Below are 70,654 nucleotides of genomic sequence, written 5' to 3'. Positions count from 1 at the left end.
TATGCCTTGAAGCAGGCAGGATTCCCTCTGGGTCTATTGCTTCTCGTGGTGGTGGCCTATGTCACAGGTGACACGCGTGGTCATGTACACACATACCGCCATATATAAGTTGTACTGCTGTCTGCTGTCCGCACCTACTTCTTTACCGTACCTCTGATTAGCACGGTTGGCTACATACCGTGCAAAATAATGTTTGGCTCCACAGGTTGCAACACCCTGTTTTGTGCATGGTGATCCCCCTATCGACCTAGGCTGAAACTTACTTAGCTTCTGAGATCTGTCAAGATTTGGTGCATTGTGGGTCACTTGGTCATAATACACACGTTATGTTTATAAACAGTAAACTGTATTGTACTGAGTGGTTAAAAGCAACACAACGTGCCATTGTGTTGAAATTCTAGGAATGCATCATGTGATGCACGTTGGAACGGTCAGTGTCTTAATGTGCAGCTCAAGCGCGTGCCCCCTCCTCCCCCCCCTCCCCCCCGTTCTGTACAGATTACTCCATCATCTTGCTCATCAAGTCCGGCTCTCTCTCTGGCACCACCACGTACCAATCACTGGTGCACAGCACGTTTGGTTACTTCGGCTACATAGTGCTGTCCCTACTGCAGTTCACCTACCCATTCATTGGTGAGGACTCCCCTCTGCATCGTGTATGGTTCCTTGCTTGTTTAACTTACACCGAACTCCTTTTTATCCATGGAGATCCGACGGAACAATATTGCGGATCCTGTTATCCACAGTTTTACTTTTAATTTTACTCCACCTATTCTGCGGATAAACATGGGTAATAGGATGAATCTGCCGCTAGACTTCTCTTATTCGCAAAGATACAAAGCCATCTTGCGAAGTTGGATGAAAAAGCTTCAGATAATGCGACTAGAGCATAGATTATAGGAGTTTTTACAGACCCTACAGCTGCCGCGGATTATAGGAATTCTGTATTTTGATGAAAAAAACTCACAAGCTAAGATACGTTGGCGAGTGTCCGTTTTAATACATTTTTGGTTAACGTCCCCATATTGATTTGAAGCTTTCGTGACTGCAGGAATCCATATTCTTTGGTTCTTTGGATAAAGTCACGTAGGTAGAAGAAATAATAGATCACGACGTTTCGATCGCCACACAAGCAATCGTCTTCAGGTGGGAGAGAGAAACAGGCTGCTGAAACGTGTGTGGGTGTGCCTCGGAGTGTGTCTCTCTCTCCTTCCCTCTATGTGGTGTTTTCCCTCGTTTTGTTTCCCTCGTTTTCTAACGAGCTGGATGTCTCACTAGCACAGCCACCGTTGTGTTGGCTCGTTTACATTGACATGCTAATCTCTCACAATACAATGGCCACCTCCTCAGCTTTCCCACTCGCTTTCTCTAGCCCCCACCCTCTGCCCGAAGTGGCAACCCCCCTCTCGACTATATATATAAGGACTTGTTTCAGCAGCCTGTTTCTTTCTCCCACCTGAAGACGATTGCTTGTGTGGCGATCGAAACGTCGTGATCTATTATTTTTTCTACCGACGTGACTTTACCGAAAGAACCAAAGAGAATGTCCCCATGTCTCCATTACAAAATACCTGTGCAGATACTTGCTCAACATTTCAACCTAGCTCACAGTCCAGTGGTGGCGACAGGGTTACTGGAGAATGTTATACTCTCGCGCTTCATGTACATTTAATGTACCTATACTCTTTGGTTCTTTCGGTAAAGTCACGTGGGAATAAAATAAATTAAATAACGACGTTTCGGGCGCAACACAAGCATCCGTCATCAGGTGGGACAACCACAGCAAGAAACAATTTAATGTACCTCTTTTAATTTTCACGTAATTTTCACGCACCACATGTATGCATTAAAAATAAATAAAAACTGTGAAGCAAAAAACATAATTGGCTAAATGTTATTGTTGTAATGGTGTTATTTAGCATTCTGTGCTCCCTTAGGGCTATATACTCCTTACCAATGTACATCATTATATTTGTTACTGATATTGCATGCAATTGAGGTCAAGGCGGAACTGGTATGGATGTTTTTCAGCGATGGTGAGCTACAATGTCATAACTGGTGATACACTAACAAAGGTGTTTGAACGGATTCCAGGAGGTAAGGCCACTGATTCACTAATTTATTTCAAAATACACAAGCACAGCTTTATATTATTGCCACTTAGACCATACATACTCATCTATTGCATGAAGCATCTTGATATGCATGTGTAGCAAGCTGGGCCATGCTACTACTAAGAACATTGTAAAACAATGGTGTGTGTGTGCTTGTTGGTATTCCTAAATAAGTGTCCTTATGTCAATCCATTACTGAATGACCTTAGTTCTAACAGCAATAGTCCATTCAGGATCAATTAATTTTCACAAGAGCAAACTATGGTTACCAAAGCTGCATGTGTGGTATTTTAAGTGCAGAGCACTTACATTATTGCGTGCAGAATGCTTACATTCCCTCAATTCTGCCCGCTTGATTGACAGCAGCTTGAATCAATATCTCTGCCATATATTACGGAGCACCGTGAAGCACATGTTTACTTGCCAAAATCAAACGGATCTATGCAAGCAAGGTTTTGACTGTAGCTTTCCATATGATAACATTAATTAACGTTATTTACAGACTTTCAGTCTGCAGAGTGTGCTGCAAAAATAATCCTTGCAGGCTCTTGCATGCAGCTGAATCAATGTACGATTTTCTTTCTTGTGGAATCAGTGGGTGCGGAGCATGTCCTGGCAAACAGATATTTCATAATCTTCCTCACCTCGGTGTTTTGCACCCTGCCACTATCCCTTTTTCGCGATGTGGCCAAGTTGGGAAAGGTATGAACGACACTCACCCCCACGCTGATGACACTCGCCAACACTTGCAACTCAGGATGGCACTTTAGTGGCCCAATTCTCAGCAGGCTAATGTCCTTTAAGAAGGAGAAAACTTTAACTTTAATTTATATCCAATGACAATTTTGTAAAACATGGCAATGTTATACATTTCTTGCCATCACAGCTTTCACGCGGGTATGTCCAAACTCATCTTTCCAGTATTCTCACAGCACTCTGCAACACTGCTTCACAACAACCTTACCCCCTTCCACACGCTCAGCACCAAGATCCTCGTTACCCTCACACAATGCTTGCCAGGCACTTTCATATCGCCTCCGAAGTCTCTCTTGTTAACGTTTACACTTATCCCATTTATGCATAAATATACTGGTGCAAAAATGCACCCTCCTGTCTGTCTTCTAAATATGAATTAATAATTCTGCTACACTACCCTGAATCCAAGCGTTTGTTGCGAGCAGGGACTAGCTTTGTTTTCTTCATGCTGTGGAACTGATCAATATTAATTAACGTTTTTTATACACTTAATCTCTTTGTTTTACGACATTTCTATAGTATTAGCATTTTCAGTGATCTAAATCATATACAAAAATCTCAAACGTAAAAATCAATTGATAGGCCCACATTTTGAATATGAAAAATTCGAAGAAAATAACAAAACGACAATAAAAACATAACTGGCTTGTCAGAACTGTTGCTCAGAATGTATAAAATGCACCATAATGCATCCATAACGGAGTACTGTACTTGTTTTATATCATGATGATAAATATTTCGGGGCATGAATGGTGTAATATTTCTACAGGTGTCTCTGATTTCAGTGTTCTTCACACTCTTCATCCTAATTGTGGTGGTTGTGCGAGCATTCACACTGGGACCACAAATGTAAGTCTGGCACCAGTGACTGACATTTTCATTTTACTGTTTCATACACATAATTGCCAAATGCACTCAAAAAGGCGTTGCTGTTTTTAAAGCTATATGACTCACCGAATACGACAACGTTTTAACTTCAATGACAGTCTTGATTACTGTATTTTCAAGTTGCAAATTGCAAATGTACTTACATTACATGCTGTCTTAAAGAACATACATTTTTATTTATATAGATTTTTGAGATCCTGTTGTAGTAAAATGCTCAATAAATAAAAATTGTTTGCCATGCTTTTATAAGTGAATTTTGTGGTCAACATGAGGTGTTCTCAAAAAGTACATTGACGTCATCCCGAGATTGTTGAGTGAAAGAATATAGCTTCGAAACAGAGCATACAAAGCCATTAGGCTTATTAAGTAAATTGGGAAGTACATTGTCAATTTCTGTCATCTCTCCGAGCTAAGGTAAATGGAAAACCATTGCTGGATTTTTTCCAAAACCATAATTATACAAAAACGCCTCTTTGTTGAGATTGTACACAATACCACATCCCCAATTGTAAGCCATGGCATTAAATAAAATAATATGCAATGATTCATGCTGACAGCATAAATGCTTTTCCTGTACTGCATATTTGTTCACAGCTGTGCACAGCGGCAGTGCCAGATTAATTTATGCGTGGGTTGGAAATGGATTTAACCTAAAGAGAAATGCAAGTGCCATGCCCTGATACTGTCTGTGATGTGCATTACGAGACTTGTTACCAATCTCAGTTGCAAGTTCTAGCTGTTTCTGTGCCTTTTTTTAAAGTCCTGCTTCCATGAATGCTTGGACTTTTGCGCAGCCAAATGTGGTGCAGGCAGTGGGCATCATGGCTTTTGGTGAGTACAAGTAAACTTTGATATGAGCTGAAAAACATATACAATGTATCATCGTCCTGGTCCATTTTGTGAGCATAATAAAATATCAATCACAATTGCACTACACACGACTCCATTGAGCATATGACCAAATCACCCACAAAACACCCAATCTCGTGATATCTTGGAAGCTAAGCAGAGTTTGAGCTTGTTTAGTATTTTTATGGGTAACCACTGCATAAAACAGGTGTTATAGATGTTTGCAATGCTATATCAGTGCCGTAGAATACAATGTTGTACTGCAACTATGTGCTTCCATGTCTATACTGCCTGCCTACATTGACCAGCGTGGTGAAGTATGGTATAATAACCCCACGACCCACACGGCATGGGGAGGCCCTCATCCAGCAGTGGAATGACAAAAGGGCTGTCTAATGCACATACGAATATAATTGTCCCAAGAATTCCATCTATGTATATGAGAGTATAATAATTGCCTGTACAGAGCATTACAGTATTTGGGTAGCACTTTATTGAATTGGTCCCTTTGAGATAGCTTTCTACGGTACATTATTCCATTCAACGCTTCACCTGCTGCAAATGCTATGTGCTTGGGAGAGGCGAAAGTAATGACCGTGTGGTATTCTCCATGGTATTCCCTACTTAGCTTTCATTTGCCACCACAACACTTTCATCATCTACGGCTCGCTGGAGCAGCCCTCACTCAGCAACTGGTCCCGCGTGACGCACGTGTCGGTGCTGAGCGCTCTCATCATCAGCCTTATCCTCGCGGCGTGTGGCTATGCCACGTTCACGGGATTCACACAAGGTACTGTGCAATTAAACTCGCTCATCAGCTCGGGTTGCCTCGAAACAGCCATACTACTGTGTATCACTCTTCTATTGCTACGACCTTGGTTGCTGCGTGAACTTCACTCATTTATACCTCCAAGTTCAGGATTCGGTCTAACAAATAATTTGGTGATGCTGCTGCGTTGGCAGCACATATAACAAAAAACTCAACACACATTGTCTATAATTGGACTACGTTTCAGATAAAAATGTAATGAAACTATTTTTATGTTATCAGTTAAGACCCACTGAGCTGTATAGCTCTTTTTCAAAAGTAACCTGACCACAAATGATAGCTCAACAAAGTGCCTGATCATGTGGAAATGTATAGCAGCCAAATACTCTAACCGCATGTTTCTAAATGTGGGGGGAAAAACTGGAGGACCTGGAGAAAAATCCACACGACCACAGAGATATATACAAACTCCAAATCAGGGTCGGGATTGAACCCACGGCCTCCTGTATACCAGGCGAGGTCATTAATATCTCGCCACTGGCACCTCACCACTTTGGCGCCCCCCGACCCTGATGCCTGTATATTGGAGTTACATGTTGTCCTCGTGGTCGTCTGGATTTTTCTCGGGGTTCTTTGTGTTTTCCCTCCACATTTAAAAACAAGCCTTTTAGAGTATTTGGGTGTTATAAATTAGCACATGATAAGCCACTGTTGCTATCATTTGTGGCCAGGTCGCTTCTGAAAAGAGCTACAGTTGATCATCGATTATCCGGCGCGTGATTATCCTGCTGTTTCCAATATTATCGGGCGGTCCCAAACCAATCCGGCGAAACCGGTAAAACCGCTCCAAAGGCTGTAACCAGTCCGGCGATCGGCACAATGTGCGTGACAAAAGTAGCTATGCTTGATTCAGTGTTAAATATATAGAGTACAATATACACTACATACAGCTTCATGAAAATACAGCACTATATACATTTTTCATGACTAATAACTACAGTAATAAAAACTGAAAATATAAAGTGAGATCCGGCGAAAAATGCGTGTAATTCTGCATTCGCCCAAGCACCAGTCTAAAAGCTGCATCGGACCGGCGATCTTCAAACACATCGAGTTGTTGAAATAAGAGCGTAGTACGTACATCACCCTATACATAGTCTTTGAGATTTGGAGTGGTAAGTACGGCACAGTAAATCCATTAACTTTTTACAGTATTTTGTCTATTTTTATGTTTATACCATAGCACACACCGGTGTGTTGGAGAGCAAAGCCACAACATTTACAATCTGAATACGACGTTTCGCCAGTAATTACAAATAGCTTCATCAGGCGACAGCCAGATTTAGTGACCAATATCCAACTATATCCAACTAACAATATCCAACTAACTAACAATATCCAACTAGCTTAATCAGGCCTGATGAAGATAGTTGTAATTACTTTTCTCTCCAACACACCGGTGTGCTGTACTAGTAACGATTTGGCGTGTTCTGTTTACGTGACAAACCTTACTAATTGAGTGTGTCGGGTGGTGGCGGGTTTAACGACACATTTATATATTTACGCGATCTAACCCAAAAAACCTGTATTATGGATATTGGTCGCAAAAATCTTACGTGTTAATATCATCCATATATATCGAACTATATTTACGTGGTCTCAAGCAAAAAAACATTCATATTACCGTTATTATTATAGTCAATAGAAATCGGAAATGTGAATTTTAAAGGTGACATGTAAATGTGCAGCACTGCAATTCCTTGCTCACGCAAACTGCTGATGGAAGGGCCTCCAGTGGAGGGAAGGGAGCTCTAGAGATTCTACAATATAGCGTATAAGGTCCGCAAAAACGTATTGTCGGCTTTACAAATTAGCGTGACATCGTGATATTATCGTTGAATTATTTCCGTTTTCATATTTGATTAACTTACAGGTGTATTTCTGAAATCCTGTAACAAATATAAAGCACAAGAATAAATACATAAATATGACCCATTGTTTTGCTAAATATGTTTGGGCGCAATTGGCGGCACGGTCGTTATATGACGTCATAGTTAAATTAATTATTTCGCAATTCTGCGTAAATAACAGCATGTGCGTTCTAGACATAATGCATATAAAGTAAAGTCTCTGATTACAGCTCGTATGGCAGGCAGGCTTATGTTGTGTGAACTGCAGTTGAAGGACTGGATGCACGGCAAAGCACAACAATCCGAAAATTGTGAAATACAATTATATAGTTGTGGAAAATATTCACGATAATGGTGATATTGTGAACATAACGGCCGCAAACGTGATATCACGGCAAATCATCACCAGCACACGGCAAACTAGAGAACACCTACCAGTCGTGTTAGTGCCACTCTCGGGCTCTGTACTTTACATTCAATTATTCTTTTGAAATACAAGATATGGGTGCGGGCAAGTAGGCCACACAGAGAATTATATTCCAAGCACTCAGTGGCAGAGCTTCACAAAAGAGACACTTTGCTTAAAAGCTTTCAACATTGATACATGTTCCTGCTGGGTATTTACAACAGCCGCTGGCTCAGAAACACAATTTTTTGTTCATTAAATTAGTCACGAAGGTGCAATTAAGAAGCAGACGGCTGCTGTGTTGAGGCAGGATAACAGACACATTGTTTTATTGATATTTAATTTCATCTTATAACTTAACATATACAAAATGCAACTAGGAAACATGGTAACGTATTGTACATGTTAAATTCGGCATGGAGTACCGCATACTATGATTACTATCAAATGGTATAATCCATTGAGAGTATTTATTTATAGTTGTTTAACTAATGAAACAAGATCAAGACGTCATCATGGACAGCAAACCTTACAAAGGCTTTTACCCTCTGCCAGAACTAATTCAGTTTAAATCATTTTCTACGTCAAGTGCCAGAAATGAGAATTCACAAGGCAGCATTTTAAATATATTTTTATTCCCAGAGGAAAACCGCTACTAAATTGTATGCTTTTGCCCTCCCATTTCATCCACAGGAGATATTTTCGAGAATTACTGCAAAAACGATGACCTGGTTACAGCAGGCCGCTTCTGCTACGCGCTGAGCATACTACTCACATTTCCCATTGAGTGTTTTGTTACCAGAGAGGTGAGCTTTTCACATCCATATATTTGCACACATAACACACTTGCTGTTGTACAGCATCTGAAACATAGACATTCATGATTTGGTGAGTTACTCTTGTGAATTCTAATTGTGTTCTCACATTAATGGAAAGATGGACTGTAGCACAAATAAACAGTTGTCAAGTCAATGTATTTAGCTAGAAAAATCCAAAAATCAAGATGATTTAAAGCAGAGCCCGAAAATTATGGCCTGGAGATTCATTGATTGCATTCACAGGGCACAGCCAGCCTCAAGTTCTATATTCTTTTAAGCTCATGCTAAATATATATGATCCACATAATCAATTAGCCCAGTAATTTGCCTTCTGTAGTGTCACACAAGCTGATAGTGAGCAAACCCACTTCTGCTTACTTAGCTATAAATAAAATCACTTACACATTTAAGCCTATGTCAAATCACTCATAATGTACATGATCTTGTCAGATCTCAGAAGCACGACCATGATCAAAAGACGTGTAAATAGATGTTGTCAGCAGGAGGACACAGTAGCAACGTCCATTGCGCTGCGCTCCCTCCACCATCACCAACCCACATTGACCAGCGTGGTGAATTATGGCCAAATAACCCTCACTGCCCAGAAGGCTTGGGGAGACCCTCGTCCAGCAGAGGATTAACAAAATGGGCTGTTTATGTAGATGTGATTCTCTGCAGAAACTCAATATAAAGACAGGTATAGATGATGACGTTATACATAACCCAGGCACTGCTGCGACAGAGTACTTTACTCACGATCAGGAGGTGGCGAATCCAAATATTGGTTGGAAGTCAACTTTGCCAACCATCTTTCTTGCATATTAGGTCAATAAAATAAGTACCACATTGTGGGAAGTCAACAGTGGTTGTGTCCTATGGATTGACCGACCCACACATACTCTTTGCGAAATTTCCACCATTGGCTTCGTGCCCGCATGGGAATTGAGCTGGGAGATTACTTGCACTTTTTGACTTCACATTGTATTCAAAACAGAACCATGTAACCACCAGTGGTGCCTCAGACACATGCACTACTTTGAAACTCGCAGTTCGTGCTGCAGTGCCAGGCAGGGATGGATAATGTGCGACTTTCCCCAGGTGTTTGAGAACGTGTTCTTTGCGTCGGCCCCGTGGAGCCGCGTGCGACACACGATCGTCACGGTGGTGATTGTGGCAGCGGCCATGGCTGCCTCCATCTCCACAGACTGCTTGGGCATTGTGCTGGAGCTCAATGTGAGGTTTAACAAATACAATACACAGAAAACAAACTCAGTGATGTTGGGGATGAACATTGTGGACCATATTATCTGGGCTGTTTTCTGCAAATTACTCCACTTATACATGAGCAAATCACAGATAAACCTGGATATTTTGAAGAATGATGGCACAGATAGTTTTTGCAGACCACACAGCTCTGCTTACAGATTTGGGTCCAGATTTGCATACTTGCCAACAATTAGACAGGTATGACGTAATACGTTAATTGCATCTGAGTGGATATTTTAGTAAACGAGAGAGCCAGACCATGATGGGACACGAGGACATGGGTTTGGGACGCCCTGCAGTTGCATATGGAGCTGTACGGCATATCGCCATGACCAAGCGCCTGACATTTGTCCACGTGGACAGGGCGTGCTGTGTGCCTCGCCACTGGTCTTCATTCTGCCCGCGGCGTGCTACCTGCGTCTTTCATCCGAGCCGTGGTACAACCCAAACCGCTTGCTGTCAGCCGTCCTGCTGCTGTGCGGGATGGCTATCATGGGAGTGGGGCTGGTCATGGCCCTGCTGCACCAACAGACCTGCACACATGGCCAGGAGATGTTCTACTGCACATCGCTAAACATCACCACCCTGCACGGCCACAATGTCACCTTCCCCAGCAGCACTGTGGCTGGGTTGTGGACATGAGGATTGCTTCGTCAATAAATTAGTGTACAGTGCTGTAGTCCTCAATAGAAAAGTGCTAGTTTTGTTTTCTTTCCTACCTAATGTTGTAGTTAGTGTTGTATTTTTGACCATTACAATGTATGCTATGCTTTGACGTACTGCCTATAATATTTAACGGTATATTTCCAGGACTGTGTTTGCGCCATGATTTAATATCGAGTTCCAGGCAAATCTTTGATTTTCAAAAACATTCAACTGAAAAGTATTGAAATACTTTACACCAACTTTACATGACTTATTCAATTTCAAATGAGTGTGATGTAATTTTTCGATTTGTTTTAAAAGGTTCCTAGCATCTGACAGTATCTAATTTGTAGAGATATGATTAAAACAGTAAACATAAAACAGTTAATATAATTAAAGTGGGTGTATGAGTATGTTGGATTCCACTCAAGTAATTTAATAATTTATTTATTTTGCACGTTATGTACAGTACTTTGTGTTGCTTAAGTGATGCAGTATTCCATTGCGATTCTATTCATGGTCAAAACCAAATATCTCAAATACAATAGTATATTTTAAATCACAATTACTGCGCATGTAGTCATTTCAATGTTGAGGAATATGGTAACTATAGTACACGTTCAAGAGGCCCTACTTGTAAGTGCATTAATAGATTATACTGTTACAATAAACACTGCATTCAGGAAAAAACATCTGCCTTTTTATTTAATGCTGTACCACTGCACCTGTACATAGTCTGAATTATGGTTGGTGAGGCTCCGGCTCCAGAGCTCAGGAAGATTTTGAGGCCCCAGAGCAGAGCATGGCAGTTGTCTATGTTGTGCTCCGAAGCCAAAATCAATCGAGCTGGCCTCAATGGAGCCGGAGCCGAGTTGGATTTGGGGTCACTGTAGCCCAGAGGTCGCAACCGGGTACCCGATACCCGTACCCTACCCGATACCCGGCAACCCGTACCCGGGCGGGTACGGGTAGCCGTTTGCGACCCTGGTGCGGCCGGGTACGGGTAGGCCGTGAGTCACTGGTGAGTAGCCGTTTGTCACTCATTTCGGGTAGGGTACGGGTAGGGAACGGCTACCCGGCCGGGTACGGGTACCCATTTGCGACCCTGGTGCGGCCGGGTACGGGTAAGGAATCAAAACCCGTTTGCGACCTCTGCTGTAGCCGGAGCTGAGCTGAGGCTGGGGGTCATTGGAAACCTCCAGAGCTGAGAGTTGAGCTGAAGCTGATGGATCTGGAGCATCTCCACTACAGGTATTTCCTTTTTGTACTGTTATGTAAAAACCATAGCTTCTTCAGTTTAAGTAGTTAAAACCCCAAATACATACTATGTATGTCTGCACAAATCGGTAAAATATCCAAATGTATGGTCTAAATTATGTTACTGCATTAACGTCAAACAAAACGTTATTGGGATGCATTAGCAGTGGTGTTCAAGTACAAATTAAAACTAGATTTATCATGAGCCACTGCTTGATACACAGTTTGAGAAACAACGTATACTGTAATAGCACATTGGCTTCGCAACCAATATTCATAATAGAATTTGGGTCAGATCTCGTCAGCAAAATGTGTGTCGTATACCCTCTTCCACCTGACAACCAATGAATAAAGTCAAGTGAACAAATTTGCCAATGTATTACTGCTTCAGCGCGCCGGGATGTTGGGAGCAATCCACAATTGGGTTCCGTACGACTTTTCGCTGGTAGTTGCAACCAGCATCCTCGCGCAGTTGTCCGAATTGTGAAGATGTCCTTCTGCCTTAAATAGATGGTGTAGATGTCAATGTGGTACACGAGCAAGAAGTGGCAGAAAGTAGTGTTTGCATAACTTGTTATAACACATTCCTGCGGAGGGAGCTGGTAGGAACGTTGGGTTGCTCGGTCAATGGCCAGGGTCAACGGCGGCGTGGTGTATTCCGCAAATATGCCCGACTGTGAGGGCGGGCACAAGCCGGCGTGAGTAGGTTAAACGTTGAGTTTTATAAGGGCACCACGGGGTGACCAGCCCCTCCCCACCCAGCCCCATCCCCACCCAGCCCCACACTCCCCACCCAGCCCCTCCCCACCCTCCCCTCCCCAACCAGCCCCTCCCTCCCCATCTAGCCCCTCCCTGCACGACGGACACAATAATCCCCTGTGGGCTGGTGTAACCTGGCGGTTCCTACCAGTATTATATAGAATTGTTAAATATGCAGTGGGTTCTACGGAGGCACACACTTGAACTTGGAGACAACACATAAATGACGTCACGCGATTTTGGACGATTTTTGCCCCCCCCCCCACTCGTCACACGGCGTCACAAAAAGTCAGACCCCCCCCCTCAAATGTGACGTCACAAAGCTCTGCCCCCCCCCCCAAATACAACATGCTTCAAATCACTTTAAACTATTGTCATTGGAGTGCGTATTTAATGTGGCGCTGTACTCTGATGTTGTAGGAGAACACATTTATTAAAAAGTATATTTAATTAAGTAGAAAATGTTGTTTTTATTTATTTAAAGTTAAATCTAGATTTAAAGTTGCGCATTTTGATGTGACGTCACATTTCTCAACCCCCCCCCCCCTCGTCACATATCGTCACAAATGTTTGACCCCCCCCCCCCAGGTGCGTGACGTCATTTATGGACGGCCCCTCACGGGACAGACCCAGGTGCCATGGGTTGACTGGGATAACTGGCAGATGCACCAGCCGTGCCCCCCACTGCGCCAACTTGCCGTATTTTAGCCGCCCGGAGCTCCACTAGTTGTGAACGTGCACCAAGCCTGTCACAAGCGCCCTTGTGACGTCACCGCCACTTACCGTTGTCGTTGGGTTTGAGTTAGGCCCCGCCCCTATCCAGCCACGCGGTCACAAACCGGGGGGGGGGGAGATCGCACCCCGCCCCTACCAAATCACGTGGTCACAGAACGGGGGGGAAGATCGCGCCCCGCCCCTACCAAATCACGTGGTCACAGAACGGGGGGGGGGGGAGATCGCGCCACGCCCCTACAAAATCACGTGGTCACACAACGGGAGGGGGAGGGGGAAATATCGCGCCCCTCCCCAATCACGTGGTGACGGAACAGGCGGGGACGGGGGGGGGGAATCACGCCCCGCCCCTCATCGACCCCTCTCCCCCCCCCACGTGACTTCCGTGCGCGGTGGCGTCAGGGCGCGTAAACACGGGAAGATGGCGACGCATCATCGGCAGAACCCGACCGCCCGGCGGAAAGTTCAGGTGAACTGCGGCGGCGGCGCGGGCTCCGAGAGTGGCCGAGTCGAGCGGCTGCGAGCGCGGGGCGAGCGAGCGAGCGCGGTGTGGTCTAAGCGCGGCTCGCGAAGCTCCTTGCCGGCCTGGGTATAGGGGGGGAGCGGGCGTCAAACGCGGCCCGGAGTCCCGCTTCTCCTGCGCCCCACCGCGGTCGGGCGCCCATTGGTCGTTTAGTGTCACGTGACGCTGCGCCGGCCAATCCGGTTGCGACCCGGTGGGGGGGGGGGAGGTCGCTTGGATCCGCAGCCCCAAGAGGGAAGCCCTCGGCAAGGTCCGGGGTGCGATGCGTTAACCCCGGAGGGAGAAGCGGGGTGGGTGACCCCTTCTTAGACATGGACATCCAGCACCGTGTCCGAAAACCGCAGACCGGCGACCGAGACAACACGGGGACATAGAATCTAGCCCCAGAGAATCGATCAGAATATTTATGCTGGAGGAATCCGATGAGCTATAAAGCGTTTTGTTGTCACGTGTCTAGTAGGGGCGGGTAAGAAAGTTACACCAACAAAATAATACATAAACACGATAGTAGTGCAAAGTAAAGGAAAGGCAAACTAATCATCCAGAGCATATAAGTAAAACTAAACAATCCCCTTTCCTTGACCCAGAGGATATGGTCCCATATAACCAAATCCCGATCCTAAACCCGAAGTCTTCGGAGCCGAAAATTATTGTCCGAGGGAAAGAGTTATTAAGCACGCACAAGTTGACCCCACAGTTCCTGACAGGCACACAGAGAACCCATGCCTAGTCCTAAACCAGTTAGGAGAACCTATACGTGGTCCCTTAGAAACTGGATTGGAAAAAATATATATCAGGTCCCACAGAACCTGATATAGGTGCCATAAACGCTGAAATCAGAAAACTAGACTCAGAATGAGGACCTGTACACATAGAATTAGGTGCATGGCTCATGAATCCACTTTCATAGAAACAGAACCAAGCGCCAAAGTTCCAGAGAACTTGGTAGAAGCAAAAGCTGGTCCCATAACCAGGAAGTAAACTCATATAATCGGTGTTATGGTTGGAAGCAGAACTCATGATAACCAAGGTAATGTCCCATATTAACAGGAACAGGTCCTTTAAACTACATCTATCCCTGATTCGTGAAGGGTAAAGTACTTCTCGGTTCTAGGCCTACTCAGATATCAAAATAAAGTTTTCCATATGCCAAGCATCGGGTCTACCCAAGACCAGGTCTATCCAGGCCCAGGTTCACTTCTGTTCATGACTACGTTTGTGTTCATGTAGCATTATGGGTTGTTTTTCCCAGTATAGAGATACATCTCCAGAACCCAGTCTCTTCATACAGCCATGTCTTATGTATACAATCCAGATGTCGAGATAACAGGACTTACATTAATTTAGTTTTATGAAAAATGTGTTGCTTGGTACGGTGTCCAAAGGCATGCGGAGATACAAACGTTGAAATACATTTTAAAATACATCCTTTACTTGAGTAAATATTTTTTTTTAAATCATATTTGGTTCCTGTTACACGGTAAATTTGATGTTACTCCCTTGATTTGCTGTGCTCACTCTGTTTTCTTTACATGTGTACAGGTATCGTATGTGATCAGGGATGAAGTTGAGCGGTATAATCGTAGTGGCGTCAATGCCTTGCAACTTGACCACTCACTTAACAGACTATTTACAGCTGGGCGGGACTCCATCGTCAGAATATGGAATGTCAGTCAGCACAAGGCAAGTGGCTCATTTTCACTCATTTAAGGCCAGTTTATCCATGTAAGTACATTTATAAAAGTGCAACTCTTATAACCGTGGTTATCATGGGTGTGCAGTATATGTACATTGTTAGCTCTATTAAACAGTTCTTTCTTTCATTTTCTACTGAACTGATTAAATGTCTGAAGAGTCTCAAACATCCAGCAGCAGAGCTCCAGGCCGACAGACCGCTGACCCCGAAGCGAAGCCGCGAGATCCAAAACTTGCTGTTCGAGTGCGCAGAATGATCAGGTCGCCATGAGCTGCTGAATGAAGATGGCGACGATTAACAATGGAATGTACTAACAGACACATGTCCATCAGCGTGCAGTGAATTGGTGGAGACGCTTGTATACCGAAGTGCATAGCTTGTATTTAATACTGTGTTTAATTGGCAGCCAGTGCAGGTCATGGTGGGATGGTCGGTGTGATATGGTCATATTTCCACTTCTACACTATCAAATGTGCGAATAAGTTCAGGACAGACTGGAGTGGACTAGATGGATGACGCTGGTGTGGCTGAAAGACACAATCGTCCACACGACTGGTGATGAATTCGCGGACTAGTGTCTTAGCCACATTAAGAGTCAATGAACGGAGTACTGTACGTAGCTGACGAGTTGGTAACAGCGGTGCGAAAGAAGTTCAACATTCATGCATACAATAGCACCTGCCTGCAAGACGCATGTGTGTGTAAAGAATGTCAGTGCAGGGCCAAGGTTACATCCCAGGGACTTGACATCAGAGGACAGCGGGATGTCTGTGCCCCCCCAGGTGACACTGAACCTTGGCGAGTTGCTGCCTGGTACCAAGCCAAATGAACTGAATCATATCAGCGTTTAACTTCACGTGGAATGTTTTACACTGGGGGTTGTGTGTAACTAGTTCACACTGTTCTTGTGCGAGGCTCATCAAGGGGTCTCAACTTGTTTGTATTTTTCTTCCACAGCAAGATCCCTTCATTGCCTCCATGGAGCACCACACAGACTGGGTCAATGATGTTGTGCTCTGCTGTAATGGAAGAACATGTAAGTGTCTGGCCTAAATAGATAAAAGCTATTATTGAATGTTTTTTTATTTTATATTTCTTTTTACAAACATTGTTTCTTCAGTTACATTAAATAACACATTTCCTTTTGTTCTATTACAGTAATATCTGCATCATCAGACACAACTGTAAAGGTGTGGAATGCACACAAAGGCTTCTGTATGTCCACTTTAAGGACTCACAAGGTACTGCATGTTCAATATATTTTTAAAGCAGCTTATCTTGATTTGAAGCTTTCGTGACTGCAGGAATCCATACTCTTTGTTTTTTTAGGTAAAGTCACGTAGGTATAAAATAAAATAGATCACGACATCACATTAACATCACTAGACCCAGCCACTTCTTTATGACCCTTGGGCTAGACCCATTTCAAACCTTTTAAAACAGTCTGCATTAGCAGCAGACCATGCTTTCCCACCTGATGACGGACGCTTGTGTTGCGCCCGAAACGTCGTGATCTATTTTATTTTATACCTACGTGACTTTACCTAAAGAACCAAACAGTATGAAGCAGCGTATATTTGCATACAGTGATTAATCTACTTAGTGTTTTATTCTTAGTCGTCATTGCATGTGTCAGAATAGAATAATCGGATCATGTATGCATTACGTAGATCACAAACTAATTTGCAAGAGTAATACATATCTACGTTTAATTCAGCAATTGTTTTTTTCAGGATTATGTCAAAGCACTGGCTTATGCTAAAGATAAAGAGCAAGTGGCATCTGCTGGTCTGGACAGGCAGATCTTCCTCTGGGATGTGAACACATTAACAGCTTTAACAGCTTCCAACAACACAGTTACTAGTAAGTCAGAGCTATATGCATTGTAATGCAAGTTAAGAGTGACATCTCTTTGAATAATGCTCATTTCTACCTGCTCCCATGCTGGATGTTGAATACCTGTATATGTGTGTTAATTGCGTGTATTATTTTTTTGTTCTAAATGGCTCTGGCATTTACTTTTTTACAGCATCTTCTTTAAGCGGAAACAAAGATTCTATCTATAGTTTGGCCATGAACCAGATGGGAACCATCATTGTATCAGGATCAACAGAAAAGGTTAATTTATGTGCACTATATAAACTGGATTCTTTTATTCTGTTGTAAAATATGAACGTTGCTATTCATGAGAAATCTTCATTCATTTACAGGTTTTGCGTGTCTGGGATCCACGAACATGTGCAAAGCTTATGAAACTGAAGGGCCACACTGACAATGTCAAGGCACTACTACTGAACAGAGATGGAACACAGGTAAAGTGATCTAATAGTTCCTTGTTTTGGAGGATTCAAGTACCCTCTTATGTTATGATAATTGATGTACATGTTTTAATATACACATTTATTGAAAACTGCATGATAGAGCAGTTTTGTTATTTATGGCATTTTTTATCAACTATATTCAATTTGAGTTGCATTTATGCAAGGAATAAAGTATTTTATTTTTTCGAGTGGTATAGTACAACCCAAAAATGTATTAGCGGGAAAACCAAATTTAAAAGATCTGATACCATCAAAAACACACTCGATATTCGGGACCAGGCTTTTTGGAGGACGCCCTGGAATTTATGTCAGTAATAACACAGTGCCATTACATGGATATATTTTGTCTTTATTCATTAAAACCTTGTACCGTCGTTTATCTCTCTACTACATTATGATGATATGCCTTGCAGTGCTTATCAGGCAGCTCCGATGGCACTATCCGGCTGTGGTCGCTGGGCCAGCAGCGCTGCATCGCGACGTATCGCGTGCACGATGAGGGCGTGTGGGCACTGCAGGTGAACGACACCTTCACTCAAGTGTATTCGGGTGGACGTGATCGCAAGGTTTACTGTACTGACCTGCGCAACCCCGACATACGAGTGCTCATCTGCGAGGAGAAGGCACCTGTGTTGAAGGTTAGGACCTGGGCTTTCACACCCATTATATGTGCACAATTATACCTTGAAAACAGCCACAATTAAGTAATTTAAATATGAATGTAGTTTTTATTTCAATAATGTTTTGTTATAATGTTTATGATATGCTCATTTATAAGACATTAATTGAATTTCGCATATTTGTGTCTGTTGTATTACACGAAATGGAGTTTAAAATAAGTAATCACGTGCATAATATTTTTTTATTGTTTATTTTTAACAGTTGGAGCTCGACAGATCGGCAGATCCTCCTCCAGCTATTTGGGTTGCAACAACACAGTCTTCCGTCAATAAATGGGTAAGAAGCTGCATGTTTTTGTAAATAATAATATTTTTGTGGGCTTGTTTGTGATGTAAGCCATTGCTTTTCTTGTGATTGCAGTCTCTAAAGGGTCACAATTTCCGGATGTCGGGAGATTACGATAATGACTGTGCTGGCTCCATCACACCATTATGTACACAGCCAGAGCAAGTAATCAAAGGTGAGGCGTTTTCATAAGTCTATTTTCAGTGGTCTTTCATACTGTTATCATCCAACGTTTGTTTATGATACATCATTGTCCTGGTATTATTGAATGTTTGTCCTGCCTAAAATATGCATGACACATGAGCTTAAAGATTCTTATTTGCAGGTGGTGCAAGCATCATTCAATACAACATTCTAAATGACAAGAGGCACATCTTGACAAAGGACACCAACAATCATGTAGCATATTGGGATGTTCTTAAGGTGGGTTGTTCAACAGAGTGATACATTACAGTCACAGTAAAGTGTCATTACTATGCTGACATGTGCTTTCGTCCAATAGGCATGTAAAGTGGAAGACTTGGGCACAATGGATTTTGATGAGGAAATAAAGAAGCGATTTAGGATGCTGTATGTGCCGAATTGGTTCTCAGTTGACCTAAAGATTGGGGTGAGATTGAACAGCATCATTTTTTTAATGCTCAATTCATTTAGCATACTTTGTTATTTGCAAAACTGCTCACATTTTACTTTAACCATGGCTGTTGGGTAGGCATATTTCGTATGAATTAAATTGCAATTTACTACATATACATCCATCATTGGCGTTTTACCAGATGCTGACTATTACCTTGGAGGAAAATGACTGTTTTGCCGCCTGGGTCTCTGCTAAGGATGCTGGCTTTGCCAGCCAGGATGGCGCTGACCCTAAGTGTAAGTGGGAGCTAGCAAGGTGGTGCAAAAGAAAGGCAACAAGATTGACCACATAGTCCATAATAAATATGTTTGCACTGCACTGTGAATTTTTATGAACACAATTATAATGTATCATGAACAATTAAAGCAATAAACAGCCACACTGGCATGTATACATTAGTTTTGTCTTTTTAATGTATTGTGTTTATATACACAATTTAAATGTACACAATATCAATTAAAATGTGAAAAGCATATTTCCTACAGAGTAAAATTTTTGGTTTATTTACATATGGACTTGACAAAACCTAATATTAAAGTCAACGCCGCAAGTATCTAGATATTTCCTGAAGCATCTGCAGATGACTGGCATTGGAGATGCTGACCCCTACTGGTGTGTCTCTGCTGCAGTAAACTTTGGAGGGCTGCTTCTTCAGGCACTGCTTGAGCACTGGCCTCGGACTCATGTGGGGCCAATGGAGGATGATGACATCGAGATGAGCCAAGGTGATTTCTGCTGTGAAAGCCAATAAATGCCCGGTGACTGAAGATTTTTAAACGGACGAAAAAAACCCATATAATACTTTTAAGGGGTTACATTTCTCGTTTTCTTTCCTTTGGCATTCAGCCAGTGGCTTTAGTGAAATTAATTTGGTAAACTGCCCTTTTATTCTTTAAACTTTGTGACATTCATACCATCTGTTCTGGTAGGGGCCTTTGGATGTTTTTAATATGTATAGTGTTATTTAAGGGCTGGACTTTTTAGCACCTTGAAGTTCAAACGTATCTTTGAATTTTGTTGATAATTGTTTTTCCCCATTTGGCAGTTAATGGTGAGCCAGAGAACAGAGTGGTGACAAAGGGTAACGGATACTTTCTAGTTCCTCCACACACGCCCGTTATATTCACTGAAGCAGGAGGACGCACACTGTTCAGGTAAAAACAACACGACGGTAAAAACCTCGATGCCAGATTAAGTGGGAGGAGAGCCTTTCCGTTTGTGGGGAATGTTTGGCACACTTCAACTAGATACATGCAATATTACATTTAAAATACACTTGCACGTAATTAACACCTTACATTTTTAATTCATGCTTAACTAAATTTGTGCGGTTTTGTTTACAAATTTTATGACGTAAAAAAATGTATGATATTCTAAACTGAGTCACTTATCACCGTGAAGCAGAGGTGAAAGGCTGAGCTTTACTGGATGTAGAAGGCTCAAGAGATGTAGAAAGATGGAGAGATTTTCTGACAGATTTTTTGTAAAATAAATGTGAACATAAGAGTACTCGAAGAGCACGTAGATGGCTGAGGTATTCAGAGAACAGTATTCTGGCGGAGATTGTTGGCTTGTACTCCCTTTTACTGAAGAGGAGCCTTCCTGGTTTACCCCAAATTCCTGATTATGCAAGTTTGACTTTTGACGTTTTCCTTTACTAATACACATTAGACCTCCATGATAATTTCCTGTGTGGAAGCATGAATGCAATATAGATTTACAGAGGTAGACGATTTTAATTGTGCTTATCTGCAATTAATGTTTTAATTCAACAAAAAAAGTCGACAATGATGTAAGTGGAACCCAACAGATCTGTCACAAGTACATTCTTAACAAGATTAAGATTTATATGGAAAATATTGTATTGTCAGGTATCTACCTGGTACAAAGTCTGCATGCCTAATATTGTCTTTATGAGTTGTCAATTGTTGTCTCAGGCTTCTGTGCAGAGATGCTGGTGGAGAAACAGAGTCTGTGCTGTTGAATGAGACTGTGCCTCAGTGGGTGGTTGATGTGGCTGTGGATGTAAGTAAGCTATTGGGTTCAATGCATATTCCTGCAATTAGTTTGATCATTTCCAAAACAGTGTATGAAAATGGTTGAACATTTTGTCAATTTATCTTTGTTTTTTATTCATGTTGCCTATACCTCTTTTACAGAAAAATATGCCAAAATTCAACAAAATACCCTTCTACCTTCAACCTCACTCGAACTCTGGAGCTAAAACATTAAAGAAGTAAGTATGATCCGACGGGAATTTGCTTTTACAATGTAAGGTTATTTTACAAGAATTTGCATTCGGGTTGTTGAATGAACTTATTTTGACCCTGAACCAAAGGGGCAACTGCGCAAGTTGTGATTATCTGCCTTTACTGTAGGGATCGCCTCTCAGCCAGCGACATGCTTCAGGTGCGCAAGGTCATGGAGCACGTCTACGAGAAAATAATCAATGCCGAGACAGAGTCGCAGACCCCAAACTCACCCAACAATGACAAGACTCGGGAGATGGACAAGGAGGAAGACATTGCTGCTTTGGCCGAAGAAAAAATCGAGCTCCTCTGCCAAGATCAGGTAAGCCTGCACAGAAGTAGAGCTGCAAAACTGCATTTCTAAAAGCAGTTGAGGGGCTGTTGTAAGGAAAATAAGCCATTTTGCATCACTATGCAACAATCTGATGGCTTTAAGTTTCTTAACCATATGTGTGATGTCCTTTTAATGTACCATAAGCGTGCAAGGCAAGTCCTAATATGCATTTGGATTTACACTACATTTTACATCTGAATGTTTTCCCATGTGGAAAATCTTATATTATATTTTATTTCAAATGAGCAATTTATTGAAAAAAACATGTGTTGTATCAGTACATGATGTGCCTTATTTCAAAGGTAACTAGCGACAAATGATTGTACTAATAATAGCATGCATATGCCTCTGATTGTTTTATGTGCAAGGTCCTTGATCCAAACATGGATCTCAGGACAGTAAAGCATTTCATCTGGAAGAGTGGAGGGGACCTCACACTCCACTACCGACAGAAGTTTCCTTGAGCAGCCTTGGAGGAGCCTTTTGAAACTTCTCAAAGCTGGCACAGACAGGACCTATTTGTTACAAGGCATTCCAAACAACCATATCTTAATACGTGTTGGTTAGTCATGGTTGGAAGATTAAACGTTGTAGACCCACTTAATCCGTGGGGGAGGTGGGTGGCCTTTTCCTCTGATGTTTGTGCAGAGATGTATTTTAAACTGTACATTAAAGGAAATATGCATTGAAAAATATGTATAACAGTGCCGTACTTATGAGTGCAGTTTTCAGAAAATATATATTGAGTTCAACCTCAAAATGTAAATTAGCCATTATAATTTGACTTAAACTATATTTTGCAATGTATATTATGCACTTGATATATAATGAGCACAAATAGAGCCAGTTCCTCATATTTGGTTGTGTTTCATGTGTCCTGATGGTAATTGCTCTGAGATGTCTGCACAGTAACATTAAGACCAACATAAAGAACTACCCAGTCCATTTGTGCATGCATACTTGCATTTTCAAAATACAGTGCCACAGCCCTTGTGTTTTAAAAGTGAAGCAATATGGGTTTTTGTATGATTTTTTTTCTTCAGATTTGTAATGTGTGCTACTGCCTTTTTTGGGAATGGCAATTATGAAACATTTTTTCCTCTGTTTACCTACAGAATCTCTCTTATCTGCAAAGTAGGCCAGTATTTATCAGGATTAGATTGAAAACCCTTGTAAAACCTTCCCCTTAAATGATCAAAATGAAAAATGTAGGTGTGTATCCGTGTACACTTTAATGTTTCATAGACATTTGTCAACCTTATACAATTGATACCTGAGACGCGTTGAAGAAATTTTTCGTCAAACCCTCAGTCCAATTTTGTTTCCGTATTTCAGCCATGGTCAGTTGGGTCCATGTTTGTGAATTTTATTCAACAGTTGTCACTGTACATAGGTAATTCACCTGCTGTCTTAGCATATGTCCTGCATTTAAGCATGGCTTATAAGACTGAACATTGCACAGGTTACCTCTTGTGAAGTACATTGTGTTTATTTTTTAATTATCTGTAATATACTGTACCTTGCTGATAATGTAGATAATGCTTGTAATGTGCAGCACATCACTGCCTGTATTAAAAACAGCTGCATAATATTTGTTATACATTTCCTTTTGCATGGTAATGTCTGCTGAATGTTGGAGTTGTGTGAGCATTGTCCATGCCCTGCCCCATTGCTAGCCCTCGTGGTCTTGCGATACCTCTCCATCTCCCTCCTACACATGAACTCATCTGATCACCCCATCTCCACAGTGGTCATCAGCTTGGCCTGTCTCTCCTTTGACTGCCATTCCATCACCTATCTTATTAATTGGCCATAATCCTTTCTCGAGATGTCCTGCCCAAACCCACTTTCCTCAAATGTGAATTTGCTGTTTCTGATTAGTGTTTATTCTCTGAACTATGTGTTCCCCTCTTGGCCTTGGTGTCATTGCAAGGAACAATACAGGACTACAATGTATCCTCAAACGGTAAACAGCAGTGATATGGGCTGCAGTAAAAAAAGGTTGCATACGAGGACTTAATTTTAATTTCGACCACTGATAGGTAATAAGCAGTCACGAAAACTTCATTTTACATGGTTGTTTATGCCTTTATTTCCCCAGTTCAATTTTCAGAAAACATGATTACCCTTGGTGAGCATCATCTTTCCTGATGTACCTATTTTTACTTTTGATGTGACATGTCAAGGGTATGTAATTGCACGTGCATCGACTTTTCAGTTCAATGGTTTTGTGCCTAATAAAGGCCGATGTAGCCGTCCACGTGACCAAATGAAACGGTTGATGGAGCACACCGATTTGAGTAACATTTCAAAGCATGCATGGCTACGAGATGGCCACGAGATGGCAGTACAAGTGCTTTAACATGTCTGCGAACTTGTGTTCTTTCTGTTCTTGCTTGCAAAACAATGGAATTGTACAAACATCCTATCGAAACTCTCTTGGACAAATCACATTACAATATTATTGTTGTTAGGGGTTCAACTGTGTTCAGCATCCCTCCAAGGTCTAGAAAATTCCCATCGCCGGGAAATCAAGTCTTACTCCTGCAGCCCAGCAATTGTGCATCAGATTATCACATCGTTTTATATTGCTGTGAAATTCAGTACTGTATTCCTGATATTTCGGTCACACGAAGGCGTTTTAAACAACCGGTAATAGTTTTTTCTTTATAATCGATTACTGGTTCCAAAGTCGTGGCGAACGTATAAACAACACTTCGGTCTAATTTGCCGCGTGGTACATTTGTACTCGTTTCCTAGTTAAAAGACAAGCGAAGCTCAACAATTGCTTGTTCACGCCTGAAGGAGAGGGTCTGCTCTTCTAAGTATATTGCTGTAGGCATGCGTAAAAATCGATAACCGGTGTTTGCAATGTGTTTGCCAAATCAAATCTGTAAATGACGGGTACAACACGAAATACTGTTTTCCAATAGCGCAGGCCAATTTTTTTTTTAAAACGCTACACAAAAAACGTGTGAAAAGCACCGTGCGTCGTGCAACAACAATCAGCAGTTCCGAAACAACTGCATCGTGGTCCCAAGCAGCAGTGATACGGGGATGGACCACCGCGGAAGGGTTTCGGTTTTTTTGGGGGACTCATCACCAAACCCAGCAGAGCGCCACGTGCGGCCGTGACGATCGGGATGGGGAGTCGATCCCAGAGGAATCGGTTCCTGATTCCGCGTACGTCAAATTTCGGAATAGTTTCTTGTTTTTCACAGGGAATGGCTTTTTAAGAAATATTCGGAAACGGAATATATTCTGGAATTGGAATCGATTATGGAATCAGCTATTCTTCGGTGGTGGAGACGTGTGCGTGTGGGAAGAAATCACGGACCATCAGTTTCCAACAAAATCAGAATCTGTATTTATGGAATTAACCAGCAGGGACAGGTCAGAACGTTATAACAACAATACAAAAAACCTTAGGAGTGCAAAGTATAGGAAAGGTAAATAACTTTTAAAAAATACAAATCAAACTACTTTCATCTTGCCAGGTAAATCCCACAGCTATTAGCTTCCTTTTCAGAAGCGACCTGGCCACAAATGATAGTTTGAAGCTTTCGTGACTGCAAGGATTCATACTCTTAGTTCTTTCGTAGGTGACTTTACCGAAAATAAAAACAAAAAACAATTTAATTGTTTTTATTTTTTATTAATTTTAATTTCATTTTTTACCTACGTGACTTTACCGAAAGAACTAAGAGCACAAATGATAGCTCAATAGGCCAATGGGCGTGGTCGAAACGTGGCTATCTGACCTTTTTCCCGCAGTATCAAAATTATGAAATTAGAATCGGCTTTACCCTTTTTGAAAATAACACAGGAGGCGTGAAGATGTTAAAACATCAAATAGACACCTCGTGCCACAGGGCACCAAGTCTACATTAACCACTTACATTAACCACACATATTAATCGTCCAAGTTAATTTATTAGGTATAGCCCTGTGAGCCATTCGGCTCTTGAATCGGGTGCAACCGCAACAAACAAAAAACTAAAACATGAACAAGAAAACATCTTAAAGTGACTATGTGCAAACAGAAAATCCTAGAAAAGACAGCAAAATATTACTCGTGGCACAACGTGCAAACAAACATGCTGTGATTATATATGCATCGCCTTTGAAACCGATCGCCCTGCGCCAAAGAAGGACGACAACCTTTGCACGGCCGGCAGTGGTTTTTGTTTTTAGACCCGCAGAGAAACGACGTCGAACCAGGACCTCTGTGACGTCATCGCGGAGCAGGGGATTCTCGTGACGTCGTTTGCGGGGCGGGGCTAATGCCCGACGTCGACGCGGAGGTGGGGGGGGGGCGTTGCCGTGGCGACAGTCGACGCTAGGGAAGTGACGTCACGTCGGTTAAAGGCGCGCGATGGCGGACGAGGATGAGAACGCCGTGGTGAGGAGAAAGAGAGAGCGGGCCCGAGGTTTTTTGATATTTGCGATGGCGAGGGTGGTGGTGGGTAGGGGTGGGGGAGCACACACGCGCGCCACGACTGATGAGCGGGTGCGCCTTCATATTGCGCGGAAGTTAGCAGGCGCCGCGGTTTGGCGTTTTGATTCGGCCACGCGCCCCTTGCTGCCGCTGCTGGGAGGCCGCTGTCTCCCTTGGTTACGGTCGCCAGGGCGACGGGATGACGCGTCATGCGGACCGCGTGGCTTTCTTTCAAAATTTCCACTTCCAATCTTCAAAACTGCCCGCAAATTTATATTTGTCACGCGTTCATTTAATGTCGAAACGTCATCGACCGACTTTGGCAAAATGTGTAATAAATATATAGCCGCAAATTTTATGAATTTGGACTATACGTGGTAACCTATCGTGTTTTTATTGTTTTGTAGTAACGTTCTGACCCGCCTCTACAGGATATCTGTGCAAAAGAGCTTTATAGCTCATCGGATTGCTCCTGTTTAAATACATATTCAGATTCCGAACCGTTGCCGCATAATGCGAAAACTTGGTAGGAGCCTCCCTATAAAGATAGTCATGTTTACTCAGGCTCTCTTTGATAAACAATCGTATTCAATCGTGCAAGCATCTTGGCCGCACTAATTAGGTACTAGAGGAGAATAATGTTGATGTAGCAACACTTTCTAGCTTTAGAATTGAGATGTAAGTGTAAATATGTGGCCCACATATTTGGGTGGTCCACATAATTACAATCCCATTTCAGCCCTCGCGAAGGAAAATGTTCCCCACCCCTCACTTAAAGGAAGATGCGACCCAAAGTTCTAAACGGTGGCACTTCCAGCTCTCACGGGTCCCATTGGGGCCACGTATCATTACAGGCGCTGCTGAGCCACTACTGCCGGGAGCGTTTGGCCCGACATGTGCAGACCGCAGCAGGCGAGGCCATCAAGAAGTACGGAGCGGACCCCGTGTTTACCTTTTTCCGCGCACTTGGAATGCTCATGGAAGGTGCTGTGTGGACTTAATTTCGAATATTCATGAGTGGTGGGACTTGCTAACTGGGTTACTACATATGCTGGTCGTTCACCAGCATTGATTCAAGCAAGCTTGACTCTGCTGATGTAGATACCATTCGTTGTAGATACCAGTCCGGAGTTTGCTTGAACTGGATCATTGCTCCTAAAATTATGCACTCCCAAAAGGCCAGTAGGCCAGTGGGCCAATGGGTTATTGATTTGTTTTAATGTAAGAGACAGATGTATGAAGTAAACATTGCATTCTTATGAGTATATATTTTGTTCTTATAAAACCAGAGGTTAAATTTGTCCTGAATTTGTATCGCCATAAAATGTTACAATGTTTATTTTCTGCATTGAGAATACACTGCATTCCAGAAATACCTGACTGATCAATGCCACAATAATTGTGGAGATATGCAGTATATAACAGATAGGTCTACATTATGTAGTATGTTATTATACTGAACTATATTAACCAAATACATTTTCCTACATTTATTTGCAAGAATATGGACGTGGTAATTGTTTTTTATAGACCATTGTTTTCTTGTCTATTATCACTGCAGAACGTATTCCAGAGGCAATTAGGGAACTTGAAGCAAGCAAAACCAAACAGGATGTGTCACTTTGCTCCATTATTGCCCTCATTTATGCCCACAAGAAAAGCTCCACAGTCGGTAAGAACTGCAAAATGTAGAGTAATTTGTACATTATGAACAAACACATTAATGAGATATCTTGTGACGTGCACTTAAACGATGAGCATTTTTATGACATGTCACATGGCTGTTAATGGCAGACCGTGAAGCAGTACAAGAACTGGAGGCAAAGTTAAAAGAGGACCGCAAGACTGCCGGAGAGAAATCTCTTTATTTCGGCGCGTTGTTTCTCTGGCTCATTGGTCGCCATGAAAAAGCCAGAGAATACATCGATCGAATGATCAAAATATCCAGCGATGCCAAGAAGGTGAGCCACGTGAAGTTTATAAATAAACAATACTTTGATTTGTTTGAACATTGAGATACTTTGTACATCATTATACAGTATTAAAAGCCATTATTTTGCTACAGGGCTTAATACTGAAGGGATGGATTGACCTGACTTGTGGAAAGGATGTTTTTATGAAGAAATCCATAAAATACATAGATGAAGGACTGCAGCAAGGCAAAGATGCATTTGCTCTGATGGGAAAGGTGGGTCTGTGCATTACACTCATGTTAAACAGTTAACGCGCCAGTATTTAACGTGTAACATTAATCATTGGCTCTGATTTTCTACAACGTTTTTTTTTTTAAGGCAAAATACTTTGAATTGAAGCACAACTACTCTGGTGCTTTGGAGGTCATAAACCAAGCCATAGTGGCTTTTCCTAGCTTCCTGCCAGCCCTGGTAGAGAAGATGAGGTTGCAACTGGCCCTGCAAGACTGGGAGCAGACACTGGAGACTGGCCAGAGGTATTGTAAATGTTAATGTTTTAAACATATCATTGTGCATTCTTCAGTGTAATTATTGCACAGTTCACACTTTCGTTTCACTATATTTAAAGGATTTTGCAGAAAGACAGTCATTCACTTGAAGCCCTCCAGATGCAGATTCTACACGCCCTCTGCAGGGAAGGAGATTCTACAGTGGTAAGTGTAATTTGAACCACAAAACCACATGGTAATTAACATATACCTAATAAAACGTGTTGTGAAATGCAACATTATTTAATGTAATGCATTGTAATGTAAATTCAAATACAGTATATAACATTTCCTTAATTTGTTTTCATTCTATCTGTAGGCTGCGGCAAGAATTGGTGACTTAATAAATGCTTTGGATCGATTTGAGCCCAGCAATCCTGGCCTATGTCACCGCTTGGCTCTGGTCTTCAGCAGAGTGGTGAGTCTACTCTTTTTGGTGGATATGTACAATTTCCTCTTGTTCTCTTTTAACAAATTATAATCATTGATATTGATTTTTTTTTCAGAGTGGACGGAACAAGCTTGTTTTACAGCAGACATATGCGCTGGTTGAAAGAGCATTTCATATAACCCCTCATGATGCAGAAATTGCCATAGAGCTTGGAAACCAACTTGTAATGCAGAGGAATTTTCAGGAGGCAATGAAGCATTACAGGCATGGGATGAGCCTGGATGAAACTAGTATCACAGCTCTGATGGGTATGTTATCTTGCTGTGCATTTCAATTTTGAAAAAATGTCTTTCTTGCATTCACGAGTACTCACTGCTTATTTTATTTGTAGGTATTATCAAGTGCCAGCTTTTTGAGGGCCGTCTTGATGATGCTGAACAACAACTGGAACTCCTTAAAGAAATACAAGAGAGCATTGGAAAATCGGGTGTAAGCATTTCTATCAAATCAAAATCAAAGCATTGCAATATTATGTCATGGAATACAACGTCTGCTTTTGAAAAGTGTTTTGATCTTGTCTTGAGTATTATAAATATATATTTGTAGGAGAGATCCTTTCTTGAATGTTGAGTCATTGCTCTTTTGACAGGAGCTCTCCTACCTGCGAGCAGTACTTGCTGTGAGGAGGCAAAAGGGCCTTGATGAAACACTTGCTCTCCTGGATGATGCTGTGGACACCCACTTTGTGGCCCTCACTGGAATTCCACTAGGAATGCTGTACTTTCAAAAGCTTAATCCTGACTTTATATTAGAAATTGTCAAGGAGTACCTGACGTTCTGCCCTACACAGGTAATACAAATATTCTTGCAGCTGCTACCTTCCATCGTTTTGTGGTTATGAAACCATAGATGTATGCAACATATAGTTCAATTAATAAAAATAATTGTATTAAAATTACAGCCCAAATGAAAATTTGCCTTGGTCAGTGAGGCTTTCTTAGGGCTAGTTATTTTGTGAGTACATATTACTTATATATGTATCAATTGGTAATGTGGTGGATTACTGTGTTGCAGCCTGGGGCACCTGGACAGGCCCTACCTCCTGTGCTGAAGCAATGTGTTACCTTATTGGAAACAATAGTAAAGGTTGCTCCAGGAGTGATGGAGGGACTCTACCTAATGGCTCGAACAAAGTACATCTCAGGTATTCATTCCTCTACGCTTAATGGGGCTCAGGTTCAGACATATTTTAATTGAGATAATTGTCCTTTGACCACGAGTATCAGGGCTTGAACAGTATACAATGCACTACCTTTAAATACTTGAAAGACATTGGTTTGGAACAGAGTATACCTCGTTAATAAAATTGGATTGTAATGTGTCGTTTGTGTTGTGTTTAGGAGACATTGATGCAGCACAAGGAAGTCTACAGCATTGCTTAGAAAAGAGCCCCTCTTACTCGGATGCTCACCTGCTTATGGCTCAGATTTACCTGTCACAGAAAAACTATAAGCAGAGCTCACAGTCCCTGGAGCTGGCCCTCAGCCATAGCTTTGAGGTCTGCTTGGAATTTCATTTTAACTATATATCCTTCAATGTTTTGCTAGAATGATTTTTCTCTCTACATGTTCTCCAAGAGTTATGAACTGGACTGGCAACTAATACAATTTTGGTCTTCTCAGATACGAGATCATCCTCTATACCACTTGATCAAAGCCAGAGTGTTGAAGGAGACAGGTGATGTACCTGAGGCTCTCCGAACGCTAAAGTTGGCCATGAGTTTGCCTGGCATGAAGCAGCGATCTGGGGCCATGAAATCTAAAGGGAAAGTCCCAGACATCAACACGACGGATCGAGTATCGGTGTTTCTCGAGCTCGCAGATGCTCTCCGCCTGAACGGGGAACAGGTACCGTGTGTGACAATCATAAATAGCTGTCATTCCTCATCAGGTATTTCAGTGGTTGCCCACTGCGTAACTCAAGTTTGTAATTAGCTGTTATAAAGGACTTTAATATGCTATGCAGTTAGTGTTGGCCTAATTCTAGATGATATGTTTATCCTGGGAAAAAAATAGAAAATAATGACCTATTCCTGCAGATTTTTTCGACTGTGTTAAGAGTGGCTATGATTGAATATTACTACACATCAAAGTGCGCTATGGTGTGCAATTGATGAACCTATCGCTCACTCTTTTTTTAACTACCGTGTTGTGCACTTTGCTCAGCACGAAGCTGCAAAGGTGATGCAGGATGCCATTAACGAGTTTTCTGGGACACCGGAGGAGGTGCGTGTGGTCATCTCCAATGCGGAGCTGGCACTCGGCCGTGGTGACGTCGAAAGCACGCTCAGCGTTCTACGCGGCATCTCACCAGAGCAGCCATACTACATACAAGCCAAGGAGAAGATGGCCCATGTTTACCTGCACCACCGCAAGGACAAGAATCTCTATGCTGCCTGCTATCGGTATGATGCCTGCTTGTTGTTTACAAACAATAAGGTTGATTTTTTTTGGTATCAAAATGCGATTTTGAAAATTACATTTAAAAACATAACGAGAATCCCAGCATGCTATGGATATCAAGTTGGCATAACAATGTTTGCGCATATTTTGCCCTCAAACTCTCAGCTACTAGCTTAAACTGCATGAGATCGATGCAGTTTTAATTGAGGCAGTAGAAGGACAAGTGCAATGTCACAATCATTGCCTTCTGCTTCCATTTTTGCTGGAGGGACTGATTCAGCACAGCCTTTGGGCAACAAACACCAAATCCAAGTCTTTGTCTAGCTAAAGAGGCATTGATGTAGTGCTTAATGTGAAACATGTCATACATTTTTATATGCCAAGACCTGTTTTAGCCATAACCAAGAGGGGAATTACATTATAGGACAACCCTGTGTTGCCATGTTTTAACCATTGAGAAGCTACACATGCTGATGAACATGATGTGTGGTCTCATTGCTAGGGAGCTGGTGGAAAAGCTACCAGGCCCTCATACTTTCATTCTTTTGGGTGATGCCTACATGAACATTCAAGAGGTAATTGTATGTGTGGAGAGCTCTGTGCATCTATACTATTAAATGTGTCAATGGTTCATATTTTTTTGTAACTATGCTTCATCTCATGTGTGGTATCACCAGCCAGAGAAGGCGATTGACGTGTATGAGCAGGCCATGAAGAAGAACCCTCGTGATGGAGTTCTGGCCAGTAAAATTGGTCAAGCCCTCGTTCGCACTCACAACTATGGCAAGGTGCGTCAGCATTTCACCGCTTACTGCAATCTTTGACAATGAGCTTACGTTGACTCACAAATGTTTAAAGTCACAAAGGCCACAGTCGTAAAACTGCATGACAAAAGTTCCAAATTAAAATACATGTACACGTGATGGAAGTTGATGCTTGAACTAAAAATATATTTTAACGTGGAATGTCCAGGCCATCAGCTACTACGAGGCAGCACTGAAGAGTGGGCAGCAGAACCTATTGCGCTATGACCTGGCCGAACTGCTGCTTATGTTGCGTCAGTATGACAAGGCGGAAAAGGTTCTGAGGCAGGCACTGGATCACCATCCTGGTAAATTCTAGATTTGAAGCTTTCGTGACTGCAAGGATTCATATTCTTAGGTTTTTTCGGTAAAGTCACGTAGGTAAAAAAATTCAATATAATAAAAGTAAAATAAAAAAAAAAAATAAAAAAAATCACGACGTTTCGGAGGCAACACAAGCTTCCGTCTTCAGGTGGAACCGTCACAGCACGTTAGCTGTGTTTACTTTTATTAATTTTAATTTTTTTATCCTGGTAAATGGTCTTCCTGTATCATATACAGACATAAATTAACACCAGTCCATATTATACATTAACATAGCCATGCTGGCTTTCATGCAGAATAATATGACATGATGGCAATGCCTTAAAGTTGGAATATTGTCAATGTATACATTAGTATTGTGTGACAGTAACAAATAATGTGGTGTGCATAAATCGTAATCGGTTCGTTTTTTAGTTAAATAACTGTTGTGTTTTTGGCTTCAGTTAATGACCTACAGACATTAATGGAAGACACCAAGTATCTGGTTCAGCTGGCCAAAGTCCACAGTAAGACGGGAAAGACTGATGATGCTGTGCTAGCATTAACCAAGGTAAGAACATAACATCTATTAAATCCATATTGCTTGTAGCCTAAAATACAGTTGCAGCTTAGTTTAAAAATTCGTTTGTTTCTTAATCCGCTTCCTGGTGAGGGTCGTGGCGTCAGCATGTTGAGTAGGGCGGTCCACACCTCCTTTCCCTGGTGACAGACTCCAGCTCTTCCTGGGGAATTCCTAGGCGTTCCCAGTCCAGCCGAGCGACATAGTCCCGCCAGCGTATCCTGGGCCGGCCCCGGGGTCTTCGCCCAGTGGGACATTCCCGGTAGAGTTCCAGGGAGAGTCTCCTAGGGAGCATCCTTACCAGGTGCCCAAACCACCTCAACTCGTTCCTCTCGATCTGGAGGAGCAGCGGCTCGACTCTGAGGCTCTCCCGGATTACCAAACTCCCCACCCAATCACGGAGAGTGAATCCGGCAACCCTGTGGAGAAACCTCATTTCGGACCCTTGTACCCGCGATTTCATGTTTTCAGTCATCACCAAAAGCTCTTGACCATAGGTCAGGGTGGGTATGAAGATCGACCTGTAAACCGAGAGCTTTGTTCGAGAACTCAGCTCCCGCTTCGCTACCACAGAATAGTACAGTCCCCGCAGGTTGAAAACAATACAGGCTCTGCTCAGAAAAATAGTATTTACTTGGGTTGCCGTGATATATATTTTCAAGATAAAATAGGATGTAAAATATTGCAATATAACGATTATCCACATATCATTTCTCCATGACTTTCCAATGAGGGAAACATTTTTATTCGATTATTTTTGTGCTTTGCTGTAATTCTAATATTAATAAAGATTCCTTTGAATGCAGTTTCCTAACACAAGTCTAAGTTGTTTATAATTACTACAATCTGGAATGCTTATTACCAGAGGTGTGGACTCGAGTCATGTGACTTGGACTCGAGTCAGACTCGAGTCATGAATTTGATGACTTGCGACTCGACTTGGACTTGCATAACAATGACTTTGTCCCACCTATGAGATGTGGACTCGAGTCATGTGACTTGGACTCGAGTCAGACTCGAGTCATGAATTTGATGACTTGCGACTCGACTTGGACTTGCATAACAATGACTTTGTACCACCTCTGCTTATTACACACATGCTGTTAGTTATATTAAAAAAACTATTATTAAATTACCAGTGAAAATTACGTCATATAATCGGCGTGTATTGAATTACACTGGAAAACATTTTACAAAGCATTAATTTAGTGGATAGTAGCTATTTATTAACAGCTTAAGTTAATGAGTTTGTTTTTTCCTCATATTTAGCTAGAAAGTAAAATATTTACCAACAAAATGTCGATCAACAATTATCATGATATAATTATATTTAGCAAAACAGACAAGATGATTATCACTAATATTTTGTATGCTATATCGTAATTTTGCCATATTGCGGCAATCCTAGTATTTACCAAATGCATGCAAGAGGTTGGCAGCTTCAGTAAAGAGTGGTTGCTCAATTGTGTGCATTGGCCTGTCTGTGTATGCAGGCCCGAGAGGTGCAGGCACGTATCCTCAAGCGTGTGCAGGTGGAGCAACCAGACCTCGTGCCAGCGCAGAAGCAGCTAGCGGCTCAAATATGTTCCCAACTTGCTGAACAAGCCATCGATCAGCGCGAGCATGACAAGGCTGCTAAATTCTACCGGGAGGCTCTGGTCTACTGTGAGAATGACAGTAAGGTACTGCCTGACTCTTAGGTGCCTGGGACAAATCACTTCATCATGTTTGCATTTTATATCAAGTTAGTCTTTACAGGATTCAATACTTTTCACTGTTTTGCCATTGTTGTAAATGTACCTGGGTGCTGTAAAATAGCCAAGCTGTGTATGACGTACTCCTTCAGAAGTTCCCTGGTTCTTGTGCTCTATCAGGGCAGTCACATGGCCCAGTGGTGACACGTTTGCTGTTTGTAGAATATTGTGGTTCTACTCCAGCAGGCCACCCTGGTTAATACCACGAGTGTATTAACTGTAAAAAATGTGCTGTCTGCATTTACAGTGGATGTTTAGGATTCCATAATTTAATTCTAAAAGAGTAGACCATTGTGTTCCAGCGGCATGGTCCAAATTTGCCAACCTTAAAAAAATGACCCACAAATTACTCATTTAGGGTTACACATAGCAATCATATCCACCTACTGGCAGACTGATGCCCACTTGCAGACCAATGCTGAGTTACCTGAAACATTTCAATAGGTTGTGCGTGCAATATAAATGTACTTCCAGTAGTCCCTCGGTTAACGTTTTTAATCCGTTGCACAAAACTACTGTTAACCGAAATAACTGTTAATCGAATTGAAAAATACATAAAAAATCACTGAGTCTGCAAGATAGTTGTTCACACTGCCAAAACAGAAATCGTAATGTAAACAAAGCCAGTCGAGGTGTAAACGCTCATAAATGGGCGTTGCTGATTGGCTAAGGCATGCTCAGCCCACTCACAATCGCTCGGATTTGCTGAAATTGGCGCCTGCGTGCAAAATGTAAACATACCATTAATCAAAATAGTAACGTTAGTTGAAACCATGGGGTCCTATGGGAGGCGAAACGTTAACCGAAAAATCGTTAACAGATGTCACTGTTAACAGAGGAACTACTGTCTTACTATTTTACGATGTTTTTGTTGCAGGTTATACTGGAACTGGCTCGGATATACATGGCTCAGGACAATCTGGATGTTTGCCAGCAGCAATGTGCCACCATCTTGAGGAATGATGTAGATAATGATGATGCCACAATGGTAAGTTTTTTTTTATTCCTCAAACAAACCCGTTGATTTTCCTGGGAGGCACTCTTAACTATGATCTCTGCACCGTATTGTTATAGATTGCAATGTCCTGGATAGGGCACCAAGAAGGTATATTGGAGCACAGTTACACTCGGAATTTTATGACCCACATGTTTGGTAAACACTGCCTCACCATACATTAAGTTATATTGCAATTATAAATACTTTAACCGATTATTTATTCTATTACACGAATGTAATGTTGCAGATGATGGCCGATCTTCTATTCAGGAAACATGACTATGAGCAGGCCATCTTCCATTTCCAGCAGCTTATTGAGCGAAAACCAGGTTTGTTTGATTTCTGTTGGCTGCAGTGCACTCATGAAATGTCACTTTTAATTTCATAGTCTGCCTTATTTTGCACTTTTGGTTAAGAGTCTCATGTTTTTTATGTTCATATGGAAAACAACAGAGAATTTTGGTGCTCTGGCACGAATGATTGAACTGCTGAGAAGAGCTGGGACACCGGGGGAGGCACCCAGGTTTCTGATGCTAGCAGAGAAGAATGGCAGCCAGAGACCCCTGGACCCTGGTTACAATTACTGCAAAGGATTGTATCTCTGGTAGGCCTGTTTCCACGTAATACTTAATTGTAGTTTTAATGCTGAAATGTGTTCCTTCAAATGCAGGATTCATGAAAATAGTAAGGATAACACATTGTTCAAAATGTGTATGTGCAGGTACACTGGAGAACCCAATGACGCTCTGAAACATTTCAACAAAGCTCGCAAGGACAGTGACTGGGGGCAGAAAGCCATCTACAACATGATTGAGATCTGCCTGAACCCAGACAATGATATTGTTGGAGGGGAGGTGTTTGAAAACCTTGATGGAAATGTGAGGTGAGTGATAAAATCATTTGTGAAATACAAAGAAAACACTCTTAAAGGACTACATTGGACATGGCGTCCAAGCTCCAACTAGAAAAACATTGTGACCAACATGATTAACATTGCCTTATATCGTATAGAGTAGTTTAAGTAGTTACATCAGCTTCACAGTGGTGTTCTGCACTGTACTATTTTAGGAAATGAAATGGATCTAAGATGACAGATCATGTTAAATGTCGCTCCTATATTTTATTATTGCAATGGTTTGCTACAGTTCATCACAACGGGAACGGCAGGAGTCGGAGCAGATGGCGGTGCGCACGGCGGAGAAGCTGCTACAGGAGCTGCGTCCCCGGAGTACCCAGGATGCACTGCGAGTGCGCATCTTAGAGAACCACTGCCTCATGGCCACGCGGCAGAAGGCCAGTGTGGAGAAGGCCCTCAACGCCTTCACTGACATAGCAAGCACAGAGGTACATTGTGACCTGGATAGAGGGAACACACAAATACTGGGTAAACGGTTCATCTGTTTACCGTTTGTATGTCCAGGTCCCAATTGTGGAAATATACATTTTCATGTCTTACCTGTTCAATTTCGGTGGTTAATGATGAGTCACTGGCCCATCAGTTTGGTTAATTGTTACCATGAGGTTGCAATTTTATTCAAAAATATTTTCTGTTTAGTATTGGTTTATATTGTTTCCTCTAATTTCGTTCAAGTTTGTATAATTGACTTCATTAACCTACGTGTAACTTTAGCTAAATTTGCATATAATTCAATTTTTTTATCAATTTTCGCACACGTGATTTAATATACGTATCATAAGCGTAACAATATATTTCAATCACCGAGTTACATGCCTATTGTTTGGCTCTGGTGCCCTATCATGTATACGTCCAATACTATTACATAACCCAAGCCCTAGCTCTCTCTCTGTACTCTTCTCATTAACGGTTGTTTGATAAAGTTGCTGAAAAGGTTGCAACGGTGCTTTGTATTTTGCCCACAGAAGGAGCACGTACCTGCACTGCTGGGCATGGCCACGGCATTCATGATCCTCAAGCAGACGCCGCGCGCTCGCAATCACCTCAAGCGTGTGGGGAAGATGACCTGGAATCCTGAGGAAGCGGAGGAGTTTGAGCGCAGCTGGCTCCTCCTTGCAGACATCTACATCCAGGCCAGCAAATACGACATAGCTGGAGAGCTTCTGCGTCGCTGTCTGCAACACAACAAGGTGTGTAAGAGGTACCATTATACGAGGCCAGCAGAAGTTGTGATACCCTTATACGCTCAATAGGCATGTCAAGGTACACCGGTGAAAGGTGTCATCTCAATGTCAGTGATGGTAATCTTCTTTTGATAGTGTTGTGTTGAAGTTTGAAATGCAAAAAAGTGAATGGGCATACATTACAAAATATGGAAATCTCTCCAAAATATTCATGAATAAAATTACTTATCTAAACTTGCTCTGTCACATTTACTTTACATGTTGATTTTAATTCAGCCATTTACTTTTTTTAATTCCTTCAGTCCTGTAGCAAAGCGTATGAGTACATGGGCTTCATCATGGAAAAGGAACAATCCTACAAAGATGCAGCTTTAAACTATGAGCTGGCATGGAAATATACCAGTCAATCCAACCCCACCATTGGTGAGTTGATTTATAGAAGATGTCATTACATTTCATTTCTTTTATACATGCCATATGCTTTCAAAAATCATGATGGAGATGAATTTCATTTTCTATTAACAGGTTACAAGCTTGCTTTTAACTACCTCAAAGGAAAGCGGTATGTGGATGCAATTGATATTTGCCACAAGGTGAGTGACAATGTCATTATTGAGAATCCCTTTTTAACCTGCTTGACTTTGCTCTATGACTGAAAGTTGTGAAAACATGATTATGCCACCGTGCACTTCATTTTCATGTTCTTAAAATGGTTTTATTTTGTGTGAATGTCATTTGTAAAACCCTATTTCTAGTAAACCACTCTATTTGTATCTTTAGGTACTGGGAGCTCATCCAGACTATCCGAAGATGCGAAAGGACATACTGGATAAAGCGAGAGCTTCCCTAAGAACATAACTTTCATTCGTACGTTGTAATGCACAGAATCATGTGTGTAAGGCTAATGAATTGTATACAACCTTCACTAGTTTATTACAACTGTAATGTATCTGTCATAGTTTGTTTTGCATATTGTGTGGCGTTCTTCATATACATATCAATTTAGAGCACCTATAAGTGCTTAATTCGGTTTTAAAAACTGGTCAGATTTATCTAGAATAAACAATTGGAGCCAAGCTTATGGGATTTTACCTGAGGGTAACTGATCTCTGCTACATTCACAATGATTAGGAAAAATCTGGTGCTCCTAATTCACTTAAAGATTGTTATTTCTCCATCTGTTTTGGATTTAAATAAATTCTGCAGCCCTTGTGTTTATTTTGTGGTTGTATAATGATCACATTCATAATGTGTAGTGTAAGCGACTACTCCCTCTACAAGTTTGTACTTGCAGTATATTGAGAAATTCAGAGTATCTTGTGCTGTACTTACATCGTGTGACTGATATGTTTTGTTATTTTGTCTAGCCTATTTCAATAAAAGAGTGACACACCATTCACTGTCATAGTTAGGAATATTAAACGTCGTAATTTTCTTGCACTACCAGAAAAACATGTTAAGTACCAGTTACCAGTTTTCTGCACATATAGATATGTCTAGCAACTAACGACACGTTTGTCTGTTTAACTGGGTGGTACAAAGGCACACCAGACTTGCAATCCAGAGAACGCTGCTTCAACTCCAGGTGTGCGGCAATTGAAACTGGCCAACATTCTTAAATCCTCCCGCTCTAGTCGGTATGGAACAGTGCGCCAAATACCCTCTAGAGCTCTGTCTAGTGGAAGCCCCTTTTCTGCCAGGACTTGTGTGAGTGAGCAAGCAATTGCAGGGTTTGCACCTTGACATCTTTAACGGAGAAGGGTGAATAAGCCACGCAATGCCCGAGGCCGCCCGTTCCGATTGTATGTTCGCAGTGCCAATCAGTTCGCACCTCTGAGTAGCGCGGTTGGCTACGTATGGTGCGAAAGAAGTTCAACATATATAACAAAAAATTCCACTGTAAATGACTACCGGTTCTCGACTTTCAAAACCCGTAATTGATTCTGAAAACAGTTACCGAAAACGTAACATTCATTTGGTAAAATACATGTACTTCCTATATATGGCATTACACACTCATTCCATTTGTACATATTTTCATAATTTTATACACCCCTGATCCGCATGGTGAAATATAGATACCAATCTTCCATGACAACAAAGGCTTATGGAGGGCATCGACGAGCTGATTAACATAGAATTGTAAAATGAATGCAATATTACGTTAAACATAGCTTTACTAGTTCACCACGTGATATTTAACACATCAATCACGATAAAACAAGGTACGGCTTGTTAAGTAGTCAAAACCTATTGCGCTGTCTAGCATGTTGATTAACCAAAAAGGTGCAATAACCCAAACACTGCACCTAAATGTGGGAAAGCGTAACTGAGAGAAGGTTGCTACAGTTTGCGTGGAAAACCACAGGCTCCGTTTCTGTGAGTTTCAAACTGCTGCCCACGACCACACAACTTGTGGAAACTCAAAATTTCCATATCCGATGGGCTACCTACACACGCATATTTTCTTGCAAATGTAAGAAGGGCAGTCAACACTTCAAACCACATTGATGCTCTTAAAAGCCACAATTCACGAATTGTGTGAAGTACTGTTTAAGTCGGTGAATACTGTATATATACATAACGTGTGTATGTTTGGTGTCTCACTTTAAAAATAAAAGCCCGACCTCTTAAAATGCTGCGAGTAAAGATATTCTTATAATAAAAGGGTTTTTCCCATTTTTTCTGGCAACAAAACTGAAACCTTTTTACAAGGATGCATGTCTGTATTAACCACAATACTTGCAGTCAAATGCAAACAAAAAAAATCACTGATAATATATGCATTGTCCTTGAAATTGATTGGTCCACACCAAGGGACGGCTTTCTTTTGAGCCTCGACCCAATTGGTGCTCGACCAGAGGACGCCAAAAGGCGTACAGCTCAAAGACAATGTACTATCACAGTAATGAATTTTCAGTTTTGTTGCCAGAAAAAAGGGGGGAAAACCCTATAATTATATTTTGGTACTGGCAAAGGAGGTCTAATGATGATATCATTCTTGTCAATCACGTCCTTGCCGTTGCTAGACTACCACGTTGTTGCAAAGTCGACACTACAACGCCCTTCGTAAAGCCACAGTAGCTGGCTGTATGCGTGCTTGTCACAGTCAACATGTCTTTCAAGGACCGCTATGACAGTCGCATCACCAGAACACTGGGTTTGGTCTTCCCTTTGGCCGGTCACCCCTGGCTGCCAATCCAGCGCTTGGGTGGGTCGCCTGCTCTCCTCCATCCTGCACACTTATCCAACCCATTACACCTGCCAACATGCTTTCCCTCTATAGTGCACGAGATTCCTGGTATTCTCTGCATCCACTAGTTTGTCGTTCGTGGCTGTATGCGAATATAATTATGGTAGTGGCCGAGTGGCTTACTAATGTACATTCTTTTTATGTTCGAGAAGGGTCGTAAATGTGACGTTTGGCACGGTTTAGTCTACGCTTATAATGAGAAAAATCTAAAAACCAAAAAAGGGTCTAAAAATATAACCCGGAGGATAATTGGTCAAACCCAATATTGCAATGTTCTCAATTGCTTCACGCCTCGAGTGCTTGACAGCTAAAACAAATTACGACCTCCACGTCATCCTTGAACCAAATACTTCGCCAAACCGAGAGAAAGCGAGCGATGGGTTGCTGTCCATTGTATAACACAAACATATAAAACAAATAGGGCAGGTAACACATTCCTGCAGAGGGAGCTGGTAGGAACGTTGGGTTCCTCGGTCAATGGCCAGGATCAACGGCGGCGTGGTGTATTCCGCAAATATGCCCGACTGTGAGGGCGGGCACAAGCACCACGGGGTGACCAGCCCCTCCCCACCCAGCCCCTCCCCACCCAGCCCCTCCCCTCCCACCCCCCACCCTCCACACCCAGCCTCTCCCTCCCCACCCTCCCCACCCAGCCCCTCCCTCCCCACCCCCCACCCAGCCTCTCCCCACCCTCTCCACCCAGCCCCTCCCTACCCTCCCCTCTCCACCCAGCCCCACCCCTCCCATCTTTGGATGCACGACGGACGGACGGACACAATAATCCCCAGTGGGCTGGTGTAACCAGGAGGTTCTACCAGTATAACCGGCTGTGATACGTTTAAAGGCGCAGTGTTCACGCAGCGCTGGCGGCATGAGACAAAAGCCCCATTGACAACACAACACGTGGCTCCACCGCGCCCAGGTGAGACCCCCGCCCCTCAGCCCCGCCCCCCTCCCTCCCCCGAGCCCCGCCCCTTGCCCGCCACGTTAGCACCTGGCCCAGGTGAGGCGCCCACGATTTGCCCTCTGCAAGTCAAGGGTTACCCTCCTCCTGCTCCCTCCCTCCCTGGACCGGTGGCACCCGCGGTCAACCTGCACACGGCTGCTTGAGAGGCGCAGGTGAGGAGCTGTGTGGAGCGAGTGAGTGAGTGAGCGTGGGTGAGTCAATGAGTGAGTAAAATGAGTGAGTGAGCGTGGGTGAGTCAATGAGTGAGTTTGTATCGAGCAGGAAGAGAATACTTCCGCACAGCCGGTGGCGTTGAGTTACCGTGTTTTCAGTGCCACGCTCATGTGTGTAGAAGGCTGTACTTGTGCAACTATATGCCGGAGAGTGGTGGTTTGTCTTAAGAGTCTGAGACAAGGTGAAGTGTTGGGGGGGGGGGAGAGTCGGGGTCGAGGGTACGTAGCACCGAGATGCTGATGATGGGCAAGTCGAGCGGAGATCAGGTGGCGCGCACGGATCGGCCCGGCTTGCACGCACGCCACGATTTGAGTTGGGCTTTGCGACCCGGAGAGGATTGCACAAACACCCGCATACCCACACCCCCAACGCACATTCATTTCACGCCAAACATACATTCCTACACAGTGATACAAGAACGCGCACCAATTAAACTAAACAGACTCGCTGACTAACACACACTGATACACACGCACACACATTAATAATTACACAATAGCGCACACCAACTCTCGCACACACACACGAATAGACACGCCGGGTAACGAACACCTGGGCTTGGTGACACACTGGAAACACGCCACCGCCAAAGACGCACAATCAGCACTGTACAGGTGAGCGGCGTGGCAGGTGAGCTCGGCATGAGGACGGAGGCGTAAATGATCGTTGCTTGGAAATTTGGGACGAATCGAGTTTCCACTCGTCGTGAAGAGAATCGGGACGAGAGGAGAGGGCCGTCGTCTTGGGCGCAGAGGTGACACCGAGGCAAACGATGAGCGAAAAGAGCAAGATCGATGTAGTGACCACTTTGAATCGTGTGTTCGTGTGGTTGGAGTAAATTTCAGCCGGGATGGTTGGTGATGAATCGCATGCATTCTGCATTGTGCTAAAGTTGTAGTTTGCCTTTTGTCATTTAACGTCAGGATTTCGTGAATTAAATGATGTATTTATTTGCATAAAGATGTCCGAGACAAAATATGTATGTACACCAAGGCCGTAGCCATGGAGTCAACATTGGGGGGACCAAATCTTCCAGGGGGTCTGGGGGTCCCCCCCCCCCCCCCCAGAAAAAAAATTTGAAAACTAATTTCCTGCCTAAAATATAAAAAAAATTCACTAACACATTGGATGGACTTTTTTTTACAATAATATCTAATAGTGTATTGTATTACATTGCTCTGTGTTTTTTTACCTTTTCTTGTTTCAATGTATGTAATGGCAGAGATTAAGGATTAATAAAGTACAACCATAACCACGATCATATAAACAGAAATGTATTTTATAGCAACATATTGGGGGGGACATTTTGAGCATATTTGAATATTGGGGGGATGTGTCCCCCCCCCAATATATATTATAATTACGGCATTGATGTACACATAAATATTAGCATGGATTTATGTGTGTGTTTGCATCAAAGGAGCTTTAAAGAATGAAAGTAAATGCATTGCCCTGTTAGTTATTTATAAACTACAGTACCTGTACACCGATAATCAGTATATATTTCTGTCAGATACACATGTTGAATATATTTACACACACAAACTTCATAGTATATCAGAGGGTAATTAAGTTATCGCTCTAGTCTAGTGTGGTTATTATATTTGAAGTGGGCTCCATAATATGCCTTTAAGGCGCACATTTAAAAGCTATGAAATGTACAAGAAACTTGTCTGGGTGCTCTGGAACTGCCCACAGCCCAGGTCTTTGGCTCCGTACAGCATTTACCATGGTGATTTCCTGTTTTGGTCTGATAACGTGGACACCGCAAACAGTAATTACAGTGCTGTATATTAACACATAAGTCGTGCCGTATTGTATTGTACGCGATCAACTTGGCAGAGTTTGTTTATACATAGGCCTAATTAAAATGCACTGACGGTGCTGCAACTTGCAATAGCCGCATTATAAAAATGCAAATGCTTGCATGAACCTTCTTGCGTGCGTAAATACGACATTGATGATGCTCGTGGGCAAGGAGTGGATTCTCAGCTCCGCTGGACCCGCGCAGCATTCGCACACTGTGTGTGTCACGCGAAGGTAAATTGTGCTGTACGGCAGCAAACAATCTTTACAGTAGCTTGGCAACGTGCGACACCACAGCCAGAACAAACATACATGGCAAAAACACTTTTAAAAGGGTCTGTATCCCATTCTGGAGTGTTTGCTCGAGCAAGACTTCACGGCCAGGACATATGCTCAGGGTGTACTTGAGGAGAGTCACAGCTTGAGAAAGTCGCGTTTCTGTGGGATGTTTCAAAAACTACATTCGGTCAAAATTCTACAGAGAGAGAGAGCAAGAGACACTGCCCAGACGTCGAACTTTGTAAGTCGCTGCGAAGCACAAGTTGGCGAAAAAAGAATTGGCGAGACATCCAAGAGCTTTGCACCTGAGTTTAAGATTCAGTAAAATACTAAGTAGTATGATAACTTAGTGATTAAAATAATGCAGTATGGAGCATGCAGATAAAAGATTTCTTTTGGGTGACATTAGTTCCAGTGCTGTTCCAGGATTGTGCTGGATTTCGCTTTTGGGCTTAATCCACAGCATTCGTGAGCTTCTGTGCTAGCTTCAGCTGGCTGCCATGTCACCCAGCAACCACTGGAAAAAAGTAAACGTGTCCTAACGCTTGACTGATTAAACACTTTTAGAGAAGACTCTTCATGAAGGATTATTCCACACGCACCACACAGGGTGCAACAATTCGGTCAGTTTTTTTCCCTCCGCATCAACGGTTTCTTCCACAATCTTATAATATTGTATTGGTTACTACAAACTCTGATTTGTGGATAAACGTGTGTGTGCCCGCGTGTACATCTGTGTGCGTGCGTGTGCACTCGCTGCAGCTGAAACCGACGCTCGGGCAGTGAGAATGAGGCTGTTTGGGCGAAGGCGCTCGAAGGTGGTGATCATCACAGGAGCGGTGACCCTGCTGCTCGTCATGATGCTGCTGCTCCTGCAGCACGAGGCTGTCAGCCGCCTCCCCCGCAGTGACAAGCCCTGGGTCATCGAGGACCTGGTGGGAGACAAGGTGTTGGGCATTGTCAAGGGCGCCGTCAACAACATCCGAGACGCCATCCCGCATCTGCAGATCAAGGCCCCCGTCCGCGCGGAGCCAGACTCCGCCGAGCAGGCGTGCCTCAGTGGCTTCTACTCTGCCGCAGAGCTGAGGCCCTTCCAGGAGCGGCCGTCTTTGGATGCCAACGCCCCCGGTGCCTCGGGCAGGGCCTACAAGACCGACGATCTGAGCCCCGAAGAGAAGGCGATCAAGGAGCAGGGCATGGAGAAGCACTGCTTCAACGTGTATGCCAGCGACAAGGTGTCTCTGCATCGTGACCTGGGCCCCGACACGCGACCTCCCGAGTGAGCACAGTCGGCGTGGCTTCGTGGTCAATGTGCGTGGAGCTCTGCTCGACGACGCCTTGTTAACACCGTTGAGTAAAGGCCGATCGCATGCAGCGAGCCCCTTGCTGCGAGAGAGTCTGTCGGTCCTTGTCAATATTATATAAATTCATGTTCGTACAGAGGGCATAGTGTGAATTGAGTTGGGCAATTAACTAACAATATCTAATTAGTATATATTATAATTTGGTTGAAAAAAGTGGATAAACGCTACAAACTTAATTCACCAATAATAATAAATCGCATATGCGCCATTGGTCAAAAAATCAACTTCCAATGTACATAATCTTCACCGTCGTTTATATATGCTGTGTTTACCTGCTAAATGATGCGGTTTGACTCCTTGGTCATCCTCGCAGCGGCTTTTGGCAAGCTTTCGCAGAAAGACAGTCACTGCATCGCGTGCTTTCAGATGCGCTTCTGCAGCCGCCTGGATCGCTTTTCCTTCCGATATTAGGAAGCCACTGCGGCTATGCACTTTTAGATCTGGATTGAAAACTCATTTCTTGAGAACTGCTTTTTTGTGTTTAGTTTGTTGTCCTTCCCCCGCAACTCTAATTACCACGGTTGGCTACGCACGATGCGAAAGAAGCTCAACATACATACATACATAGGTGAACACTAAAGACTAATCTCACTAGTCAATATGATCATTACACTCCTCGTGAAAGGCCATGCCTCGGTGGCAGAGGCGGAGGATGGCCACGCGCGCGCTTTGACGGAGTGCTGTCCTCTCCAGGTGCATCGAGCAGAAGTTCAAGCGCTGCCCCTCGATGCCGAGCACAAGCGTCATCATCGTGTTCCACAATGAGGCGTGGTCGACGTTGCTGCGCACTGTGCACAGCGTCATGTACACGTCGCCCTCCGTGTTGCTCAAGGAGATCATCCTGGTGGACGACGCCAGCGTTGACGGTGCGACAGGGCCACGGCCGCCCACTCGGCTCCTGCGGGGCCACAAAGAGTCACGCGCTTGTTGGGAGCGGCGAGGCAGGGTTCCGATTCGTTGTGCCAGTAGCGGCAATGTCCCTACGAAGGCAATGCATCGTTTGAATAATATCATAGCAAGAACTATAATAACAATTCCTGTTTTTTTTAACATGCGAAGAATTAACAAATAGATTCAATAATAAATTGCTGTACGGCTATCTCTGGGCCACTTGGAAAAGTAACACGTACATGTACAGTAGAAATAATCTAAATACAACATGTAAGAGGGATGTTATTAGAGGAGATATATTTTTTTTAATGCAGGGAATGTTTACAGGAAGGTGTGGGTGGGAGAAACAGAACTCTTATCATAAGCGATACCACTGTAAGTAGCTGCCAAATTAGTCGTAGGAATCTATTAAAATAGTATTCATAAGTGGAAGAGTAGAGGGAAGTCAAGTCGGTTTTATGTTTGCTTAAATACGTGGCACCTTTTTGGCACAAACCTGCCACTTAAAGTGTTAAGCCTGGATTTGAACAAGTCTAAACAAAAAAAAGTGCAATTATTTCATTTTACCAGGTTAGGCCCACTGAGCTTTATAGCTCTTTTTCAGAAGCGACCTGGTCACAAATGATAGCTCAATGAAGTGGCTTATCATGTGGAAATTTATAGCAGCCAAATACTCTAAACGCATGTTTCTATCCACTCCACATATAAAGGTGTCAGGGTTGGGATCGAACCCACAACTTGCGACATACCAGGCGAGGGAGGTAACATCTCGCTACCTCGGGAGCCCCAAGTCGAAGTCGAGGGAACGCAGAGGAGATAGAGTTGACCTCGGTTTAACGCGTAGGCTTTCGCGACCATTATTATTCATAATAAAGGTGTTTTGGGTTAGATCGCGTTATTTATAAATGTGTCGCAACCCTCCACCACCCGACACGGCCAATCAGTAAGATGCGTCTTTCTGTGTGCCTCTCCATGTGTGTATGTCTCTTGTGGGGAGCGGTAGTGTAGCGGTTAGCGCGCTGCGCTATGAACCTGGCGACCCGGGTTCGATTCCCGCTCACGGCTAACACCAGTGACGATTATCTGAACCGGTCCTGGGCCTCCCCTAGGTCGACTCAGCCTTAAATGAGTACCTGATGCGGTGTGTAAACATCGCCACTGGGGAGACAAAGGCGGTCGGGCGTGGTGCTGGCCACCCACCCCCTCGTGTACCGTTCCGGCCTTCATAGGTGCTCGCTAACAGCACTTGCCCCTACAGTCTGTTAAGGCTATACGGGGGATCTTTATCTTATGTCTCTTGGTGTGGTGTTACTCTGGTTGTCCTTCTGTGCTACCCAAAACATCTGTCCCTGTATGTTCTTCTCTGTGTATGTATCTCTGCTACCTTGTACCACGTATCTGTCCACTCTGTCTACGTTGGTATGTTCAGCCCAGAAGATGAACACGAAATTTAGCAGTCTTTTGAAATACGTGGTCAACCAGGTTAGTGTCTAACTGTGTTGTTGGCCGACTGGTTTTGCATCACATTATGTTTCAAAGGTTTGTTGAGTTCTCGTCTCTCATCATCTTGTTGTATTTGCCTCCTCACAGTTTACCGTTCTCTATGTGCTATGTGCGTTAATGTCCCCCTATGTGTTCCCTCAACTATGTGTTTTACCCCATTTCCACCTGATGATCATCGCTTGTGTTGCGTTCGAAACGTCGTGATTTATTTTAATTTAATTTAAATGTTATTTTATTTCTACACGCGTGACTTTACCGACAACCAATGAGTACAAGTCTATGCCTCATTACAAGGCAAGTACCTATGTGTACAAAACTCAGTGTAGGAACGGTGAAGTAAAACATGCTCTGACCAGAGCTGGCTCCCTCTGTAGAACACAACGGTGAGCTAAAAACGTGGCCCCATTTCTATTTGCGCGCCACATGCAAGAGCGTTTACACAGGATTCACTGGTATTATATTTCCCCACTTGTGTCGAATTGAAATTTCGCCTCGGGTTCCGGTCGCAGTTGTGTTTATGCGTGGTATGAAATGACAAGGGTTTTGAGACTAAGGTTTCTGATTGTAATGAGATTGGATTGCCCGTGTCAACATGGAAAGTGTGGTCACCACCATCTCGTTGAGCCACTTGAATTGACCGACGATGGACTTTTGGCTCCCCCGGTGGGAGGCGAGCCAGTGTGGTGCTGCGTGAATGAGGTCCTCATCAAAGCGGCGTATTGTGATGCGGAACCGATATTACAGACTGCAATGGCGGTGAATAGGATGAGAGAATGGCACTGGTCAGAGCATGTGTCTGTACGACACACACAGGAACAACAGATCCTCTGACTTTTCATTGGTTTTACTGCCATTTTGAGTTGCTTTGATTGTGATTTATTTGGCGCTCTTTTGTGGTCGGCACAGATCAGTTACGCCCACGTTTGTACCATTAACTCACCTGGCTCGAGATGCAGCAGAGTACTGACAATCTGTTTGCTCTCACTTGTTCATTGGGAAGGTCTTTGTGTATGTGTACACAGACGTGTGTATTTGCATACAGGCCTGCATTTCATATTGATCGTGTGCTAGGCATAACCTGCTTAGATTTTGTTTCGTATTGCATGCGCAATATATAATTAATCAATTCCCGTGACAAAATATTATTAAATAATACGAGCAAACTCTCATCTATTTTTTAGAAATTGTGGCAGTAATTTACGTCGCTTGTCCAGTGTTGATTCCTTTGCTGCTTTTCTTTTGAACAGACTACCTCAAGGGTCCTCTGGATGAGTACGTGAAGCAGTTTGGAATCGTGAAGGTGGTGCGGCAGCAGGAGAGGAAGGGGTTAATCACGGCGCGCTTGCTTGGTGCCAGCGTGGCGCAGGGGGAAGTCCTCACCTTCCTCGACGCGCACTGTGAGCACTGCCAGAGCGGACACGCGGCCACCCGCTCGCCTCGGACTTGCGCCACGCCAGCGCACGCCACGCCGTTCACACGCTGGGACGATGCACCCCGATTGACGCAGCATTCCGGGACAACCACAACTGTCAGGCTAGTGAGATACTCCCCGAAGAGAGACCCTTTCCCCCATGGGCACACCTGACTTGTGGTGCTGTAGGCACGACGTCCCTGTACTGCGGTTTGTACATGTAACACCCGTCGATGTCACGCCCTTCAGCTTGCCGTTTCACCTAATAGAGATTAAGCACATCTGTGATTTATTACCGAGAATGACCAGCTGAATATGCGATACAACCAAGTTGTGCTCTCTGTTGTCCTATACATTAACGTTTTTGTAGCATTTCTGGATCCAGCTGGACAGAGCGCTCACATGGCAATTTTAATGTCGCTCATCATTACACGGTCTATAAAACAAGTACCACGGTCTGAGAAGTTGACCGTGTTTGTGGTATGAACTGATTGACCCCACCAGAGGGCAGAGGAATTGCCACCACCGCATCAGGGCACCCACAGCAATGGGCACCACCCTGTGTTCGCTTGAGCAAGACGACACAGATGTATATCTACACAAACATCGAGCAACTAGTAGTAATTCGGTTCTATCAACTATATTTAACAGTATATCAAAGCATCTTTGGGGGTTCGTATTACACGTTCAAAAGGGGGACAATAAAACGAGCATGACGAAATAATGCTGGCGCACGACCCACGGTGCCGGTGGCGGGGCGACGGGGCGACTTTGTTGATGCCGGCGCTCTGGTGTCACCTCCCCTCGCACCCGTCAGGCGAGTGCTTCAACGGGTGGCTTGAGCCGCTGCTGGCGCGGATTCGTCAGAACGAGACGAGCGTCGTGAGCCCGGACATCTCCACCATCGACATGAACACGTTCGAGGTGAACAAGCCCTCGGCGTACTCGCCCGCCCACAACCGCGGGAACTTTGACTGGGGCCTCAGCTTTGGCTGGGAGCCGATACCCAGCCGCGAGCGCGCCCTCCGGAAGGACCAGACATACCCGATACGGTACGAGCCCCCGCTGAGAGACTGTGTGCTGACATATGGCCCCACACAAATACTCCCCGCGGCAGCGCATCGCTCCCCACAATCGCACCAATGTGGCCCTTGCACGCGCAAGGAGAATCGACCCTCAACATCTGCCACTTTGTGATCCTGAGTGTGAAAGAAAAACGAGATGATGTTATTTTAGAACTCACGCTGGCTGCAAATTAATAGGTGTCATCTTTGCTTTTTTTTGTCTGTAATTGCTAATGGCAGTGCAAATGCAAGATCTGTTTGCAATTAATATCCATTGCTAATTTAAGAATGGATTAATTATTTTTAATATGTAACTTCTGCTTTTCTTCTTTCATGAAACATTGCCTTTCAGCAGCTGTTCCCTCTGTTTCCAGGTCTCCAACCTTTGCCGGGGGCTTGTTCTCCATCTCCAAGAAATACTTTGAATATCTGGGCACGTACGATGACCAAATGGAGATTTGGGGTGGAGAAAACATAGAAATGTCTTTCCGGGTACGTTGAAGCAGGCATCTCTCATTTGATCAGAAACGGAACACAATAATCAAAACATGCAATGAAATCACACTAACAGATTAAGCAAAAACTATGAGCAGCATCAGTGTCGCTAGCTCACTGTGCTCTATGACCTTGGTGGACCAAGTCTGAATGCCTATCCATGCACAACACAATGGGTGACTGTTTTCGGCACGTGACCCAAATCTCTCCAAGGTAGTGTGGTCAACGTCACCACATGGTCAGACAAAGGCTGCCAGGCATCGTGTTAGCCCCACCACCCCTTTGTGCGCTGTGTGAACCTATAATAAGTGCTCACTCACGGTACCTGTGGCGTGGCGTGGCGTGGTCTTGAAATGGTGAGCGCGTTCCGCTATGACCTCGGCAATCGGAGTTGAATTCCATTATTTGAACAGATCCTCCCCTTCACCAATATGCATTGACTGGCATGGTGAAGTATGGTCAAACAATCATATATAATCAACACTGCGTGGAGAGGCCTTCATCCAGCAGAGGAAGAACAATGGCCTGTAAATTTGTATTAACCACATAAACCACGGCCATGCGTTTTGACTGTCGGGAGATGTGTGCGCGCATGCGTGCACATGTGTGCGTATCGGTGCAGGTGTGGCAGTGTGGTGGGCAGCTGGAGATCATCCCGTGCTCCGTCGTGGGGCACGTGTTCCGCACCAAAAGCCCTCACACCTTCCCGCAGGGCGTCTCGGTCATCACGCGCAACCTCGTGCGCCTCGCCGAGGTGTGGATGGACGACTACAAGGAAATCTTCTATCGCCGCAACAGCCAGGCCGCTGAAATCGTCAAAAATGTGAGGTTCGACTGCCGATCAGCAGAATGTGGAGGTGGTAGTAGTCTCGTGAGGCTATGTACGTCTAATAGTATTTACACTCAATAGGCCTGTGCCAGCCCCGTCCTACAGACAGAGTGAATCTTTTTTCAAGTCTACAAAAAACATTTTTTACAAAAAAAAAAATCTTTTGCACTGAAGGACCTGAAGCCTCGTTAGGCTTCGGCCTCCACTTTCCAGTCACTTTTGAATTGATCAAGTTTACCTAATGAACAAAGGCTATGTTGCATATTGAGGTACAGTGTTACCTGGATTTTGGTAACTGGATTTCTTTGGGTAATGGTGCACTGATTCGGGGTGGCTAGGAGTCATCGGTGAGATGGCATCAGACTCGGTGGGGCTGGTTGAGATGCCTGAAGCTGGAAAATATGATGGTTATGGAACCTTTTTGCATTGTCACCTGGGTAACGTCTCATAAATGCGTCAGTTCACCTTTTGCTCCTAACTGTTCATGACCTTTACCCCTGGAAACTGAAAATCAGAACATTTGCAATATCTCTTCCTTGCCTTCAAAATGTCAGGATATTTTCATGAAGGCCTCGTTTTGTAAGTGCTTGGATGACTGCATTCGTTTTCACCAAATTAAATGGTTCACAATGTCTTAAAATTGGTTTTGTCCCCCTTTTGAATACTCTACAAGAATAAGGCATTATTTCATAATTGAGGTATTTTCATGTCTGTTTAGTCACGGGTCACTGTGGATATGTTTGACCAGCTGTTCCTGCTTCTTTTGTAATGGCCACAGTTCTATCTAGTCCAGGAGCATTCCCTTTCGTACATTATAGCTCCATCTTGCTCTCTTCGGGGCCATCAATTACCATTCATCAATGTCCTTTCTGCTTTCATCCTTCCTTTTGCTTTTGTGTCCCCTGAATTCATTTCGCATTCTGTCCGAATTGGTTTTACAGTGTTAAGTGCTTTGTGTATTTTGTTTGGCATTTTCATCCCTTTCCACACCTCTCCTTACATCCTTAAAGCTTTTTACGGTTTCAGAAAACTTTGCGTTGTTAATTTACCTTGCCTCATTTTAGTACACCATCCAATACAAATCCAGTTATTTATAGTAATTACATCAATGCACTCTTTTTGCTTCTCTCGGTATTGGAATATGTTGCTTAAAATCAGTGTAAATCCACCTACCTCCACAACTAGATTTTAATATTAGCTGTCTTGTCTTTTTTTTTACTATAATCAGCTTTGTCCTTGCTTTGGAAATGTTGATGAGATGGCTTGCATGGCACGGCCTGCAATCATTCCTGCGTTGAGTTCGCTGTGGACAATGACACCTTTGACAATCTGGCATTCGTCTGTGAGAATAAATTATATTTAATTGTTCATCTCCCCATTTGTGCTCCTCTGTTTTCTTGACTTCTTTATGAAAAACGAATCCAGTTGGAATTATAATGAGAGGCAGAAAAGAGAGTTGGGGAACAAACACAAAATTTGAGACCTCATATTGACTAATAAGGAAAATAGGTTATAGCTTGGGCACACACGTTATTAGAGATGGTTGATAAACAGCCAAAAGAGAAAACACATGGGAGAGGACAAATACCATGGAAATAGGCGCGATCGGATAATCTCCTGCGCAGGAGTGAAATGGTGTGTGGCATCGCGGGATTGAATGGCATGCTGATGGCAAATGCAGACCGTCATCCAGAATGAGGAGGCTTTGATCCAGCATCGGTGATGATGAATTCCCTGTGAATGTAATAATTGTGTAAAAGCAACTGCAGTATATTATTTGCAAAACAGTATCGGAGAACATGCTGCCTTTAACGCTACACAGATTGTATTACTTTGTCTCTTGTTTATTGGACCTAAGCATTGGGCTAGTTGGCATGGAGGTACGGAGACGGAGGGTGAGGATGAGATTACGAGTAGAGGCAGTGCCATCGCAAGGCTGGTTGTGGGTGAGGCAGCCACTGCAGGTCCCCACCCCTCCAGAGACCGGCACTGCTTGCATGGGCAGCTGAATTTGTGAGAAAAAAAATCGAGCAGTGGCTCAGGTGTTTGATGGAACCCTCCCCCACCAACAACTGGCATGGGAGGCGATGGGGGGGGGGTGCAAGGGTGTCACCTTGCCCCGGGGACCAAAATATCTAGCTGCGGCGCTCGGTACAGGAATATAAATTTGCATTAAGGAACATTCCATGATGTTTATGCTGAAAGCAGAAATTTTTGTAAGTGTGTGGTGTAGTTGCATATGTGATTTTGTGTGTGCCTGTCTTTTGTCTGTGTCTTAGAGCTTGCACAAGTTTGTGCATGTGAGCGTGAGGCTCTGGGTCAACTCGGCCTCAAATGAGTAGCTAGTGCAGTGTTTAAACATCACCACTCGGGAGACAAAGGCGGCCAGGCGTGGTGTTGGCCACCCACCCCCTCGTGTGCCGTGCCGGCCCTTCATAGGTGCTCGCTAACAGCAATTGCTCCAACAGTCCGTTCAGGCTATATGGGGGATATTTGTCTGTGTGACTCTGGGTTCACGGTGTGAATTGATCCCTGAAGTCCGTCCTCCCGGATTCATGTCGCCAAATGGTGACGTGGCGGCGCCGTGTAGCTGACGAGTTGATGGTCCCCGTGGCTGCCGTGAATGTTGTTGATCCCTTGTTGTTTGAACAGGTTCCGTAATCACTCTTTGCCCCCCACCCCCATCGATTTCCAGCTGCCTTCTTTTAACGCCATCCACTCCTTTTTTATCCTCTGGTTATGTCAACAATCCTGCCCACTTTACCGACGACCATGTACTCGTAATCGCATGAACAGAGTGTTGGACAAGTCCAAGATGAAGTCCAGGCACACATTTTGCTTGTTGATGCCAATCCTAAACCTTAATCCACCTAAATGAATGTGTGAGCAAATTCTTTGCAGTGCAAAAAGAAACCTTGGTAGCTAAATGGTGCCACGAGACGGACAGAGCATCTGCTTTGCATTTCAGTACCGAAGTATCTCGTGTATTAACCAATGCAATCCTTTCACATCATTGTCCACTATAAATGGCATGAAATAGACAAGCATTGTCATACCGTAGCGATTAATGTATACATTAACATTGTAATGTAATTGGACTGCAGCGACAGATCATTGTCATTCATTATTTCACCAGATTTATCTCTCCTATTCCACATGAAACCTGAGTTAGGGGAAAGAAAATTCCATAACGTTTTGGAGGAAGGTAAAAAAAAAATCAACAAAAGTAAAAAAACGGCGATTGGGAATGATTAGGTGTTGCCATATTCCTTTTGGAGACTCCTATATAATTTGTTTGTTTGTGGTAGAAAGCCTACGGCGATCTGACGTGGAGAAAGAGGCTTCGAGACAAGCTGCAGTGCAAGAACTTCACCTGGTACCTCACCAACGTCTATCCGGAGATGTTCGTGCCCGACCTCCATCCAAATATCTTTGGGGCGGTGAGTTCCCACTGACGACGCAGCTTCAAAAAGATCTCCTGCCACATTCTCACACGACAAATACACAGATCGTTGACGCTCGATGCTCGGCGTGTTATGCGTCGTTTATTTTGGGCATTTGCGTAAACTGTATCATGGCAAGCAGGTTTGTGCACTGGAATATTTGATCAAAATTATACTAGGGAGTTCATTAAAAACATTACGTACATTCCACACAAACAATCAAGGGCTGCAATCCTCATCCATTATTAACAACCGAAGGGCAACAGGTTTTTTTTTAATTTGCAGTATAATCACATTCAGCAGTGATCAGGTTTTCTGTTAAAGTAATTGCCTAGTGACAATGTAAATGTTGCATCCACAGTTGAACTTGACACCAATATTGAATTGGTCAAATTATCCTCCTTTTTGTGGAAAAAAACTAAGTTAAATACTTGAAACTGAAATTGCCTTGCAACCATTGTAATCAATAGTCTTTACAATGCTGCCTTTTACTGCCGTGGGCTAACATTTCTGGAAATGGCCTTTCTTCAGGGTTAGCGATGGTGAAGTGTTTTTAGTCTCTGCTTGTGCACCACTCCCAATATATTTCAACAAGTTTCTCTTGTATCTGTTTGTGATAAGTTGCTTGAATTATGCACAAGCTTGTGACCGAGTGAGCTCTGAGTTTTGTTTGTGTGGTTTAAACCCCTCAACCCCATCTGTTCCCACACTGAGGTTGTATTTGTCTCGAAGCACATGCAGAGCTAAGCATGCGGATGAGTGTTCTGCTGTTCTGGCTGTCGTTGGTCGATGACCGCAGTAGCCAATACACCAAACCCAGTATCCCTTTGGGTGGATCTCAACGGGCTCTGCGAATTTCTTGCTATAAATCTATGCCTAACAATTGCCTTTGTAAAATATAGACAGAAAGTACAAAAAGCCATCCATTGGTATTTTTTTAAATGTATGAATTCTGAGAGAAATTTTATTTGCCGTGAGCCATAACGAAAATTGTCATGTGCTTATTATGTTCACGTTTGTTCTGGTTTGTCCAGATATCCATACAGTCGTTTGCGATCCACTCGTGGATCACGATCCACCTATTGGCCACCGCTGGGCTGTGTTGACGCTGAGGCTCTGTCCTTGCAAGTCAAGGCACGGCATAGGCGCACATTATAGTGTCTCGAGAGTGGACACGACGGCTATGGCTCCTGACCTCTCAAGAGAAAGGGGTCGCCACCTACTGTCAAGGCAGCCACATACCCCAGTGACTAATGCGTTTCCTGCTGTTTGCAGATTAAGAATAAAGCAAAGGGCAACTGTCTGGACACGGGTAGTTTCCAGAACGAGGTTGGAAAGCCTCTGATTTTGTACCCCTGTCATGGCATGGGTGGAAATCAGGTGAGTGCCTACATAATTACACTGGACATTTCTGCATGCGAAAGGCTTATTTTATTACAGTTCTGCCATATTTTGCGTACGTGTCCATGTACCACTAAATATGCAAAAAACACATTTCAAATATAGAGACAAACGTTTTATGAATGAAAATTGAAGCTTGACTGGCACATTCATGCAAGATGACATACTTCAACGCACTCAAAGTACATCCTGACCTAAGTTATTTATTTATAACTGACAATTTAGAAAGGGGTAACAGTCAAGGTGGTAGTCGATGACTTGTTGGTTTTTCCTATTTATTTTATTTCTTGTGCTTCATAAAAATTGCAAGACATAAAATAATTATTAGACTTACTTGCTCATGAATCTATAACTTACGAACCCTTGCATGAATGAGAGGGATATCTTCCACAATCTGGATTGTGCGTTTCTGAAGGACATATTGGATTAAAGATGCAAATTTGACAAAATAATAACTTGGAGTAATACTGCCGAGTGTGTGTTCGCTGTTGTGCTATGTAGCTCTCCTGTGTTTTGGGATTGTACCGCGTGTTGTTCGGCGTGTTGTTCGACATGGTGTCTGACGTTTCGCTCAGTGCCCGGGGAGCTTATCCAAAAACTGTTCCTGCACAACACGCAGTGCAACCTAATGATGCATCGGAGGGCTATATGGTCATAACAGATTCATCTTCAATACAATAACTGCCGTGTGGGCTGTCGCGATTTCTGCTTGCAGTACTTTGAGTACTCATCAAAGAAGGAGCTGAGACATAACGTGGCCAAGGAGATGTGCCTGCACGCGGCCACGGGAGCCATGCATCTGGAGGATTGCAAGTACAAGGGAGGCAGCTCATTGCCTCCCACCTACGAGCTCTGGGAGCTACGCCCGGTACGCTCGCCTTCTTCATGTAGAGAGGGTTAAAGGAGCAGGGCGTGGGTCTGGGATTTCTGAATACAGTTGGGGGCCTTGAAATAACGCGAGTGGATATATACCGTCTGCTGATCTTAATAGGCAGTTTGGGGTACCCCTGAAATTGTGATGAAAATTTGAATTAGATTTTTTTGCTTCAACGAAACTTCAACATTTAAATGCTTGCAAAGCTATGCCAACATGTTTGCGGCTTCTCCATGCTACGCAGAAGAATTGCATGCCAGACAGTCCCAGTTTATTCCTGCCTAAAATGAGTATCTAATTCAGTGATCAACCTCAACACTGTGGATACAACGGTGGCCCAGTTTGCTGCTAACCACACCCCCATGTGCTAATGGCCATGATCGGTGCTTGCTAACATTTGCCCCAAAAAGTTTGTAAAGCCTTCGCTCGCGTCTTGTCAACAGGAGAAGCTGTTTTTCAACGTGGGGACGCAGCAGTGTCTCACGTCCAAAGGGGAAAACCCGACGATGGCACCTTGCGACCACATGGACGAGCACCAGCAGTGGGAGTTCATTTAAGGAGCATTGGCCAAGCCAGTGGCAAACGCAGAATGAGGCGCAAGGGGAACGAACTCCTGCGGTTTCACCTGCCTGTAATGTGCACTGCCCGGGGAGGGGACTCCTGCCTTTGCGGGCACGTGTGTGTGTGTGGGACACCGATGGGCGTTTGTTGTCCCCAACGGGAATTGTGAAGACGTTGGGAACCGAATGCAGACCTCTCGTCTTAGCTTTCCCCTCCTGTTAACTCTACCACCAAGCAATAATAATTCTTTCACGTAGCTCTGCATCACTTGATACAAATGTCTGTCTTACTTGGGACACCGTCACACTCTCTGGGTCAATTACCAACTAAAAATAATGTGTAGTAGTGTTTACTTATGCTATTTCTAATGAAACATCTCAAAAGTGGAAAAAACTGCATTTGATGAACAACTTTTTTTAAATGATAGCAATGAACTATGTAAATCATGCAATAATATTGAGGTATGAGAGCAATTGTGAATGACACTTGTTTAATCTGTAGAGTTGCAACTTGTACATTAGTTTTGTTGATTAGATGAGAGCAGTGCAAACCAATCTAACTTGAGTCCAAGCTGGAGGACAAGAAGACTTTTTTTGTCCGTTTCGGTTTTTTCGAGATGGTGATAACATTATTTTCTGGGTGTTGTTTTAATGTTATTTTATCGTGTTTACAGTAAGGTGGTGGGTGATTGTGATGAATAATATTTGATTTAGGCTGTTTGCAGAGTTGGGTATGGTTTGGGTTGTTAACAAACGAATGACAAATGTACAAAAGATACTGACTTTTTAAATTAGTATTTTTAAAAATATACAGTATATATTAAATGTGTTCTGTACAGAAAATTGTAAATAATGTACTGTACCATGGCCAATGCTGAGAGCCACGTGCCTGCTTTATTTTAATGGAACACAAATGGTTTCCCTAGGCTGGTTATTTCACGTGTAAGAAAGCAAACTGTTATGGCACTTAACATATCATTGGCATCTCTTAAAAAAAAGAGCATAATTAATGATAACAGAGTAAAGGAATGCCAAAATTACTTTTCAACTTTATTCTTTGACTTTTTTTGTTTGAATTTGACAATTTTAAATATCCAGTGCAATTTTCATGCCACTTTCCAGTATATCAAATACCTAAGAGCATAACAATTGCTGCTTAATACAACATATTTACAATCCATCTGTGTTAATGGTGGTTCTGACTCGCATCAAGGTGGTACCTTACTGGCACTTGATTTATTATGCAAAAGTAAATGCCATTGCTTGTTATTTTTTTCTGCTGGAAAAGAAGATTCACTAAGTTGGCAATTGACTGTTATTTGTGATAGTTGCCAACGAATGCCACCAAGATGAGAATTTGAACCAAACGCGGGTGTAATTTTTTTTCCGTTTGCATTTTCCAATGTTACGCTTTACAAGTAAAAAAAAAGAACACGATCGTAATTTTATCGTATTGTTGAATTTCATTGCCTTTAATTCATGAAAATGGCAGGTTCCTTAAAACAAATTAGAGGGCACACACGAAAGCCGCAGAAGTGTTCCATAGCAGTCCTTATGGTCTTGGTTCCTTCCTTTCTCTGGTGCTCTTCTTCCTTTTCCTTCCTTCCCTCTCCTTCCTTTCCCTCTCCTCCTCCTCCAATACCTCAGTGTTGAACATCTTGTGGACATGGCAAGAGTAAGAGCGGTTGTGGTTCTGCGTGATTTGCACAATGGTGTCCGCATGTAGGCAGAGTGACTGGTCGTATGTCTGTGAAAGGCAGGCCAGATTAAGAATGTTAGTCAATGGTGAGACTTTAAACGTCTGTTAATTGTTCTTATTACATGTTGCAAATACAGTACAACACTGTCTAGCTCCACAATACTATAATACTGAAGAGAAACAAATATTTCAAACTGTATATATTACGCATAAAAGCCTCAAACGAGTTCGAAAGTTCAGAGGGCCAAGTTAAGATGTGTGGCCTCTTGTTATTCCTTCCGTAAGTAAACCAGTGTTCGAAGGGGAAAACGTTAAGTGGATGGCGCTCGAAAACGTGCAGATGGGTCAACAATATTTTTTGTTGTAGGACAAAGGCAGGTGTTTTGTTGATTGGCTGGCCCCCCATTCACTAGTCAGGATGTGTTGGTAGGTAGCACAGAAGGCCGACGGTGTCAACACGTGGCCTCACCACATCCCAGGGCTCGCTCAGTGGCACACTTTTGATGAGCCGCCCGTTGTAGTTATCGTGGAACTTGACGGTTACCATGCTTCCAGCGTCGCCGGGTCTCACGCATGTCACCACCAGCAGATCCACCTCCTCCCTGTGGTCTACCACGTGGACTGTCTGAAACGTTTGCAACGAGAGTTTCTCATTGGTACTTGTGCAAAAAACGACCATCGAACCGATTCATTTATTATAATCTACAAATCATGTGAATCAAAAATTATTTGTAGTTTTGGATTTTTACTTGTACAAAAAATATTTAAACAGCTTTCCAACGGCAACATTTTTCAGTGAAAAATGCACGAAAATTTTACTTTTTAGATTATGATGCAAAGCATAACCTCGGTACTTCATGTGTCGCTAACATATTTTTGACAAGAGTTAGGAAAATCAACTCCACCGTGGCATTTGACTTTACCAAGATTTTTTTAAATATATATACTACACTGCACTATCAGCATTGCTTTGCCTTCAGAAGAAGTGTATGATGTGTTGATGCAAAGCCAGTGTGACCTCTCTTTCTGGATCGTCATCAAACCGCAGGAAGCGTTTCTTCACAACTCGACCTGACGACGTGACGAAAACTTCAGGTTCGTTCTGGGAGCGCAGGCACAGAACGGTGCCATTGTTAATCAAACATTCAAGGACGAGAGGTCACTCGGCAGAGGAGGACTGCAGCATGAGGTGGCAGGGCCTATTATTACATTTTATCTTTGCACCACATATTTATGAAATTTAGGCTTGTAAGGGCATTTTTCCAGGCAGTAGTCTATTGGATATTTTCACATATAATAAAATACAGCGCAGACTGCTGTAAATATAAAATGCCTGTTACGCAACGCATTACCATACCTGCTAGCGATAGGGAAATACTTTTGATTGCATTAAAATTCACTAAAATACAGCAAAAAATTGAGGAATGTCTCGTAACTTCTGCACACAAGAACATTACTTGTTTGAATGCATTATTACATTTGGCCGAGTGAGACTATTGGAAGGTTGCGAGGTTGAATCCTGATTGCAAGTTGACTTAAACAACATCCTTGTGAGATGCATAAAATTTGGATCACTTTGTGGAAATTCAATCGTGCCCATCCTTTGGATTTACTAGTTTTTGCCATAAGCACGTGGAATACCCACCACTCGCTCAAGGAGATGAGCACAGCCAAATGCTGGTTTGAGCAGGGAAACACTTTGACTCGTTTGTGAATTGGTGCCACGTGCATCCAATGGTACCTGATCGTCTTCTTTGGTGTCAATGGTGAACTGTTTCTCGATCCGGTGACACAGTCCCTGCGGCAGCTCATTCGTCTTGATGCACAGCACACTGTACACAAGCCCACCCATTCTCATTTCATTTATTTAAAAACGATCTCTTATAAATGTGCTCTGTAATAATTTTTTCAAAAAATGCCAGCTTTGATTTGGAAATCCAATGCGTCGCGGCACGCGTGTTTTATATCGTCAAGTGTGTGGTGCGGTGGTTACTCGATCTGCCGGGGTCCTACGTGCAGGATTCGCCCAGAGTCGTCTGGATGAAAAAGTATCCAGTCTGATTCCAGGGCAACACTCTGCATGTCCAGCACACTGTTCAGTGACTGTAGCACGCAATCATGGGCACACACAGACCCACAATGCCCTGTGAAATCGATGGTGCAAGTGCTGTCAGCAAGCATTGATGCCAGTACAACAAAGATGAATGTGGAGACGGCACCATGACCATGCATCTCTTTCTCCCTCGCAATGGTCTTGCTTGGCCCACCACCAAGTATGGATTTGTGTATAGAGTACATCAATTGTCACCTTCACTGCAGTGGGCCGACTCCATTGGCCCATACGTACATTTATGGACCAGCAAATGCGCACAGCAAAAAAACACTCCTGCACTCATGTTAATTAAGTACACCGTTGTGTTTGGTAATAGCCTTCTGCCAAGCCAATATTATTGCGTGAGAGCAATTGGCAAGACATGAGATTTTAAACATGTTTTTACAAAACATTAATATTTAACTTAAAAATAACGCAATGTGATACTTGCAAAGTATATTGTTAATGAAACACTTGGAAATTAACGGCTGTGCAATTGTATTCGACCGTTGCAAATGTGCATTGCGACAAAGACGCAAGTAATTTGCTTCCTATCCAAATTACGATGAAATATTTCCCAATGGCAGTGATGCTTAGGATTGGTCAATAGATTTACAGTTGCTTTAAAATAAATAATATTCATACACAATGCATGATAAATACAGCCCTGTGCATGCAAGGCAATGGTGATAAATGGTGCAATGTGTGGACATACTGGGCTCTCGTTTGCCAGCGAAAATACTCGGAATTTCCCTTTCTGTTTGCGTTGGTTGAGTGAGATGATGTAGTGCCACGGGAAGCCTCCTATGTGTAGCTGGTTCTCCAGGCACTTTACAGTAAACAGCACGGTCGGACAAGCTGCATTCACAGGGTGGGCATCAGCAAGGCAGACTCACGCAAATGTCCATCAATAACCCACACACATGCGTTAATTTTAAAACGGGTATGAGAAGCACCAGCTTTATGGCCTTAGGCGTTCTGGTTGTAAAAAAAATCACATGCAAGCACAAAATATATTGCATTTGTTAAATGTTATTATCATTCTTCACAAAAAGAAAAATATTGCTGCAATTAAGGTACGCAATTCATTCTCATCCAGTTAAACATGGTTAGTAATAATTGAACAATTAGATTTTATCCTTTTAATTTAAACGTTTCAATAAGGGGCCGTCCATAAATGACGTCACGCGATTTTGGACGATTTTTTACACCCCCCCCTCGTCACACGACGTCACAAAAAGTCAGACCCCCCCCCCTCAAATATGATGTCACAAAGCTCTACCCCCCCCCCCCCAAAATATAACATGCTTCAAATCGCTTTAAACTATTGTCATTGTAGTGCGTATTTAATGTGGCGCTGAACTCTAATGTTGTAGGAGAAAACATTTATTAAAAAGTCTATTTAATTAAGTAGAACGTGTTGTCTATATTTATTTAAAGTTGCGCATTTTGATGTGACGTCACATTTCTCAACCACCCCCCCTCGTCACACATCGTCACAAATGTCTGACCCCCCCCCTAGGTGCGTGACGTCATTTATGGACGGCCCCTAATGTGTGATAATCATGTATCTTTGTTTTATAAAGCATGGCAATCTCTTTTTCTGTTAAGACAACAGAAAGATACATTTTTGTAATTGTTTTCATTAAGTTATTACTGTATTTGTTTTAAAAGCAGTATGCCAATATTCTGCTTGTAACTTTTATATGGATACCTTTAATGTCAATGTTGCATGGAATGCCGAAGGGCTTGGCTCCAACCACACCACAAGTCTTGTTCCACTCACACGCCTGGCCCAGAGACAGATCTTTCAAACGGTACTGATGCAGGGGAGGGAAAGGGAGGTATCTTAACAGTTGGTATTAATGCACAGTTCATTCACTCACACCAAGTAAAAATGCGGCAAAGAAATACAGGCACACAGTTACTTTGTTATGAATGAATATTACACAAAAATCATAATTCAAAAGTTCATATAATATTTGCAAGTAAAAATTGTAAATTCAAACAAAGTTTAAAACATTTCACCACAAACTATTTTTACCAACAACCCTGCATCAGTTTGTTAAAACCGTAGTGGTGAATTAGATAGAGTAGATAAGTACCTTTTTGACAATCTCTTCCAAGTTAAAAAGCTTGACGTGACCGTCACTGTGCATCGTTATCAGGAATCCCTGGGAGACTGTGGCATCCGAGATGTTGTTCTCAAAGATCTGCACAGAATAACATCTGGAATGTTATATTGTGGTACCACGATTTCGGTGAAGGCTTTGTCATGAGTATCAAATGTAGTAATAAATAATGATCTAACTTAGAACATTAATAAACATATTCTTGGTTCTTTCGGTAAAGTCACGTAGAAGGGAAATAATAAAATAAAATTAATAAAAAATATATATTTTTTCTTATTTCCCTTCTATGTGACTTTACCGAAAGAACCAAGAATATGAATCCCTGCAGTCATGAAAGTTTTGAATAAAAATGTATAAACATGCTATACCACCTACCTTACGCTCGACAGCCAACATGCCCACCAGGCTGAGAGGGAACGCGGTGAAAAAAGCCATGTGCAGCAAAGGGGGTTGAATGGGGCTGTTCTGTTTCAGGCATAATATATTTCAAACAAGTGATTCGTACACTTAGCAAGCAGACTCGTAACGTTAAGCATTTAAAAAATATATTAATGCTCTTTATCAAAATGGATTCACATAATTCATTATCAGCATACCTTTTCCAGAGGTTTCAGTTGCAAAGTAACTCTAGATAGCCTCAACACGGCACGTGAACAACTTAACATTTGCTCAACACGAACGACGAGCATTGCATTTGTATTAATCCCAAGCAAGACCCAGAAGCCAGTTTCACGCTTTGTTTTTACCGTCTGCCCCAGTTTAGGCAGGAGCTTGTTCTGGATGGATTTAACAGCAAACACCTCTTGATTAGAGCTCCACGATAAATGTCTGATGAATAAAACATAATCATGAGTTATTAAAATGTTAACTACAGCATGAAAGCATTTTACACTTAAAAGTAGTGCACTGTATGTTAAAAAGAGTGCCTTTGTTCTGCAGTATGAGATTTCTAAAGGGCAAGGTTTTTAATAAAAATAAATAAAATTGCAGTTTCAAAGCAACTAGTTTTGATCGTACAAAGACTCGGCTCTGATTATCATGCTGCTCATCTGCATGTCTGGTTGCAGACCTGAACTTGATGACAGGAGAAAGGTAGACTTTCTCCAGCAACTGGCTGGTGTTGGCATCCAGCCTGAGAAGCCAGCCATCTGCCCTGAGAGCCATGAGAGATGGAAAGTAATCAGAAGCCTTGGGCAGAACATTGCACTGGAGAAAAAAATGGGCACACGTATGCAAGATTACCTGCATGTACGTCATAAACCAACACAAATGCACATGCCAGTGTTATACACTTTACATATACCATAGTACAGCACATCTGTTAAATTAATTAGTTTTATAAAAATTATAACTAAATGAGAATTATGGTTGCAAACAAAAGATGTATACTTAAATGTCGATACGTGGAAATAGCGTGTGTATTTTTTTTATTAAACATTTTTCAGACTACTTTGTAGCACAAAATAAATCAATGTTGCAATAAATCAATGTTGCATAGCAACATTGTAAGCACAATGGTTACCGCCTTACCTTAAGTGAACATATTTCTCCTAATACTTGTGTGTTTTGTTTACTAAATAGTGTTTGAAGGCAACACATGCTGCATTGCTGTTTGCAGGTCTGCTACCCACCACAGGGCTCTCGCAGAGCAGGGCATCTTCCATCTTCTCTGCAGCTGGGCACTTGGGCAATTGGTACAGCAGCTTAGGCACAACTCCGTTGCTAAAGATCAATAAACATGTCTCATTTACAAAATATATGTTGAACATCTTTCGCACCGTATGTAGCCAACCATGCAAATAGCCAATAAGTATTTGCAAACCCCTTACATTAAATGTCATGGATTTTTGCATTGCAACAGAATGATGGTAATGGCTTGGGGATGTCTTAGTACAGCAGTGGATAATGGCTGATGATGTATTGCACATTTAAAAGGACAGAACTATAGCTTGTTGATGTACTCATTCCAAACGTAAGAAGCTGTTCCATTGATTGAAGGAAATAAGTATCAGAACCCTTAAGAAAGCACGAACAACCTGGTATAACAGTGCTTGTAATTTTCAGTGTATATCCTCCCTTCTTCATACGCAATTGGAGTTGTGGAGTGGATTGTGCCCATCTTTTTAAAGACCGTGGATTCCTGCCAAAAAAGAAAAACAGCAAATACAGCGTATCGCCAGGCCAGAATTAAACCTTTATATAGAAAACTAGCTTTGTTTGCCCGTCCAAGGACGGGTGTATATTGCAATAAATCTGAAATATTCAATAGAGAAATTGTTCAGCTCATGATTATTTATGAGGGGGGTTGCACCATGTGGAGTGACGTCATGCGCGGGGGACACATTCTTGGCTCATTACCGTATATTAGTAAAATAATACTTTGCATACTGCCGTGTAAGATATCACACTCGGGTAGGTCGATATAGCATTACTTTCCTGTATTTGTAAAATTGCTGAAGTAATTACTGGGTTTCTAAGTACATTTATTATTTATGTAGTCGCTCATATCTCAGAGAGAGAGAGAAACGCGCCGTACTGTGGAGTTCAGTTTGAACTTTGGTCGGTTAAATATTAAACGGTGCAAATACCCGTTTCATGAGGACTTTATTACATAGCAACACGTTGATTGTAAGCACATTGGTTAACCACCTTAACCTTTAGTCAACATCTATCGTGCCATTTCCTAATACTGTACTCTGTGCTTTGTTTACTCAACTGCGTTTGCAACAGACTGCAACACGCACACTGCAAAATTGTTGCTGGACCACTTGGGACTTGCATTCGAGTAAAACTATGTTTCAAATGTGTTTTTGTTTAAATATGTACGGTGAAATAATTCACAATACAGGTTCTGCAAATTCTCAGTGGGTTTTTACAATCGTGAACCATGAACCACTTTCGTTTTCTCACTGGACTATTATAATGTGGAAATATTTTTCAAGTGTCACCTCCAATTAAAAACCCCGTGTTACATGACCACCCAAGGAGGCCAGACCCAGGGTAGATGATAAAGGTGCAGCCCTGCAATTACTGGCTCACGCCACTGCTGGCCTCTACTCGAAGCTATATACAGCTCTATAGAGTGTATGTTGGTCTTGCAAGAGGTGATACCCACAATTTACCCCACTACACGCGACCTACCGGTCGAATAACTGTGGAGGAATCCCATGTTGCCTGCTTGGTGGACACAGGACAACCAATACATGTGGCTGTTGTCTCGACTGTCACGCAGGGAGATCGAATCGAACTGGCGTCGTCTAGATTGCAAGTCCAGCGTGCGTATAATGACACCACATCAGCAGGGTAAAGGCATTACTATTGCAACACTGTCGCGTATCTCAATTCAAATAACGCATCGAGGGGTCGTAACCCAGAGGGCCCAAAACTTGACAATCCATAGGGTCCCAGGGACCATCACAATTGAGACCTGACTGGCATCAACTCGTCCAAGGAAACCCACAGATACTCGGCAGGGGGCGCCCGTGCAAGCAACTCAACCACTCGGGGCTCTTCATGACGACGAGACAATATACAGTACTCGAGCCAACGAAAGCTTTGTTCTTTGTTCTCAAGCAAACGCTGTGAGCCCGACGCTGTCAGCTGTAGCCCAACACAGCCCTCATCAGACCTGCACTGCCCAATACGGGCAGGGGGTCATCGTGGTGGTGGTGGTGGAGGGAAGAAAGGGGGCGCACACACACACACACCGACCTCGCACGGCATCGAGCATAACGAGGGCAAACCACCTGGCAGAGCAGCTCCCTCAACAGCTTCATGTTGAGGGCACGGGGCTCCACGGGGCCCAGGCCACGACCTCTGACCCCGAGCAGCGCGGCTGCGTTGCGGGGCCCCCGGCTCGGACAGCGGCGGTGGTGGCGGTGGCAGCCGCGGCTCCTCCACGTTCGCGTGGCGGGGCCTCGGCGGTCCTCTCCGCTGGACATTTGTGGATGATAGCGATGGTTGCAGAACCTCGGGGGTGGCTGGGGGTAGGTTCCCTTCGTGCTGTTGAGGCCCCCCGGACGTGCGGGAGACGTGATGTCTCGGAGAGAGCTGTGTTTTGAGTTTGGATGCGGGGAACGCAGATGTCTCAGACGTGGGACCGTGGCCAGATGGGGGCGCTGAGAGGCCGTGTTTTGAAAGATTTGGATGAATTACTCTTAGGTTTTTTGGTAAGTCACATTGGGAAAAAGTTAAATAAATAATATTAATAATTATAAAAAATATTTTATTTCTATTATTAATGTTATTTTTTACCGAAAAATCCTAAGAGTATGAATCTTTGCAGTCACGAAAGCTTCAAATCTAGAATTTGGATGAATTGTCATCGTAATATGGGGCTCTTCTTGCCAGGACAGTATTCGAAATAAAAACAAGAGGTTTTATACCCTATCTGAGATGTTAAAAAACCAAACAGAATCCTTTTTCAAGGAACCTGTCTGCATTAACCACAATAACTTTGTGGTGAACATGCAAACCAAAAAACTGATTGGTGTGGACCAATAAGTTGCAAAGACAATGCATATGATCAGAGCATGTTTTTTGTTTGCATGTTCAACACAAGCACATGTGGTCGATTGCTATGGCAATATATCTGTTGCTATGTTAGATTATTTAAAAAAATCGAACACATTTATTGAACTTATGTAATATTTCCGCAATAATCGACAACTTTGAATAACTTAAATAATATCCTTAATTATCGACAGCACGTGAAATAATGTTCAAGCATAAAAAATATATATATATAACTTTGTTGCACATAGAAAAATAACTAATGGATTATCTTTGATAATCGAGGACATGTTCAATTACCAAACTTATTTTTATATGCTGCATTTTAATGTGTTAGATTATTGTTAGGAAGCCACTGGAGGCTGTGCACTTTTAAATAATCAGGCTTGAAAATGAATTCCTTGAGAACTGCTTTTTGTGTTTACTCTGTTGTCCTTCCCGCACATCTCCGATTAACTATCACGCTTGGCTACGTACGGTGGGGAAATAAGTTCAACACACGGTACGAACAAACATTTAGAAATATGCTGGAGAAGAAAGAAAGAAAAACAATCAGACATAGCAAACAAATATCATGCCCATAGGTTGCAATTTTTGCGCCCAACTATTTCCCAGCAACGTGCCACCTGTCCAACACGGGACCCGGCAGAGAGCATTGACTCCCCCGAGCAGCTCCGCTGACACGAGAGATATTCTGCAGGATGAGAGGGCAAGGTCACCAATTCATCCATTATTTGAGTCTCGCGTTATCGGCCGGCGCTCGATGTGGCGTTAATAATTCAAAAAGAGCAGCGGCACGTCGGTTTTTTTTGTTTTAATCACGGCTCAAAATAACTCGGCGAGCATTAATAACAACCAAGCGATAGGGAGCTGTTGACGTTAAGGATCCCACGGACCTGCCATTTCTCAGAAATTCAGGCACAGTCGACTTGCGCTCTCCACAATTGGCAGCTCCGTGACACTCACAAGTTGTGGCTCGGCTGAGACTGCTAAAGCCTCTTGTCATCGACCAGTCAAAGCCTCAAATAGCCAAATAAAAAACCCGCACCGCACAACGGGAACTTGTGTCGCCAACGTCACCAACGTGACACAAGTTACTGACAAAAGGGGCCTTTGATAGCACATTTCTGCGTCAGAAAGAACGTAACACAAAATTTTTACAGAATGCTGGGGAGTTTGAAGAAAGCGTGTTTTTCACAGTCATCGTGTGTCAATTAAATTGGAGGATTGACAAGCCAATGTCGCGTCATTTGTCTCTGGCGTTTGCCTTTTCTCACCCGTTCTCTCCATTCTTTCACAATATCCATCCACATCCCCTGCCTCGGCATAGATCATCACTGTATACAGGTAATGTTTGAGATTTATCAACATTTTAATTTGGTGCTGGAGGATTTGTTCTTGTGGCATTGTTTACTGTTTGTACCGGCCGCCGATCCAGGTGTCTCCTCGCCTGGTTTTCTAAACGGTACTGTAACTTGATAACAATCCTTAGAGCAATGGTGAAAACAACATACTAATGATTTTCTGCTTGCAGCGCCTTTGCTGAAAGACACGACTAAAACATGTCACTGAAGCAACCCTTGTAACCTCGTGGCGATCAACGTTCAGGTTTCCTGGTGGAAATTGTGCCCCCCCCCCATTCATAATCACCGTTTTTTGGGTTTAGATCGCGTTATTTATAA

The 70,654-nt window shown here is 43.1% G+C and overlaps 6 protein-coding genes across 7 annotated transcripts in view; 5 read left to right on the top strand and 1 right to left on the bottom strand.

The window, feature by feature from the left end:
- The window catches only part of LOC144947101 (putative sodium-coupled neutral amino acid transporter 11), a 5,340-nt gene extending 4,582 nt beyond the window's left edge, over positions 1–758 (top strand). Inside the window, exons 3-5 of the mRNA XM_078876307.1 lie at positions 1–67; positions 499–656; positions 747–758. The exon at positions 1–67 is cut by the window's left edge and continues 8 nt beyond it. Coding sequence (XP_078732433.1) covers positions 1–67; positions 499–656; positions 747–758 — 237 coding nt within the window. The remainder of the gene's footprint in view (positions 68–498; positions 657–746) is intronic.
- Positions 759–2,033: 1,275 nt separating this feature from the next.
- Positions 2,034–11,099, top strand: LOC144937828 (putative sodium-coupled neutral amino acid transporter 11). Its single transcript, XM_078865332.1, has 8 exons — positions 2,034–2,097; positions 2,710–2,816; positions 3,640–3,719; positions 4,519–4,589; positions 5,236–5,397; positions 8,386–8,498; positions 9,609–9,743; positions 10,140–11,099. The coding sequence occupies exons 1-8, from the start codon at positions 2,034–2,036 to the stop codon at positions 10,416–10,418; spliced, it is 1,011 nt and encodes a 336-aa protein (XP_078721458.1). The 3' UTR covers positions 10,419–11,099.
- Positions 11,100–13,516: 2,417 nt separating this feature from the next.
- Positions 13,517–23,486, top strand: WDR48 (WD repeat domain 48). Its single transcript, XM_078869942.1, has 19 exons — positions 13,517–13,638; positions 15,235–15,375; positions 16,346–16,424; positions 16,547–16,629; positions 17,122–17,251; positions 17,418–17,506; positions 17,599–17,700; positions 18,123–18,347; positions 18,592–18,666; positions 18,751–18,850; positions 19,001–19,098; positions 19,178–19,285; positions 19,452–19,548; positions 19,942–20,037; positions 20,358–20,466; positions 21,250–21,337; positions 21,472–21,548; positions 21,691–21,883; positions 22,264–23,486. Exons 1-19 carry the CDS (start codon positions 13,591–13,593, stop codon positions 22,357–22,359), a joined length of 2,034 nt encoding a protein of 677 aa, XP_078726068.1. The 5' UTR covers positions 13,517–13,590; the 3' UTR covers positions 22,360–23,486.
- A 2,749-nt stretch (positions 23,487–26,235) lies between these two features.
- On the top strand, positions 26,236–40,240 carry TTC21B (tetratricopeptide repeat domain 21B). Of its 2 annotated transcripts, none has more exons than XM_078869930.1 (29): positions 26,236–26,297; positions 27,188–27,261; positions 27,895–28,005; positions 28,128–28,294; positions 28,399–28,521; positions 28,625–28,782; positions 28,875–28,959; positions 29,114–29,212; positions 29,301–29,493; positions 29,577–29,674; positions 29,835–30,035; positions 30,260–30,389; positions 30,586–30,743; positions 30,868–31,092; positions 31,411–31,649; positions 32,150–32,222; positions 32,325–32,435; positions 32,620–32,758; positions 33,218–33,324; positions 34,827–35,015; positions 35,965–36,075; positions 36,332–36,413; positions 36,538–36,688; positions 36,806–36,967; positions 37,230–37,428; positions 37,966–38,190; positions 38,487–38,607; positions 38,710–38,777; positions 38,965–40,240. In XM_078869930.1, exons 2-29 carry the CDS (start codon positions 27,228–27,230, stop codon positions 39,040–39,042), a joined length of 3,837 nt encoding a protein of 1,278 aa, XP_078726056.1. In that variant the 5' UTR covers positions 26,236–26,297; positions 27,188–27,227; the 3' UTR covers positions 39,043–40,240. The 2 variants fall into 2 exon arrangements, with proteins under 2 accessions (XP_078726056.1, XP_078726046.1); XM_078869920.1 differs by having other exon boundaries at positions 27,188–27,317; positions 38,965–40,237.
- Positions 40,241–42,475: 2,235 nt separating this feature from the next.
- On the top strand, positions 42,476–58,942 carry LOC144937824 (polypeptide N-acetylgalactosaminyltransferase 3-like). Its single transcript, XM_078865316.1, has 11 exons — positions 42,476–42,556; positions 45,465–45,981; positions 46,760–46,932; positions 49,708–49,857; positions 50,689–50,923; positions 51,310–51,427; positions 52,053–52,253; positions 55,568–55,699; positions 56,978–57,082; positions 57,819–57,971; positions 58,421–58,942. The coding sequence occupies exons 2-11, from the start codon at positions 45,491–45,493 to the stop codon at positions 58,532–58,534; spliced, it is 1,872 nt and encodes a 623-aa protein (XP_078721442.1). The 5' UTR covers positions 42,476–42,556; positions 45,465–45,490; the 3' UTR covers positions 58,535–58,942.
- A 798-nt stretch (positions 58,943–59,740) lies between these two features.
- Positions 59,741–68,560, bottom strand: DCAF17 (DDB1 and CUL4 associated factor 17). The gene is made up of 14 exons (XM_078869907.1): positions 68,207–68,560; positions 66,497–66,600; positions 66,092–66,182; positions 65,530–65,666; positions 65,207–65,288; positions 64,836–64,925; positions 64,434–64,541; positions 64,043–64,148; positions 63,044–63,186; positions 62,230–62,339; positions 61,978–62,068; positions 61,255–61,338; positions 60,706–60,861; positions 59,741–60,284 (listed from the first exon to the last, which is right to left on the bottom strand). The coding sequence occupies exons 1-14, from the start codon at positions 68,399–68,401 to the stop codon at positions 60,090–60,092; spliced, it is 1,692 nt and encodes a 563-aa protein (XP_078726033.1). The 5' UTR covers positions 68,402–68,560; the 3' UTR covers positions 59,741–60,089.
- Between the last annotated feature and the right edge of the window lie 2,094 nt (positions 68,561–70,654).

Source organism: Lampetra fluviatilis, chromosome 2, assembly GCF_964198595.1.
Source record: "Lampetra fluviatilis chromosome 2, kcLamFluv1.1, whole genome shotgun sequence".
Lineage (NCBI taxonomy): Eukaryota > Metazoa > Chordata > Hyperoartia > Petromyzontiformes > Petromyzontidae > Lampetra > Lampetra fluviatilis.
This window is presented reverse-complemented; position numbering and strand designations above follow the sequence as displayed.

Bases quoted from the DNA above. Each gene is read 5' to 3' on its own strand.
- LOC144937828 (XM_078865332.1), top strand. From the start codon at position 2,034: ATGGTGAGCTACAATGTCATAACTGGTGATACACTAACAAAGGTGTTT. The intron at 3,720-4,518 runs GTAAGTCTGGCA...CTTTTTTTAAAG, and splicing joins TTCACACTGGGACCACAAAT to TCCTGCTTCCATGAATGCTT. The intron at 8,499-9,608 runs GTGAGCTTTTCA...GACTTTCCCCAG, and splicing joins AGTGTTTTGTTACCAGAGAG to GTGTTTGAGAACGTGTTCTT.
- WDR48 (XM_078869942.1), top strand. From the start codon at position 13,591: ATGGCGACGCATCATCGGCAGAACCCGACCGCCCGGCGGAAAGTTCAG. The intron at 17,701-18,122 runs GTAAAGTGATCT...TATGCCTTGCAG, and splicing joins TGAACAGAGATGGAACACAG to TGCTTATCAGGCAGCTCCGA. The intron at 19,286-19,451 runs GTGAGATTGAAC...GCGTTTTACCAG, and splicing joins CAGTTGACCTAAAGATTGGG to ATGCTGACTATTACCTTGGA.
- TTC21B (XM_078869920.1), top strand. From the start codon at position 26,271: ATGGCGGACGAGGATGAGAACGCCGTG. The intron at 28,006-28,127 runs GTAAGAACTGCA...TGTTAATGGCAG, and splicing joins CAAGAAAAGCTCCACAGTCG to ACCGTGAAGCAGTACAAGAA. The intron at 36,076-36,331 runs GTAAGTTTTTTT...GTAATGTTGCAG, and splicing joins ATAATGATGATGCCACAATG to ATGATGGCCGATCTTCTATT.
- LOC144937824 (XM_078865316.1), top strand. From the start codon at position 45,491: ATGAGGCTGTTTGGGCGAAGGCGCTCGAAGGTGGTGATCATCACAGGA. The intron at 49,858-50,688 runs GTGAGCACTGCC...CGCACCCGTCAG, and splicing joins CACCTTCCTCGACGCGCACT to GCGAGTGCTTCAACGGGTGG. The intron at 50,924-51,309 runs GTACGAGCCCCC...CTCTGTTTCCAG, and splicing joins GACCAGACATACCCGATACG to GTCTCCAACCTTTGCCGGGG.
- DCAF17 (XM_078869907.1), bottom strand. From the start codon at position 68,401: ATGTCCAGCGGAGAGGACCGCCGAGGCCCCGCCACGCGAACGTGGAGG. The intron at 65,667-66,091 runs GTGGGTAGCAGA...TTTTTTCTCCAG, and splicing joins TGCTCTGCGAGAGCCCTGTG to TGCAATGTTCTGCCCAAGGC. The intron at 61,339-61,977 runs GTACCATTGGAT...CTGCGCTCCCAG, and splicing joins ACACCAAAGAAGACGATCAG to AACGAACCTGAAGTTTTCGT.